Raw genomic sequence first — 72089 nt, 5'->3', positions numbered from 1 at the left:
TTAGGACTCGAGTTCACGCACATGCGAAGAATTCATTCCTATTCAAAACATTGTGCTTTTAGACCAGAATGACACCACGTTAAAACTTTTAGTGGATCATCATAATGAGAGTCTTAGACCATTCAGACGCGCTGCGGGTACGAAGCTTCGTGGCCAGATCGGCAGCACGAGCCATCTAGTTTTGCTGGTCTTCAGTTCGAGTCTCGAAACTGAGAACTTTTTCAATATACTTTTCTTTTCTTTTTTTTACATTTTTTTTAGATATTTTTATCCTTTATTCCCACACTTACTACGAACTTTTCCAAATCTTATACTACTAAAATAAAATTTTATATCAAAATATTTCTATATTCAAGAGAAATTTTAGGAGTTGAGTTCACGCACATGCGCAGAATTCATTCCTATTCAAAACATTGTGCGTTTAGACCAGAATGACACCACTTTAAAACTTTTATTGGATAATCATAATGAGAGTCTTAGACCATTCAGACGCGCTGCGGGTACGATGCTTCGTGGCCAGATCGGCAGCACGAGCCATCTAGTTTTGCTGGTCTTCATTTCGAGTCTCGAAACTGAGAACTTTTTCAATATACTTTTCTTTTCTTTTTTTTACATTTTTTTTAGATGTTTTTATCCTTTATTCCCACACTTACTACGAACTTTTCCAAATCTTATACTAGTAAAATAAAATTTTATATCAAAATATTTCTATATTCAAGAGAAATTTTAGGACTCGAGTTCACGCACATGCGAAGAATTCATTCCTATTCAAAACATTGTGCTTTTAGACCAGAATGACACCACGTTAAAACTTTTAGTGGATCATCATAATGAGAGTCTTAGACCATTCAGACGCGCTGCGGGTACGAAGCTTCGTGGCCAGATCGGCAGCACGAGCCATCTAGTTCTGCTGGTCTTCAGTTCGAGTCTCGAAACTGAGAACTTTTTAAATATATTTTTCTTTTCTTTTTTTGAAATTTTTTTTAGATATTTTTATCCTTTATTCCCACACTTACTACGAACTTTTCCAAATCTTATACTAGTAAAATAAAATTTTATATCAAAATATTTCTATATTCAAGAGAAATTTTAGGACTCGAGTTCACGCACATGCGAAGAATTCATTCCTATTCAAAACATTGTGCTTTTAGACCAGAATGACACCACGTTAAAACTTTTAGTGGATCATCATAATGAGAGTCTTAGACCATTCAGACGCGCTGCGGGTACGAAGCTTCGTGGCCAGATCGGCAGCACGAGCCATCTAGTTTTGCTGGTCTTCAGTTCGAGTCTCGAAACTGAGAACTTTTTCAATATACTTTTCTTTTCTTTTTTTTACATTTTTTTTAGATATTTTTATCCTTTATTCCCACACTTACTACGAACTTTTCCAAATCTTATACTACTAAAATAAAATTTTATATCAAAATATTTCTATATTCAAGAGAAATTTTAGGAGTTGAGTTCACGCACATGCGCAGAATTCATTCCTATTCAAAACATTGTGCGTTTAGACCAGAATGACACCACTTTAAAACTTTTATTGGATAATCATAATGAGAGTCTTAGACCATTCAGACGCGCTGCGGGTACGATGCTTCGTGGCCAGATCGGCAGCACGAGCCATCTAGTTTTGCTGGTCTTCATTTCGAGTCTCGAAACTGAGAACTTTTTCAATATACTTTTCTTTTCTTTTTTTTACATTTTTTTTAGATGTTTTTATCCTTTATTCCCACACTTACTACGAACTTTTCCAAATCTTATACTAGTAAAATAAAATTTTATATCAAAATATTTCTATATTCAAGAGAAATTTTAGGACTCGAGTTCACGCACATGCGAAGAATTCATTCCTATTCAAAACATTGTGCTTTTAGACCAGAATGACACCACGTTAAAACTTTTAGTGGATCATCATAATGAGAGTCTTAGACCATTCAGACGCGCTGCGGGTACGAAGCTTCGTGGCCAGATCGGCAGCACGAGCCATCTAGTTTTGCTGGTCTTCAGTTCGAGTCTCGAAACTGAGAACTTTTTCAATATACTTTTCTTTTCTTTTTTTTACATTTTTTTTAGATATTTTTATCCTTTATTCCCACACTTACTACGAACTTTTCCAAATCTTATACTACTAAAATAAAATTTTATGTCAAAATATTTCTATATTCAAGAGAAATTTTAGGAGTCGAGTTCACGCACATGCGCAGAATTCATTCCTATTCAAAACATTGTGCTTTTAGACCAGAATGACACCACGTTAAAACTTTTAGTGGATAATCATAATGAGAGTCTTAGACCATTCAGACGCGTTGCGAGTACGATGCTTCGTGGCCAGATCGGCAGCACGAGCCATCTAGTTTTGCTGGTCTTCAGTTCGAGTCTCGAAACTGAGAACTTTTTCAATATACTTTTCTTTTCTTTTTTTTACATTTTTTTAGATATTTTTATCCTTTATTCCCACACTTACTACGAACTTTTCCAAATCTAATACTACTAAAATAAAATTTTATGTCAAAATATTTCTATATTCAAGAGAAATTTTAGGAGTCGAGTTCACGCACATGCGCAGAATTCATTCCTATTCAAAACATTGTGCTTTTAGACCAGAATGACACCACGTTAAAACTTTTAGTGGATAATCATAATGAGAGTCTTAGACCATTCAGACGCGCTGCGGGTACGAAGCTTCGTAGCCAGATCGGCAGCACGAGCCATCTAGTTTAGCTGGTCTTCAGTTCGAGTCTCGAAACTGAGAACTTTTTAAATATATTTTTCTTTTCTTTTTTTTACATTTTTTTTAGATATTTTTATCCTTTATTCCCACACTTACTACGAACTTTTCCAAATCTTATACTAGTAAAATAAATTTTTATATCAAAATATTTCTATATTCAAGAGAAATTTTAGGAGTTGAGTTCACGCACATGCGCAGAATTCATTCCTATTCAAAACATTGTGCGTTTAGACCAGAATGACACCACTTTAAAACTTTTATTGGATAATCATAATGAGAGTCTTAGACCATTCAGACGCGTTGCGAGTACGATGCTTCGTGGCCAGATCGGCAGCACGAGCCATCTAGTTTTGCTGGTCTTCAGTTCGAGTCTCGAAACTGAGAACTTTTTCAATATACTTTTCTTTTCTTTTTTTTACATTTTTTAGATATTTTTATCCTTTATTCCCACACTTACTACGAACTTTTCCAAATCTAATACTACTAAAATAAAATTTTATGTCAAAATATTTCTATATTCAAGAGAAATTTTAGGAGTCGAGTTCACGCACATGCGCAGAATTCATTCCTATTCAAAACATTGTGCTTTTAGACCAGAATGACACCACGTTAAAACTTTTAGTGGATAATCATAATGAGAGTCTTAGACCATTCAGACGCGCTGCGGGTACGAAGCTTCGTAGCCAGATCGGCAGCACGAGCCATCTAGTTTAGCTGGTCTTCAGTTCGAGTCTCGAAACTGAGAACTTTTTAAATATATTTTTCTTTTCTTTTTTTTACATTTTTTTTAGATATTTTTATCCTTTATTCCCACACTTACTACGAACTTTTCCAAATCTTATACTAGTAAAATAAATTTTTATATCAAAATATTTCTATATTCAAGAGAAATTTTAGGAGTTGAGTTCACGCACATGCGCAGAATTCATTCCTATTCAAAACATTGTGCGTTTAGACCAGAATGACACCACTTTAAAACTTTTATTGGATAATCATAATGAGAGTCTTAGACCATTCAGACGCGCTGCGGGTACGATGCTTCGTGGCCAGATCGGCAGCACGAGCCATCTAGTTTTGCTGGTCTTCATTTCGAGTCTCGAAACTGAGAACTTTTTCAATATACTTTTCTTTTCTTTTTTTTACATTTTTTTTAGATGTTTTTATCCTTTATTCCCACACTTACTACGAACTTTTCCAAATCTTATACTAGTAAAATAAAATTTTATATCAAAATATTTCTATATTCAAGAGAAATTTTAGGACTCGAGTTCACGCACATGCGAAGAATTCATTCCTATTCAAAACATTGTGCTTTTAGACCAGAATGACACCACGTTAAAACTTTTAGTGGATCATCATAATGAGAGTCTTAGACCATTCAGACGCGCTGCGGGTACGAAGCTTCGTGGCCAGATCGGCAGCACGAGCCATCTAGTTTTGCTGGTCTTCAGTTCGAGTCTCGAAACTGAGAACTTTTTCAATATACTTTTCTTTTCTTTTTTTTACATTTTTTTTAGATATTTTTATCCTTTATTCCCACACTTACTACGAACTTTTCCAAATCTTATACTACTAAAATAAAATTTTATGTCAAAATATTTCTATATTCAAGAGAAATTTTAGGAGTCGAGTTCACGCACATGCGCAGAATTCATTCCTATTCAAAACATTGTGCTTTTAGACCAGAATGACACCACGTTAAAACTTTTAGTGGATAATCATAATGAGAGTCTTAGACCATTCAGACGCGTTGCGAGTACGATGCTTCGTGGCCAGATCGGCAGCACGAGCCATCTAGTTTTGCTGGTCTTCAGTTCGAGTCTCGAAACTGAGAACTTTTTCAATATACTTTTCTTTTCTTTTTTTTACATTTTTTTAGATATTTTTATCCTTTATTCCCACACTTACTACGAACTTTTCCAAATCTAATACTACTAAAATAAAATTTTATGTCAAAATATTTCTATATTCAAGAGAAATTTTAGGAGTCGAGTTCACGCACATGCGCAGAATTCATTCCTATTCAAAACATTGTGCTTTTAGACCAGAATGACACCACGTTAAAACTTTTAGTGGATAATCATAATGAGAGTCTTAGACCATTCAGACGCGCTGCGGGTACGAAGCTTCGTAGCCAGATCGGCAGCACGAGCCATCTAGTTTAGCTGGTCTTCAGTTCGAGTCTCGAAACTGAGAACTTTTTAAATATATTTTTCTTTTCTTTTTTTTACATTTTTTTTAGATATTTTTATCCTTTATTCCCACACTTACTACGAACTTTTCCAAATCTTATACTAGTAAAATAAATTTTTATATCAAAATATTTCTATATTCAAGAGAAATTTTAGGAGTTGAGTTCACGCACATGCGCAGAATTCATTCCTATTCAAAACATTGTGCGTTTAGACCAGAATGACACCACTTTAAAACTTTTATTGGATAATCATAATGAGAGTCTTAGACCATTCAGACGCGTTGCGAGTACGATGCTTCGTGGCCAGATCGGCAGCACGAGCCATCTAGTTTTGCTGGTCTTCAGTTCGAGTCTCGAAACTGAGAACTTTTTCAATATACTTTTCTTTTCTTTTTTTTACATTTTTTAGATATTTTTATCCTTTATTCCCACACTTACTACGAACTTTTCCAAATCTAATACTACTAAAATAAAATTTTATGTCAAAATATTTCTATATTCAAGAGAAATTTTAGGAGTCGAGTTCACGCACATGCGCAGAATTCATTCCTATTCAAAACATTGTGCTTTTAGACCAGAATGACACCACGTTAAAACTTTTAGTGGATAATCATAATGAGAGTCTTAGACCATTCAGACGCGCTGCGGGTACGAAGCTTCGTAGCCAGATCGGCAGCACGAGCCATCTAGTTTAGCTGGTCTTCAGTTCGAGTCTCGAAACTGAGAACTTTTTAAATATATTTTTCTTTTCTTTTTTTTACATTTTTTTTAGATATTTTTATCCTTTATTCCCACACTTACTACGAACTTTTCCAAATCTTATACTAGTAAAATAAATTTTTATATCAAAATATTTCTATATTCAAGAGAAATTTTAGGAGTTGAGTTCACGCACATGCGCAGAATTCATTCCTATTCAAAACATTGTGCGTTTAGACCAGAATGACACCACTTTAAAACTTTTATTGGATAATCATAATGAGAGTCTTAGACCATTCAGACGCGCTGCGGGTACGATGCTTCGTGGCCAGATCGGCAGCACGAGCCATCTAGTTTTGCTGGTCTTCATTTCGAGTCTCGAAACTGAGAACTTTTTCAATATACTTTTCTTTTCTTTTTTTTACATTTTTTTTAGATATTTTTATCCTTTATTCCCACACTTACTACGAACTTTTCCAAATCTTATACTAGTAAAATAAAATTTTATATCAAAATATTTCTATATTCAAGAGAAATTTTAGGACTCGAGTTCACGCACATGCGAAGAATTCATTCCTATTCAAAACATTGTGCTTTTAGACCAGAATGACACCACGTTAAAACTTTTAGTGGATCATCATAATGAGAGTCTTAGACCATTCAGACGCGCTGCGGGTACGAAGCTTCGTGGCCAGATCGGCAGCACGAGCCATCTAGTTTTGCTGGTCTTCAGTTCGAGTCTCGAAACTGAGAACTTTTTCAATATACTTTTCTTTTCTTTTTTTTACATTTTTTTTAGATATTTTTATCTATTATTCCCACACTTACTACGAACTTTTCCAAATCTTATACTACTAAAATAAAATTTTATGTCAAAATATTTCTATATTCAAGAGAAATTTTAGGAGTCGAGTTCACGCACATGCGCAGAATTCATTCCTATTCAAAACATTGTGCTTTTAGACCAGAATGACACCACGTTAAAACTTTTAGTGGATAATCATAATGAGAGTCTTAGACCATTCAGACGCGTTGCGAGTACGATGCTTCGTGGCCAGATCGGCAGCACGAGCCATCTAGTTTTGCTGGTCTTCAGTTCGAGTCTCGAAACTGAGAACTTTTTCAATATACTTTTCTTTTCTTTTTTTTACATTTTTTTAGATATTTTTATCCTTTATTCCCACACTTACTACGAACTTTTCCAAATCTAATACTACTAAAATAAAATTTTATGTCAAAATATTTCTATATTCAAGAGAAATTTTAGGAGTCGAGTTCACGCACATGCGCAGAATTCATTCCTATTCAAAACATTGTGCTTTTAGACCAGAATGACACCACGTTAAAACTTTTAGTGGATAATCATAATGAGAGTCTTAGACCATTCAGACGCGCTGCGGGTACGAAGCTTCGTAGCCAGATCGGCAGCACGAGCCATCTAGTTTAGCTGGTCTTCAGTTCGAGTCTCGAAACTGAGAACTTTTTAAATATATTTTTCTTTTCTTTTTTTTACATTTTTTTTAGATATTTTTATCCTTTATTCCCACACTTACTACGAACTTTTCCAAATCTTATACTAGTAAAATAAATTTTTATATCAAAATATTTCTATATTCAAGAGAAATTTTAGGAGTTGAGTTCACGCACATGCGCAGAATTCATTCCTATTCAAAACATTGTGCGTTTAGACCAGAATGACACCACTTTAAAACTTTTATTGGATAATCATAATGAGAGTCTTAGACCATTCAGACGCGCTGCGGGTACGATGCTTCGTGGCCAGATCGGCAGCACGAGCCATCTAGTTTTGCTGGTCTTCATTTCGAGTCTCGAAACTGAGAACTTTTTCAATATACTTTTCTTTTCTTTTTTTTACATTTTTTTTAGATATTTTTATCCTTTATTCCCACACTTACTACGAACTTTTCCAAATCTTATACTAGTAAAATAAAATTTTATATCAAAATATTTCTATATTCAAGAGAAATTTTAGGACTCGAGTTCACGCACATGCGAAGAATTCATTCCTATTCAAAACATTGTGCTTTTAGACCAGAATGACACCACGTTAAAACTTTTAGTGGATCATCATAATGAGAGTCTTAGACCATTCAGACGCGCTGCGGGTACGAAGCTTCGTGGCCAGATCGGCAGCACGAGCCATCTAGTTTTGCTGGTCTTCAGTTCGAGTCTCGAAACTGAGAACTTTTTCAATATACTTTTCTTTTCTTTTTTTTACATTTTTTTTAGATATTTTTATCCTTTATTCCCCCACTTACTACGAACTTTTCCAAATCTTATACTACTAAAATAAAATTTTATGTCAAAATATTTCTATATTCAAGAGAAATTTTAGGAGTCGAGTTCACGCACATGCGCAGAATTCATTCCTATTCAAAACATTGTGCTTTTAGACCAGAATGACACCACGTTAAAACTTTTAGTGGATAATCATAATGAGAGTCTTAGACCATTCAGACGCGTTGCGAGTACGATGCTTCGTGGCCAGATCGGCAGCACGAGCCATCTAGTTTTGCTGGTCTTCATTTCGAGTCTCGAAACTGAGAACTTTTTCAATATACTTTTCTTTTCTTTTTTTTACATTTTTTTTAGATATTTTTATCCTTTATTCCCACACTTACTACGAACTTTTCCAAATCTAATACTACTAAAATAAAATTTTATGTCAAAATATTTCTATATTCAAGAGAAATTTTAGGAGTCGAGTTCATGCACATGCGCAGAATTCATTCCTATTCAAAACATTGTGCTTTTAGACCAGAATGACACCACGTTAAAACTTTTAGTGGATAATCATAATGAGAGTCTTAGACCATTCAGACGCGCTGCGGGTACGAAGCTTCGTAGCCAGATCGGCAGCACGAGCCATCTAGTTTAGCTGGTCTTCAGTTCGAGTCTCGAAACTGAGAACTTTTTAAATATATTTTTCTTTTCTTTTTTTTTCATATTTTTTAGATATTTTTATCCTTTATTCCCACACTTACTACGAACTTTTCCAAATCTTATACTAGTAAAATAAATTTTTATATCAAAATATTTCTATATTCAAGAGAAATTTTAGGAGATGAGTTCACGCACATGCGCAGAATTCATTCCTATTCAAAACATTGTGCGTTTAGACCAGAATGACACCACTTTAAAACTTTTAGTGGATAATCATAATGAGAGTCTTAGACCATTCAGACGCGCTGCGGGTACGATGCTTCGTGGCCAGATCGGCAGCACGACCCATCTAGTTTTGCTGGTCTTCAGTTCGAGTCTCGAAACTAAGAACTTTTTAAATATATTTTTCTTTTCTTTTTTTTACATTTTTTTTAGATATTTTTATCCTTTATTCCCACACTTACTAAGAACTTTTCCAAATCTTATACTACTAAAATAAAATTTTATGTCAAAATATTTCTATATTCAAGAGAAATTTTAGGAGTCGAGTTCACGCACATGCGCAGAATTCATTCCTATTCAAAACATTGTGCTTTTAGACCAAAATGACACCACGTTAAAACTTTTAGTGGATAATCATAATGAGAGTCTTAGACCAATCAGACGCGCTGCGGGTGCGAAGCTTCGTGGCCAGATCGGCAGCACGAACCATCTAGTTTTGCTGGTCTTCAGTTCGAGTCTCGAAACTGAGAACTTTTTAAATATACTTTTCTTCTCTTTTTTTTACATTTTTTTTAGATATTTTTATCCTTTATTCCCACACTTACTACGAACTTTTCTAAATCTTATACTACTAAAATAAAATTTTATGTCAAAATATTTCTATATTCAAGAGAAATTTTAGGAGTCGAGTTCACGCACATGCGCAGAATTCATTCCTATTCAAAACATTGTGCTTTTAGACCAGAATGACACCACGTTAAAACTTTTAGTGGATAATCATAATGAGAGTCTTAGACCATTCAGATGCGTTGCGGGTACGAAGCTTCGTGGCCAGATCGGCAGCACGAGCCATCTAGTTTTGCTGGTTTTCAGTTCGAGTCTCGAAACTAAGAACTTTTTAAATATATTTTTCTTTTCTTTTTTTTACATTTTTTTTAGATATTTTTATCCTTTATTCCCCCACTTACTACGAACTTTTCCAAATCTTATACTACTAAAATAAAATTTTATGTCAAAATATTTCTATATTCAAGAGAAATTTTAGGAGTCGAGTTCACGCACATGCGCAGAATTCATTCCTATTCAAAACATTGTGCTTTTAGACCAGAATGACACCACGTTAAAACTTTTAGTGGATAATCATAATGAGAGTCTTAGAACATTCAGACGCGCTGCGGGTACGAAGCTTCCTGGCCAGATCGGCAGCACGAGCCATCTAGTTTTGCTGGTCTTCAGTTCGAGTCTCGAAACTGAGAACTTTTTAAATATATTTTTCTTTTCTTTTTTTTACATTTTTTAAAGATATTTTTAGCCTTTATTCCCACACTTACTACGAACTTTTCCAAATCTTATACTACTAAAATAAAATTTTATGTCAAAATATTTCTATATTCAAGAGAAATTTTAGGAGTCGAGTTCACGCACATGCGCAGAATTCATTCCTATTCAAAACATTGTGCTTTTAGACCAGAATGACACCACGTTAAAACTTTTAGTGGATAATCATAATGAGAGTCTTAGACCATTCAGACGCGCTGCGGGCACGAAGCTTCGTGGCCAGATCGGCAGCACGAGCCATCTAGTTTTGAAGGTCTTCAGTTCGAGTCTCGAAACTGAGAACTTTTTAAATATATTTTTCTTTTCTTTTTTTTTACATTTTTTTTTAGATATTTTTATCCTTTACTCCCACACTTACTACGAACTTTTCCAAATCTTATACTAGTAAAATAAAATTTTATGTCAAAATATTTCTATATTCAAGAGAAATTTTAGGAGTCGAGTTCACGCACATGCGCAGAATTCATTCCTATTCAAAACATTGTGCTTTTGGACAAGAATGACACCACGTTAAAACTTTTAGTTGATAATCATAATGAGAGTCTTAGACCATTCAGACGAGCTGCAGGTACGAAGCTTCGTGGCCAGATCGGCAGCGCGAGCCATCTAGTTTTGCTGGTCTTCAGTTCGAGTCTCGAAACTGAGAACTTTTTAAATATATTTTTCTTTTCTTTTTTTTACATTTTTTAAAAATATTTTTATCCTTTATTCCCACACTTACTACGAACTTTTCCAAATGTTATACTACTAAAATAAAATTTTATGTCAAAATATTTCTATATTCAAGGGAAATTTTAGGAGTCGAGTTCACGCACATGCGCAGAATTCATTCCTATTCAAAACATTGTGCTTTTAGACCAGAATGACACCACGTTAAAACTTTTAGTGGATAATCATAATGAGAGTCTTAGACCATTCAGACGCGCTGCGGGCACGAAGCTTCGTGGCCTGATCGGCAGCACGAGCCATCTAGTTTTGCTGGTCTTCAGTTCGAGTCTCGAAACTGAGAACTTTTTAAATATATTTTTCTTTTCATTTTTTTACATTTTTTAAAGATATTTTTATCCTTTATTCCCACACTTACTACGAACTTTTCCAAATCTTATACTACTAAAATAAAATTTTATGTCAAAATATTTCTATATTCAAGAGAAATTTTAGGAGTCGAGTTCACGCACATGCGCAGAATTCATTCCTATTCAAAACATTGTGCTTTTAGACCAGAATGACACCACGTTAAAACTTTTAGTGGATAATCATAATGAGAGTCTTAGACCATTCAGACGCGCTGCGGGCACGAAGCTTCGTGGCCAGATCGGCAGCACGAGCCATCTAGTTTTGATGGTCTTCAGTTCGAGTCTCGAAACTGAGAACTTTTTAAATATATTTTTCTGTTTTTTTTTTTAAATTTTTTTTAGATATTTTTATCCTTTATTCCCACACTTACTACGAACTTTTCCAAATCTTATGCTACTAAAATAAAATTTTATGTCAAAATATTTCTATATTCAAGAGAAATTTTAGGAGTCGAGTTCACGCACATGCGCAGAATTCATTCCTATTCAAAAGATTGTGCTTTTAGACCAGAATGACACCACGTTAAAACTTTTAGTGGATAATCATAATGAGAGTCTTAGACCATTCAGATGCGCTGCGGGAACGAAGCTTCGTGGTCAGATCGGCAGCACAATCCATCTAGTTTTGCTGGTCTTCAGTTCGAGTCTCGAAACTGAGAACTTTTTAAATATATTTTTCTTTTCTTTTTTTACATTGTTTTTAGATATTTTTATCCTTTATTCCCACACTTACTACGAACTTTTCCAAATCTTATACTACTAAAATAAAATTTTATGTCAAATTATTTCTATATTCAAGAGAAATTTTAGGAGTCGAGTTCACGCACATGCGCAGAATTCATTCCTATTCAAAACATTGTGCTTTTAGACCAGAATGACACCACGTTAAAACTTTTAGTGGATAATCATAATGAGAGTCTTAGACCATTCAGACGCGCTGCGGGCACGAAGCTTCGTGGCCAGATCGGCAGCACGAGCCATCTAGTTTTGAAGGTCTTCAGTTCGAGTCTCGAAACTGAGAACTTTTTAAATATATTTTTCTTTTCTTTTTTTTTACATTTTTTTTAGATATTTTTATCCTTTACTCCCACACTTACTACGAACTTTTCCAAATCTTATACTACTAAAATAAAATTTTATGTCAAAATATTTCTATATTCAAAAGAAATTTTAGGAGTCGAGTTCACGCACATGCGCAGAATTCATTCCTATTCAAAACATTGTGCGTTTAGACCAGAATGACACCACGTTAAAACTTTTAGTGGATAATCATAATGAGAGTCTTAGACCATTCAGATGCGCTGCGGGTACGACGCTTCGTGGCCAGATCGGCAGCACGAGCCATCTAGTTTTGATGGTCTTCAGTTCGAGTCTCGAAACTGAGAACTTTTTAAATATATTTTTCTATTCTTTTTTTAAAATTTTTTTTAGATATTTTTATCCTTTATTCCCACACTTACTACGAACTTTTCCAAATCTTATGCTACTAAAATAAAATTTTATGTCAAAATATTTCTATATTCAAGAGAAATTTTAGGAGTCGAGTTCACGCACATGCGCAGAATTCATTCCTATTCAAAACATTGTACTTTTAGACCAGAATGACACCACGTTAAAACTTTTAGTTGATAATCATAATGAGAGTCTTAGACCATTCAGACGTGTTGCGGGTACGAAGCTTCGTGGCCAGATCGGCAGCACGAGCCATCTAGTTTTGCTGGTCTTCAGTTCGAGTCTCGAAACTGAGAACTTTTTAAATATATTTTTCTTTTCTTTTTTTTACATTTTTTAAAAATATTTTTATCCTTTATTCCCACACTTACTACGAACTTTTCCAAATGTTATACTACTAAAATAAAATTTTATGTCAAAATATTTCTATATTCAAGGGAAATTTTAGGAGTCGAGTTCACGCACATGCGCAGAATTCATTCCTATTCAAAACATTGTGCTTTTAGACCAGAATGACACCACGTTAAAACTTTTAGTGGATAATCATAATGAGAGTCTTAGACCATTCAGACGCGCTGCGGGCACGAAGCTTCGTGGCCTGATCGGCAGCACGAGCCATCTAGTTTTGCTGGTCTTCAGTTCGAGTCTCGAAACTGAGAACTTTTTAAATATATTTTTCTTTTCATTTTTTTACATTTTTTAAAGATATTTTTATCCTTTATTCCCACACTTACTACGAACTTTTCCAAATCTTATACTACTAAAATAAAATTTTATGTCAAAATATTTCTATATTCAAGAGAAATTTTAGGAGTCGAGTTCACGCACATGCGCAGAATTCATTCCTATTCAAAACATTGTGCTTTTAGACCAGAATGACACCACGTTAAAACTTTTAGTGGATAATCATAATGAGAGTCTTAGACCATTCAGACGCGCTGCGGGCACGAAGCTTCGTGGCCAGATCGGCAGCACGAGCCATCTAGTTTTGATGGTCTTCAGTTCGAGTCTCGAAACTGAGAACTTTTTAAATATATTTTTCTGTTTTTTTTTTTAAATTTTTTTTAGATATTTTTATCCTTTATTCCCACACTTACTACGAACTTTTCCAAATCTTATGCTACTAAAATAAAATTTTATGTCAAAATATTTCTATATTCAAGAGAAATTTTAGGAGTCGAGTTCACGCACATGCGCAGAATTCATTCCTATTCAAAAGATTGTGCTTTTAGACCAGAATGACACCACGTTAAAACTTTTAGTGGATAATCATAATGAGAGTCTTAGACCATTCAGATGCGCTGCGGGAACGAAGCTTCGTGGTCAGATCGGCAGCACAATCCATCTAGTTTTGCTGGTCTTCAGTTCGAGTCTCGAAACTGAGAACTTTTTAAATATATTTTTCTTTTCTTTTTTTACATTGTTTTTAGATATTTTTATCCTTTATTCCCACACTTACTACGAACTTTTCCAAATCTTATACTACTAAAATAAAATTTTATGTCAAATTATTTCTATATTCAAGAGAAATTTTAGGAGTCGAGTTCACGCACATGCGCAGAATTCATTCCTATTCAAAACATTGTGCTTTTAGACCAGAATGACACCACGTTAAAACTTTTAGTGGATAATCATAATGAGAGTCTTAGACCATTCAGACGCGCTGCGGGCACGAAGCTTCGTGGCCAGATCGGCAGCACGAGCCATCTAGTTTTGAAGGTCTTCAGTTCGAGTCTCGAAACTGAGAACTTTTTAAATATATTTTTCTTTTCTTTTTTTTTACATTTTTTTTAGATATTTTTATCCTTTACTCCCACACTTACTACGAACTTTTCCAAATCTTATACTACTAAAATAAAATTTTATGTCAAAACATTTCTATATTCAAAAGAAATTTTAGGAGTCGAGTTCACGCACATGCGCAGAATTCATTCCTATTCAAAACATTGTGCGTTTAGACCAGAATGACACCACGTTAAAACTTTTAGTGGATAATCATAATGAGAGTCTTAGACCATTCAGATGCGCTGCGGGTACGACGCTTCGTGGCCAGATCGGCAGCACGAGCCATCTAGTTTTGATGGTCTTCAGTTCGAGTCTCGAAACTGAGAACTTTTTAAATATATTTTTCTTTTCTTTTTTTAAAATTTTTTTTAGATATTTTTATCCTTTATTCCCACACTTACTACGAACTTTTCCAAATCTTATGCTACTAAAATAAAATTTTATGTCAAAATATTTCTATATTCAAGAGAAATTTTAGGAGTCGAGTTCACGCACATGCGCAGAATTCATTCCTATTCAAAAGATTGTGCTTTTAGACCAGAATGACACCACGTTAAAACTTTTAGTGGATAATCATAATGAGAGTCTTAGACCATTCAGATGCGCTGCGGGAACGACGCTTCGTGGTCAGATCGGCAGCACAATCCATCTAGTTTTGCTGGTCTTCAGTTCGAGTCTCGAAACTGAGAACTTTTTAAATATATTTTTCTTTTCTTTTTTTACATTGTTTTTAGATATTTTTATCCTTTATTCCCACACTTACTACGAACTTTTCCAAATCTTATACTACTAAAATAAAATTTAATGTCAAATTATTTCTATATTCAAGAGAAATTTTAGGAGTCGAGTTCACGCGCATGCGCAGAATTCATTCCTATTCAAAACATTGTGCTTTTAGACCAGAATGACACCACGTTAAAACTTTTAGTGGATAATCATAATGAGAGTCTTAGACCATTCAGACGCGTTGCGAGTACGATGCTTCGTGGCCAGATCGGCAGCACGAGCCATCTAGTTCTGCTGGTCTTCAGTTCGAGTCTCGAAACTAAGAACTTTTTAAATATATTTTTCTTTTCTTTTTTTTACATTTTTTTTAGATATTTTTATCCTTTATTCCCACACTTACTACGAACCTTTCCAAATCTAATACTACTAAAATAAAATTTTATGTCAAAATATTTCTATATTCAAGAGAAATTTTAGGAGTCGAGTTCACGCACATGCGCAGAATTCATTCCTATTCAAAACATTGTGCTTTTAGACCAGAATGAAACCACGTTAAAACTTTTAGTGGATAATCATAATGAGAGTCTTAGACCATTCAGACGCGCTGCGGGTACGAAGCTTCGTGGCCAGATCGGCAGCACGAGCCATCTAGTTCTGCTGGTCTTCAGTTCGAGTCTCGAAACTGAGAACTTTTTAAATATATTTTTCTTTTCTTTTTTTTAAATTTTTTTTAGATATTTTTATCCTTTATTCCCACACTTACTACGAACTTTTCCAAATCTTATACTAGTAAAATAAAATTTTATATCAAAATATTTCTATATTCAAGAGAAATTTTAGGACTCGAGTTCACGCACATGCGAAGAATTCATTCCTATTCAAAACATTGTGCTTTTAGACCAGAATGATACCACGTTAAAACTTTTAGTGGATCATCATAATGAGAGTCTTAGACCATTCAGACGCGCTGCGGGTACGAAGCTTCGTGGCCAGATCGGCAGCATGAGCCATCTAGTTTTGCTGGTCTTCAGTTCGAGTCTCGAAACTGAGAACTTTTTCAATATACTTTTCTTTTCTTTTTTTTACATTTTTTTTAGATATTTTTATCCTTTATTCCCACACTTACTACGAACTTTTCCAAATCTTATACTACTAAAATAAAATTTTATGTCAAAATATTTCTATATTCAAGAGAAATTTTAGGAGTCGAGTTCACGCACATGCGCAGAATTCATTCCTATTCAAAACATTGTGCGTTTAGACCAGAATGACACCACTTTAAAACTTTTAGTGGATAATCATAATGAGAGTCTTAGACCATTCAGACGCGCTGCGGGTACGATGCTTCGTGGCCAGATCGGCAGCACGAGCCATCTAGTTTTGCTGGTCTTCATTTCGAGTCTCGAAACTGAGAACTCTTTCAATATACTTTTCTTTTCTTTTTTTTACATTTTTTTTAGATATTTTTATCCTTTATTCCCACACTTACTACGAACTTTTCCAAATCTTATACTACTAAAATAAAATTTTATGTCAAAATATTTCTATATTCAAGAGAAATTTTAGGAGTCGAGTTCACGCACATGCGCAGAATTCATTCCTATTCAAAACATTTTGCGTTTAGACCAGAATGACACCACGTTAAAACTTTTAGTGGATAATCATAATGAAAGTCTGAGACCATTCAGACGCGCTGCGGGTACGAAGCTTCGTGGCCAGATCGGCAGCACGAGCCATCTAGTTTTGCTGGTCTTCAGTTCGAGTCTCGAAACTGAGAACTTTTTAAATATATTTTTCTTTTCTTTTTTTTACATTTTTTTAGATATTTTTATCCTTTATTCCCACACTTACTACGAACTTTTCCAAATCTTATACTACTAAAATAAAATTTTATGTCAAAATATTTCTATATTCAAGAGAAATTTTAGGAGTCGAGTTCACGCACATGCGCAGAATTCATTCCTATTCAAAACATTGTGCTTTTAGACCAGAATGACACCACGTTAAAACTTTTAGTGGATAATCATAATGAGAGTCTTAGACCATTCAGACACGCTGCGGGTACGAAGCTTCGTGGCCAGATCGGCAGCACGAGCCATCTAAATCTGCTGGTCTTCAGTTCGAGTCTCGAAACTGAGAACTTTTTAAATATATTTTTCTTTTCTTTTTTTTTACATTTTTTTTAGATATTTTTATCCTTTACTCCCACACTTACTACGAACTTTTCCAAATCTTATACTACTAAAATAAAATTTTATGTCAAAATATTTCTATATTCAAAAGAAATTTTAGGAGTCGAGTTCACGCACATGCGCAGAATTCATTCCTATTCAAAACATTGTGCGTTTAGACCAGAATGACACCACGTTAAAACTTTTAGTGGATAATCATAATGAGAGTCTTAGACCATTCAGATGCGCTGCGGGTACGACGCTTCGTGGCCAGATCGGCAGCACGAGCCATCTAGTTTTGATGGTCTTCAGTTCGAGTCTCGAAACTGAGAACTTTTTAAATATATTTTTCTTTTCTTTTTTTAAAATTTTTTTTAGATATTTTTATCCTTTATTCCCACACTTACTACGAACTTTTCCAAATCTTATGCTACTAAAATAAAATTTTATGTCAAAATATTTCTATATTCAAGAGAAATTTTAGGACTCGAGTTCACGCACATGCGAAGAATTCATTCCTATTCAAAACATTGTGCTTTTAGACCAGAATGATACCACGTTAAAACTTTTAGTGGATCATCATAATGAGAGTCTTAGACCATTCAGACGCGCTGCGGGTACGAAGCTTCGTGGCCAGATCGGCAGCATGAGCCATCTAGTTTTGCTGGTCTTCAGTTCGAGTCTCGAAACTGAGAACTTTTTCAATATACTTTTCTTTTCTTTTTTTTACATTTTTTTTAGATATTTTTATCCTTTATTCCCACACTTACTACGAACTTTTCCAAATCTTATACTACTAAAATAAAATTTTATGTCAAAATATTTCTATATTCAAGAGAAATTTTAGGAGTCGAGTTCACGCACATGCGCAGAATTCATTCCTATTCAAAACATTGTGCGTTTAGACCAGAATGACACCACTTTAAAACTTTTAGTGGATAATCATAATGAGAGTCTTAGACCATTCAGACGCGCTGCGGGTACGATGCTTCGTGGCCAGAGCGGCAGCACGAGCCATCTAGTTTTGCTGGTCTTCATTTCGAGTCTCGAAACTGAGAACTCTTTCAATATACTTTTCTTTTCTTTTTTTTACATTTTTTTTAGATATTTTTATCCTTTATTCCCACACTTACTACGAACTTTTCCAAATCTTATACTACTAAAATAAAATTTTATGTCAAAATATTTCTATATTCAAGAGAAATTTTAGGAGTCGAGTTCACGCACATGCGCAGAATTCATTCCTATTCAAAACATTTTGCGTTTAGACCAGAATGACACCACGTTAAAACTTTTAGTGGATAATCATAATGAAAGTCTGAGACCATTCAGACGCGCTGCGGGTACGAAGCTTCGTGGCCAGATCGGCAGCACGAGCCATCTAGTTTTGCTGGTCTTCAGTTCGAGTCTCGAAACTGAGAACTTTTTAAATATATTTTTCTTTTCTTTTTTTTACATTTTTTTAGATATTTTTATCCTTTATTCCCACACTTACTACGAACTTTTCCAAATCTTATACTACTAAAATAAAATTTTATGTCAAAATATTTCTATATTCAAGAGAAATTTTAGGAGTCGAGTTCACGCACATGCGCAGAATTCATTCCTATTCAAAACATTGTGCTTTTAGACCAGAATGACACCACGTTAAAACTTTTAGTGGATAATCATAATGAGAGTCTTAGACCATTCAGACACGCTGCGGGTACGAAGCTTCGTGGCCAGATCGGCAGCACGAGCCATCTAAATCTGCTGGTCTTCAGTTCGAGTCTCGAAACTGAGAACTTTTTAAATATATTTTTCTTTTCTTTTTTTTTACATTTTTTTTAGATATTTTTATCCTTTACTCCCACACTTACTACGAACTTTTCCAAATCTTATACTACTAAAATAAAATTTTATGTCAAAATATTTCTATATTCAAAAGAAATTTTAGGAGTCGAGTTCACGCACATGCGCAGAATTCATTCCTATTCAAAACATTGTGCGTTTAGACCAGAATGACACCACGTTAAAACTTTTAGTGGATAATCATAATGAGAGTCTTAGACCATTCAGATGCGCTGCGGGTACGACGCTTCGTGGCCAGATCGGCAGCACGAGCCATCTAGTTTTGATGGTCTTCAGTTCGAGTCTCGAAACTGAGAACTTTTTAAATATATTTTTCTTTTCTTTTTTTAAAATTTTTTTTAGATATTTTTATCCTTTATTCCCACACTTACTACGAACTTTTCCAAATCTTATGCTACTAAAATAAAATTTTATGTCAAAATATTTCTATATTCAAGAGAAATTTTAGGAGTCGAGTTCACGCACATGCGCAGAATTCATTCCTATTCAAAAGATTGTGCTTTTAGACCAGAATGACACCACGTTAAAACTTTTAGTGGATAATCATAATGAGAGTCTTAGACCATTCAGATGCGCTGCGGGAACGACGCTTCGTGGTCAGATCGGCAGCACAATCCATCTAGTTTTGCTGGTCTTCAGTTCGAGTCTCGAAACTGAGAACTTTTTAAATATATTTTTCTTTTCTTTTTTTACATTGTTTTTAGATATTTTTATCCTTTATTCCCACACTTACTACGAACTTTTCCAAATCTTATACTACTAAAATAAAATTTAATGTCAAATTATTTCTATATTCAAGAGAAATTTTAGGAGTCGAGTTCACGCGCATGCGCAGAATTCATTCCTATTCAAAACATTGTGCTTTTAGACCAGAATGACACCACGTTAAAACTTTTAGTGGATAATCATAATGAGAGTCTTAGACCATTCAGACGCGTTGCGAGTACGATGCTTCGTGGCCAGATCGGCAGCACGAGCCATCTAGTTTTGCTGGTCTTCATTTCGAGTCTCGAAACTGAGAACTTTTTCAATATACTTTTCTTTTCTTTTTTTTACATTTTTTTTAGATATTTTTATCCTTTATTCCCACACTTACTACGAACTTTTCCAAATCTAATACTACTAAAATAAAATTTTATGTCAAAATATTTCTATATTCAAGAGAAATTTTAGGAGTCGAGTTCATGCACATGCGAAGAATTCATTCCTATTCAAAACATTGTGCTTTTAGACCAGAATGAAACCACGTTAAAACTTTTAGTGGATAATCATAATGAGAGTCTTAGACCATTCAGACGCGCTGCGGGTACGAAGCTTCGTGGCCAGATCGGCAGCACGAGCCATCTAGTTCTGCTGGTCTTCAGTTCGAGTCTCGAAACTAAGAACTTTTTAAATATATTTTTCTTTTCTTTTTTTTACATTTTTTTTAGATATTTTTATCCTTTATTCCCACACTTACTACGAACTTTTCCAAATCTAATACTACTAAAATAAAATTTTATGTCAAAATATTTCTATATTCAAGAGAAATTTTAGGAGTCGAGTTCACGCACATGCGCAGAATTCATTCCTATTCAAAACATTGTGCTTTTAGACCAGAATGAAACCACGTTAAAACTTTTAGTGGATAATCATAATGAGAGTCTTAGACCATTCAGACGCGCTGCGGGTACGAAGCTTCGTGGCCAGATCGGCAGCACGAGCCATCTAGTTCTGCTGGTCTTCAGTTCGAGTCTCGAAACTGAGAACTTTTTAAATATATTTTTCTTTTCTTTTTTTTAAATTTTTTTTAGATATTTTTATCCTTTATTCCCACACTTACTACGAACTTTTCCAAATCTTATACTAGTAAAATAAAATTTTATATCAAAATATTTCTATATTCAAGAGAAATTTTAGGACTCGAGTTCACGCACATGCGAAGAATTCATTCCTATTCAAAACATTGTGCTTTTAGACCAGAATGACACCACGTTAAAACTTTTAGTGGATCATCATAATGAGAGTCTTAGACCATTCAGACGCGCTGCGGGTACGAAGCTTCGTGGCCAGATCGGCAGCATGAGCCATCTAGTTTTGCTGGTCTTCAGTTCGAGTCTCGAAACTGAGAACTTTTTCAATATACTTTTCTTTTCTTTTTTTTACATTTTTTTTAGATATTTTTATCCTTTATTCCCACACTTACTACGAACTTTTCCAAATCTTATACTACTAAAATAAAATTTTATGTCAAAATATTTCTATATTCAAGAGAAATTTTAGGAGTCGAGTTCACGCACATGCGCAGAATTCATTCCTATTCAAAACATTGTGCGTTTAGACCAGAATGACACCACTTTAAAACTTTTGGTGGATAATCATAATGAGAGTCTTAGACCATTCAGACGCGCTGCGGGTACGATGCTTCGTGGCCAGATCGGCAGCACGAGCCATCTAGTTTTGCTGGTCTTCATTTCGAGTCTCGAAACTGAGAACTCTTTCAATATACTTTTCTTTTCTTTTTTTTACATTTTTTTTAGATATTTTTATCCTTTATTCCCACACTTACTACGAACGTTTCCAAATCTTATACTACTAAAATAAAATTTTATGTCAAAATATTTCTATATTCAAGAGAAATTTTAGGAGTCGAGTTCACGCACATGCGCAGAATTCATTCCTATTCAAAACATTTTGCGTTTAGACCAGAATGACACCACGTTAAAACTTTTAGTGGATAATCATAATGAAAGTCTGAGACCATTCAGACGCGCTGCGGGTACGAAGCTTCGTGGCCAGATCGGCAGCACGAGCCATCTAGTTTTGCTGGTCTTCAGTTCGAGTCTCGAAACTGAGAACTTTTTAAATATATTTTTCTTTTCTTTTTTTTACATTTTTTTAGATATTTTTATCCTTTATTCCCACACTTACTACGAACTTTTCCAAATCTTATACTACTAAAATAAAATTTTATGTCAAAATATTTCTATATTCAAGAGAAATTTTAGGAGTCGAGTTCACGCACATGCGCAGAATTCATTCCTATTCAAAACATTGTGCTTTTAGACCAGAATGACACCACGTTAAAACTTTTAGTGGATAATCATAATGAGAGTCTTAGACCATTCAGACACGCTGCGGGTACGAAGCTTCGTGGCCAGATCGGCAGCACGAGCCATCTAAATCTGCTGGTCTTCAGTTCGAGTCTCGAAACTGAGAACTTTTTAAATATATTTTTCTTTTCTTTTTTTTAAATTTTTTTTAGATATTTTTATCCTTTATTCCCACACTTACTACGAACTTTTCCAAATCTTATACTACTAAAATAAAATTTTATGTCAAAATATTTCTATATTCAAGAGAAATTTTAGGAGTCGAGTTCACGCACATGCGCAGAATTCATTCCTATTCAAAACATTGTGCTTTTAGACCAGAATGACACCACGTTAAAACTTTTAGTGGATAATCATAATGAGAGTCTTAGACCATTCAGACGCGCTGCGGGTACGAAGCTTCGTAGCCAGATCGGCAGCACGAGCCATCTAGTTTAGCTGGTCTTCAGTTCGAGTCTCGAAACTGAGAACTTTTTAAATATATTTTTCTTTTTTTTTTTACATTTTTTTTAGATATTTTTATCCTTTATTCCCACACTTACTACGAACTTTTCCAAATCTTATACTAGTAAAATAAATTTTTATATCAAAATATTTCTATATTCAAGAGAAATTTTAGGAGTTGAGTTCACGCACATGCGCAGAATTCATTCCTATTCAAAACATTGTGCGTTTAGACCAGAATGACACCACTTTAAAACTTTTAGTGGATAATCATAATGAGAGTCTTAGACCATTCAGACGCGCTGCGGGTACGATGCTTCGTGGCCAGATCGGCAGCACGAGCCATCTAGTTTTGCTGGTCTTCATTTCGAGTCTCGAAACTGAGAACTTTTTCAATATACTTTTCTTTTCTTTTTTTTACATTTTTTTAGATATTTTTATCCTTTATTCCCACACTTACTACGAACTTTTCCAAATCTTATACTAGTAAAATAAAATTTTATATCAAAATATTTCTATATTCAAGAGAAATTTTAGGACTCGAGTTCACGCACATGCGAAAAATTCATTCCTATTCAAAACATTGTGCTTTTAGACCAGAATGACACCACGTTAAAACTTTTAGTGGATCATCATAATGAGAGTCTTAGACCATTCAGACGCGCTGCGGGTACGAAGCTTCGTGGCCAGATCGGCAGCACGAGCCATCTAGTTTTGCTGGTTTTCAGTTCGAGTCTCGAAACTGAGAACTTTTTCAATATACTTTTCTTTTCTTTTTTTTACATTTTTTTTAGATATTTTTATCCTTTATTCCCACACTTACTACGAACTTTTCCAAATCTTATACTACTAAAATAAAATTTTATGTCAAAATATTTCTATATTCAAGAGAAATTTTAGGAGTCGAGTTCACGCACATGCGCAGAATTCATTCCTATTCAAAACATTGTGCTTTTAGACCAGAATGACACCACGTTAAAACTTTTAGTGGATAATCATAATGAGAGTCTTAGACCATTCAGACGCGTTGCGAGTACGATGCTTCGTGGCCAGATCGGCAGCACGAGCCATCTAGTTTTGCTGGTCATCATTTCGAGTCTCGAAACTGAGAACTTTTTCAATATACTTTTCTTTTCTTTTTTTTACATTTTTTTAGATATTTTTATCCTTTATTCCCACACTTACTACGAACTTTTCCAAATCTAATACTACTAAAATAAAATTTTATGTCAAAATATTTCTATATTCAAGAGAAATTTTAGGAGTCGAGTTCACGCACATGCGCAGAATTCATTCCTATTCAAAACATTGTGTTTTTAGACCAGAATGACACCACGTTAAACCTTTTAGTGGATAATCATAATGAGAGTCTTAGACCATTCAGATGCGTTGCGGGTACGAAGCTTCGTGGCCAGATCGGCAGCACGAGCCATCTAGTTTTGCTGGTTTTCAGTTCGAGTCTCGAAACTAAGAACTTTTTAAATATATTTTTCTTTTCTTTTTTTTACATTTTTTTTAGATATTTTTATCCTTTATTCCCACACTTACTACGAACTTTTCCAAATCTTATACTACTAAAATAAAATTTTATGTCAAAATATTTCTATATTCAAGAGAAATTTTAGGAGTCGAGTTCACGCACATGCGCAGAATTCATTCCTATTCAAAACATTGTGCTTTTAGACCAGAATGACACCACGTTAAAACTTTTAGTGGATAATCATAATGAGAGTCTTAGACCATTCAGACGCGCTGCGGGTACGAAGCTTCCTAGCCAGATCGGCAGCACGAGCCGTCTAGTTTTGCTGGTCTTCAGTTCGAGTCTCGAAACTGAGAACTTTTTAAATATATTTTTCTTTTCTTTTTTTTACATTTTTTAAAGATATTTTTATTCTTTATTCCCACACTTACTACGAACTTTTCCAAATCTTATACTACTAAAATAAAATTTTATGTCAAAATATTTCTATATTCAAGAGAAATTTTAGGAGTCGAGTTCACGCACATGCGCAGAATTCATTCCTATTCAAAACTTTGTGCTTTTACACCAGAATGACACCACGTTAAAACTTTTAGTGGATAATCATAATGAGAGTCTTAGACCAATCAGACGCGCTGCGGGCACGAAGCTTCGTGGCCAGATCGGCAGCACGAGCCATCTAGTTTTGAAGGTCTTCAGTTCGAGTCTCGAAACTGAGAACTTTTTAAATATATTTTTCTTTTCTTTTTTTTTTACATTTTTTTTAGATATTTTTATCCTTTACTCCCACACTTACTACGAACTTTTCCAAATCTTACACTACTAAAATAAAATTTTATGTCAAAATATTTCTATATTCAAGAGAAATTTTAGGAGTCGAGTTCACGCACATGCGCAGAATTCATTCCTATTCAAAACATTGTACTTTTAGACCAGAATGACACCACGTTAAAACTTTTAGTTGATAATCATAATGAGAGTCTTAGACCATTCAGACGTGTTGCGAGTACGAAGCTTCGTGGCCAGATCGGCAGCACGAGCCATCTAGTTTTGCTGGTCTTCAGTTCGAGTCTCGAAACTGAGAACTTTTTAAATATATTTTTCTTTTCTTTTTTTTACATTTTTTAAAAATATTTTTATCCTTTATTCCCACACTTACTACGAACTTTTCCAAATGTTATACTACTAAAATAAAATTTTATGTCAAAATATTTCTATATTCAAGGGAAATTTTAGGAGTCGAGTTCACGCACATGCGCAGAATTCATTCCTATTCAAAACATTGTGCTTTTAGACCAGAATGACACCACGTTAAAACTTTTAGTGGATAATCATAATGAGAGTCTTAGACCATTCAGACGCGCTGCGGGCACGAAGCTTCGTGGCCTGATCGGCAGCACGAGCCATCTAGTTTTGCTGGTCTTCAGTTCGAGTCTCGAAACTGAGAACTTTTTAAATATATTTTTCTTTTCTTTTTTTTAAATTTTTTTTAGATATTTTTATCCTTTATTCCCACACTTACTACGAACTTTTCCAAATCTTATGCTACTAAAATAAAATTTTATGTCAAAATATTTCTATATTCAAGAGAAATTTTAGGAGTCGAGTTCACGCACATGCGCAGAATTCATTCCTATTCAAAAGATTGTACTTTTAGACCAGAATGACACCACATTAAAACTTTTAGTGGATAATCATAATGAGAGTCTTAGACCATTCAGATGCGCTGCGGGAACGAAGCTTCGTGGTCAGATCGGCAGCACAATCCATCTAGTTTTGCTGGTCTTCAGTTCGAGTCTCGAAACTGAGAACTTTTTAAATATATTTTTCTTTTCTTTTTTTACATTGTTTTTAGATATTTTTATCCTTTATTCCCACACTTACTACGAACTTTTCCAAATGTTATACTACTAAAATAAATTTTATGTCAAAATATTTCTATATTCAAGGGAAATTTTAGGAGTCGAGTTCACGCACATGCGCAGAATTCATTCCTATTCAAAACATTGTGCTTTTAGACCAGAATGACACCACGTTAAAACTTTTAGTGGATAATCATAATGAGAGTCTTAGACCATTCAGACGCGCTGCGGGCACGAAGCTTCGTGGCCTGATCGGCAGCACGAGCCATCTAGTTTTGCTGGTCTTCAGTTCGAGTCTCGAAACTGAGAACTTTTTAAATATATTTTTCTTTTCATTTTTTTACATTTTTTAAAGATATTTTTATCCTTTATTCCCACACTTACTACGAACTTTTCCAAATCTTATACTACTAAAATAAAATTTTATGTCAAAATATTTCTATATTCAAGAGAAATTTTAGGAGTCGAGTTCACGCACATGCGCAGAATTCATTCCTATTCAAAACATTGTGCTTTTAGACCAGAATGACACCACGTTAAAACTTTTAGTGGATAATCATAATGAGAGTCTTAGACCATTCAGACGCGCTGCGGGCACGAAGCTTCGTGGCCTGATCGGCAGCACGAGCCATCTAGTTTTGAAGGTCTTCAGTTCGAGTCTCGAAACTGAGAACTTTTTAAATATATTTTTCTTTTCTTTTTTTTTACATTTTTTTTAGATATTTTTATCCTTTACTCCCACACTTACTACGAACTTTTCCAAATCTTATACTACTAAAATAAAATTTTATGTCAAAATATTTCTATATTCAAAAGAAATTTTAGGAGTCGAGTTCACGCACATGCGCAGAATTCATTCCTATTCAAAACATTGTGCGTTTAGACCAGAATGACACCACGTTAAATCTTTTAGTGGATAATCATAATGAGAGTCTTAGACCATTCAGATGCGCTGCGGGTACGACGCTTCGTGGCCAGATCGGCAGCACGAGCCATCTAGTTTTGATGGTCTTCAGTTCGAGTCTCGAAACTGAGAACTTTTTAAATATATTTTTCTTTTCTTTTTTTTAAATTTTTTTTAGATATTTTTATCCTTTATTCCCACACTTACTACGAACTTTTCCAAATCTTATGCTACTAAAATAAAATTTTATGTCAAAATATTTCTATATTCAAGAGAAATTTTAGGAGTCGAGTTCACGCACATGCGCAGAATTCATTCCTATTCAAAAGATTGTGCTTTTAGACCAGAATGACACCACGTTAAAACTTTTAGTGGATAATCATAATGAGAGTCTTAGACCATTCAGATGCGCTGCGGGAACGAAGCTTCGTGGTCAGATCGGCAACACAATCCATCTAGTTTTGCTGGTCTTCAGTTCGAGTCTCGAAACTGAGAACTTTTTAAATATATTTTTCTTTTCTTTTTTTACATTGTTTTTAGATATTTTTATCCTTTATTCCCACACTTACTACGAACTTTTCCAAATCTTATACTACTAAAATAAAATTTTATGTCAAATTATTTCTATATTCAAGAGAAATTTTAGAAGTAGAGTTCACGCACATGCGCAGAATTCATTCCTATTCAAAACATTGTGCTTTTAGACCAGAATGACACCACGTTAAAACTTTTAGTGGATAATCATAATGAGAGTCTTAGACCATTCACACGCGCTGAGGGTACGAAGCTTCGTGGCCAGATCGGCAGTACGAGCCATTTAGTTTTGCTGGTCTTCAGTTCGAGTCTCGAAACTGAGAACTTTTTCAATATATTTTTCTTTTCTTTTTTTTACATTTTTTTTAGATATTTTTATCCTTTATTCCCACACTTACTATGAACTTTTCCAAATCTTATACTAGTAAAATAAAATTTTATGTCAAAATATTTCTATATTCAAGAGAAATTTTAGGAGTCGAGTTCACGCACATGCGCAGAATTCATTCCTATTCAAAACATTTACTTTTAGACCAGAATGACACCACGTAAAAACTTTTAGTTGATAATCATAATGAGAGTCTTAGACCATTCAGACGTGTTGCGGGTACGAAGCTTCGTGGCCAGATCGGCAGCACGAGCCATCTAGTTTTGCTGGTCTTCAGTTCGAGTCTCGAAACTGAGAACTTTTTAAATATATTTTTCTTTTCTTTTTTTTACATTTTTTAAAAATATTTTTATCCTTTATTCCCACACTTACTACGAACTTTTCCAAATGTTATACTACTAAAATAAAATTTTATGTCAAAATATTTCTATATTCAAGAGAAATTTTAGGAGTCGAGTTCACGCACATGCGCATAATTCATTTCTATTCAAAACATTGTGCTTTTAGAGCAGAATGACACCACGTTAAAACTTTTAGTGGATAATCATAATGAGAGTCTGAGACCATTCAGACGTGCTGCGGGTACGAAGCTTCGTTGCCAGATCGGCAGCACGAGCCATCTAGTTTTGCTGGTCTTCAGTTCGAGTCTCGAAACTGAGAACTTTTTAAATATATTTTTCTTTTCTTTTTTTTACATTTTTTTAGATATTTTTATCCTTTATTCCCACACTTACTACGAACTTTTCCAAATCTTACACTACTAAAATAAAATTTTATGTCAAAATATTTCTATATTCAAGAGAAATTTTAGGAGTCGAGTTCAGGCTTATGCGCAGAATTCATTCCTATTCAAAACATTGTGCTTTTAGACCAGAATGACACCACGTTAAAACTTTTAGTGGATAATCATAATGAGAGTCTTAGACCATTCAGACGCGCTGCGGGTACGAAGGTTCGTGGCCAGATCGGCAGCACGAGCCATCTAGTTTTGCTGGTCTTCAGTTCGAGTCTCGAAACTGAGAACTTTTTAAATATATTTTTCTTTTCTTTTTTTTACATTTTTTTAGATATTTTTTATCCTTTATTCCCACACGTACTACGAACTTTTCCAAATCTTATACTACTAAAATAAAATTTTATGTCAAAATATTTCTATATTCAAGATAAATTTTAGGAGACGAGATCACGCATATGCGCAGAATTCATTCCTATTCAAAACATTGTGCTTTTAGACCAGAATGACACCACGTTAAAACTTTTAGTGGATAATCATAATGAGAGTCTTAGACCATTCAGACGCGCTGCGGGTACGAAGCTTCGTGGCCAGATCGGCAGCACGGGCCATCTAGTTTTGCTGGTCTTCAGTTCGAGTCTCGAAACTGAGAACTTTTTAAAATGTATTTTTCTTTTCTTTTTTTTACATTTTTTTTAGATATTTTTTATCCTTTATTCCCACACTTACTACGAACTTTTCCAAATCTTATACTACTAAAATAAAATTTTATGTCAAAATATTTCTATATTCAAGAGAAATTTTAGGAGTCGAGTTCACGCACATGCGCAGAATTCATTCCTATTCAAAACATTGTGCTTTTAGACCAGAATGACACCACGTTGAAACTTTTAGTGGATAATCATAATGAGATTCTTATACCATTCAGACGCACTGCGGGTACGAAGCTTCGTTGCCAGATCGGCAGCACGAGCCATCTAGTTTTGCTGGTCTTCAGTTCTAGTCTCGAAACTGAGAACTTTTTAAATATATTTTTCTTTTCTTTTTTTTACATTTTTTTAAGATATTTTTATCCTTTATTCCCACACTTACTACGAACTTTTCCAAATCTTATACTACTAAAATAAAATTTTATGTCAAAATATTTCTATATTCAAGAGAAATTTTAGGAGTCGAGTTCACGCACATGCGCAGAATTCATTCCTATTCAAAACATTGTGCTTTTAGACCAGAATGGCACCACGTTAAAACTTTTAGTGGATAATCGTAATGAGAGTCTTAGACCATTCAGACGCGCTGCGGGTACGACGCTTCGTGGCCAGATCGGCAACACGAGCAATTTATTTTTGCTGGTCTTCAGTTCGAGTCTCGAAACTGAGAACTTTTTAAATATATTTTTCTTTTCTTTTTTTTACATTTTTTTAAGATATTTTTATCCTTTATTCCCACACTTACTACGAACTTTTCCAAATCTTATACTACTAAAATAAAATTTTATGTAAAAATATTTCTATATTCATGAGAAATTTTAGGAGTCGAGTTCACGCACATGCGCAGAATTCATTCCTATTCAAAACATTGTGCTTTTAGACCAGAATGACACCACGTTAAAACTTTTAGTGGATAATCGTAATGAGAGTCTTAGACCATTCAGAATCGCTGCTGGTACGAAGCTTCGTGGCCAGATCAGCAACACGAGCAATTTATTTTTGCTGGTCTTCAGTTCGAGTCTCGAAACTGAGAACTTTTTAAATATATTTTTCTTTTCTTTTTTTTAAGTTTTATTTTTGATATTTTTATCCTTTATTCCCACACTTACTACGAACTTTTCCAAATCTTATACTACTAAAATAAAATTTTATGTCAAAATATTTCTATATTCAAGAGAAATTTTAGGAGTCGAGTTCACGCACATGCGCAGAATTCATTCCTATTCAAAACATTGTGCTTTTAGACCAGAATGACACCACGTTAACACTTTTAGTGGATAATAATAATGAGAGTCTTAGACCATTTAGACGCACTGCGGGTACGAAGCTTCGTGGCCAGATCGGCAGCACGAGCCATCTAGTTTTTCTGGTCTTTAGTTCGAGTCTCGAAACTGAGAACTTTTTCAATATATTTTTCTTTTCTTTTTTTTAAGTTTTATTTTAGATATTTTTATCCTTTATTCCCACACTTACTACGAACTTTTCCAAATCTTATACTACTAAAATAAAATTTTATGTCAAAATATTTCTATATTCAAGAGAAATTTTAGGAGCCGAGTTCGCGCACATGCGCAGAATTCATTCCTATTCAAAACATTGTGCTTTTAGACCAGAATGACACCACGTTAAAACTTTTAGTTGATAATCATAATGAGAGTCTTAGACCATTCAGACGCGCTGCGGGTACGACGCTTCGTGGCCAGATCGGTAGCACGAGCCATCTAGTTATGCTGGTCTTCAGTTCGAGTCTCGAAACTGAGAACTTTTTAAATATATTTTTCTTTTCTTTTTTTTTACATTTTTTAAAAATATTTTTATCCTTTATTCCCATACTTACTACGAACTTTTCCAAATCTTATACTACTAAAATAAAATTTTATGTCAAAATATTTCTATATTCAAGAGAAATTTTAGGAGCCGAGTTCGCGCACATGCGCAGAATTCATTCCTATTCAAAACATTGTGCTTTTAGACCAGAATGACACCATGTTAAAACTTTTAGTTGATAATCATAATGTGAGTCTTAGGCCATTCAGACACGCTGCGGGTACGAAGCTTCGTGGCCAGAGCGGTAGGACGAGCCATCTAGTTTTGCTGGTCTTCAGTTCGAGTCTCGAAACTGAGAACTTTTTAAATATATTTTTCTTTTCTTTTTTTTACATTTTTTAAAAATATTTTTATCCTTTATTCCCACACTTACTACGAACTTTTCCAAATCTTATACTACTAAAAGAATATTTTATGTCAAAATATTTCTATATTCAAGAGCAATTTTAGGAGTCGATTTCAACGCACATGCGCAGAATTCATTTCTATTCAAAACATTGTGCTTTTAGACCAGATTGACACCATGTTAAAACTTTTAGTGGAAAATCATAACGGGAATCTTAGACCATTCAGACGCTCCGTGTGTAAGAAGCTTCGTGGCCAGATCGGCAGCACGAGCCAACTCGTTTTGCAGGTCTTCAGTTCATGTCTCGAAACTGAGAACTTTTTAAATATATTTTTCTTTTCTTTTTTTTACATTTTATTTAGATATTTTTATCCTTTATTCGCACACTTACTACTAACTTTTCCAAATCTTATACTACTAAAATAAAATTTTATGTCAAAATATTTCTATATTCTAGAGCAATTTTAGGAGTCGAGTTCAAGCACATGCGCAGAATTCATTCCTATTCAAAACATTGTGCTTTTAGACCAGATTCACACCGTGTAAAAACTTTTAGTGGAAAATCATAATGGGAATTCTACACCAATCAGACGCTCTGTGTGTAAGAAGCTTCGTGGCTAGATCGGCAGCACGAGCCACCTAGTTTTGCTGGTCTTCTGTACGAGTCTCGAAACTGAGAACTTTTTAAATATATTTTTCTTTTCTTTTTTTTAAATTTTATTTTAGATATTTTTATCCTTTATTCCCACACTTACTACGAACTTTTCCAAATTTTGTACTACTAAAATAAAATTTATTGACAAAATATTTCTATATTCTAGAGAAATTTTAGGAGTCGAGTTCACGCACATGCGCAGAATTCATTCCTATTCAAAACATTGTGCTTTTAGACCAGATTGACAACATGTTTAAACTTTTAATGGAAAATCATAATGGAAGTCTTATACCATTTAGACGCTTTGTGTGTAAGAAGCATCGTGGCCAGATCGGAAGCACGAGCCACCTAGTTTTGCTGGTCTTCAGTTTGAGTCTCGAAAATGAGAACTTTTTAAATATATTTTTCTTTTCTTTTTTTTAAAATTTATTTTAGATATTTTTATCCATTATTCCCACACTTACTACGAACTTTTCCATATCTTGTACTACTTAAATAAAATTTATTGACAAAATATTTCTATATTCTAGAGAAATTTTAGGAGTCGAGTTCACGCACATGCGCAGAATTCATTCCTATTCAAAACATTGTGCTTTTAGACCAGATTGACAACATGTTTAAACTTATAATGGAAAATCATAATGGAAGTCTTATACCATTTAGACGCTCTGTGTGTAAGAAGCATCGTGGCCAGATCGGAAGCACGAGCCACCTAGTTTTGCTGGTCTTCAATTCGAGTCTCGAAACTGAGAACTTTTTTAATATTTTTTTCTTTTCTTTTCTTTTTTTTTAAAAATTTATTTCAGATATTTTTATCCATTATTCCCACACTTACTACGAACTTTTCCAAATCTTATACTATTAAAAAAAATTTTTATTGTCAAAATATTTCTATATTCAAGAGAAATTTTAGGAGTCAAGTTCACGCACATGCGCAGAATTCATTCCTATTCAAAACATTGTGCTTTTAGACCAGAATGACAACACGTTAAAACTTTTAGTGGATAATCATAATGAGAGTCTTAGACCATTCAGACGCTCTATGGGTACGAAGCTTCGTTGCCAGATCAGCAGAACGAGCCACTTAGTTTTGCTGGTCTTCAGTTTGAGTCTCGAAAATGAGAACTTTTTAAATATATTTTTCTTTTCTTTTTTTTAAATTTATTTTAGTAATTTTTGTCCATTATTCCCTCACTTACTATGAACTATTCCAAATATTATACTTCTAAAATAAAATTAAAGCATAAATTTACGGAAAATACAGAAATGTTGTAACCGAAAAATGTTAACCCTAGCCTCATTAGAGTGGGGGAAAAAACTTGGCGACCAACCGGTTCACCAATATTAATGCTCGTTAAAATTTTAATAGTTAAATATTTTATGTAACTCGTATTTTAATAGTTTCTCCATGGAAATATTTTAAAGTTACAAATTTTGATAGTCATATAATTCATTCATAATATTATAAAGACTTCAACTATAACGTAATATGTATCTTCCTAATGTTCTTTTAGCCCCCGTAGAATTTATGCTTTAAATTAAAGTGGAAATGGTTAAATTGCAATTTAAATAAGGATATTTTTTACTGAAACAATGAATTTTTTTTCTTTTAAAATATGAGTACTGAAAACACGGTCGCTTTGCATTTAAGCTAAACCTTATGCAAAATTAAGAATATCTTTCTTAATTTATGTAATATCTTAAGAAGGTTTCTACAAAATTTTCTGAGATTCATCATGAACAGATCGATTAATTAACATTGTTTAGTTTTAAATGCATCAAACACTAAGAAAATAAACAGAATCCTTTGAAATAATCTGTCGAAAACATATTAAACCTTCAAGACGAAGTCCGTAACCATTGTCGACAATCAGAACACAATACGCATGCGTGAATTTTCAACGCCAATTATGGCAACGCAAATGCTTAAATTTTCTACGCCAGTTGGGGTAACGCTATGCCGATTAGAAATTTTTAATTTCCTTTAATCGGAGTTATTTTAATTCAAAAGTACTTCAGAATGAATCTGAAAGATCGATTAATTAATAATCTTTAATTTTAAATGCATAAAACATTAAGAAAATGAATAGAATCGTTTGAATTAATCGGCAGGAAAATGTTACGCCTAAGCCTCATTGCTGTTGGGAAAAAAATGTTGAAGCCTTACTCATTTGGCGGTGGGGAAAGAAATAATTTGTTTGGCGGGAAAGTTAGTTTTTAATTAAAAGTTAAAATTCTAATTAAAAATTCAAAAAAAGGAACCCCAGGTGCACATTCCCGACCTCCACGGTATACATGTACTAAATTTGGTAGGTGTAGGTGAAATGGTCTGGCCTGTAGAGCACCCACCCACCCACCCACCCACACACACACACGCACACGCACGCACGCACACACACACATTGAGCTTTATATAAGTATAGATAATGATACATGTTAATTTTTTGCAAAATAATTTAAATCTAATAAAAAGCAAAAAAAGAAGAAAAAAACAGAAAAAAAGAAGGAAACTTGGTACTGCGAACAGGAAAATTATTCCATTTTCAATAAGCTTTGTGAATAAGTAGAATAAAACCATTTAACACAAACCACAATTTTTAAAAATAAAAGTTTATTCTCAAAAACTCAACTGAACACATTATAAATTTCCACATACAAATCAGACAAATCTGCCTAGTATTAAGAGAGACTAAGCATAATACAGTGAAAAAATATTCTGAAGAAAATAATCCATATATCCTAGAAAGAGAGGAAAGTGAGTTCAAAGAAAATATATTTTAATTTCAAGATTTTCAGAAAATTAATATCACAACAGCGGTACATTTTAGAATAAAGATTTTTTTGCTTAGAAATTCATCATATTGTAAAAAAAAAGTGACAAATAAGTTTTTATCCAATAGCAAAAAATCGGTTCTAAAGAAAATGTATTTTTTAGTTGAATTATCTTTCTTTTATAATTATTAATCAGATATAACTGATTTAAAATATTTAAAAAAAGATTTAGTAATTCTGAAAGCTTTCATTTCTGTAAAAGTTTCTAGAATTCTACATCTACAGTAGTAAGACATACTTAATTTCATCGATTTAAAAGTTTGTTTATAATTAAAGAAAGTGAGATACACTCTTAATGATATTCAAATAAGTTTGGACATATTCGAAAATTTCTAATTTACAATATTACATAAATAAGTCTCCCAAAATTAGAGGCACTCTATTTCCAAATACATGTTAGACATATATCCAAAATTAAATTTTGAGTTAATTGTCTGGAATTCTATTTATTTAGAATACAGGTCGAGTTAGATTGTTATATTTTTACTAAAAAAACTTTTTAACTAAACTTTTACGCTAAACTGGGAAAGATATCACATTGCAATGGAGAAACCGAGGAACTGCATAGTCTAGCCAAGAATCCTGTAAAGGAAATTAAAAATAATAAATTATTCATTATTGAGGAACATGATATTGTATAAAGTAATCGATCACAATTAATCTTATTATATCCATCATTTTAGTTTGGAATTTTTGGAAATCAGAAATATATTTAATACAACTCAAAATTTTTTACGCATCTAAAGCAGAAAGTTTATGCTAATTAGTTTATTACTACGAACCTACTGTCAATGCGAGCATGATTTTTTTTTAAATATAATTATTTCTAAATCTGAAATGAATTTCATCATAATATATATTTAAAAAAAATTATATGTGATCCATTTTTAAAAGAACTTGTAGAAAGAAAAGAAGGGGGGAAAAAAATTGAAATCTGCTATCGCAAATTTCAAGTAATCATATGATAACATTATTTGTTTTAAATTAAGTGGTATCGATCCGATAGAAAAACATGTTCTCACATGACTCATATCTCGCAATCACCAACATTTAGGAAAGCGATGGTTTTTGACCATCTTAAAATCAATAAATAAATCTTAAAATCAATAAAAATTTTTTCGCGAGGCCAGATTTTTTTCTTGCAAAGCCAGTTTAAACCGGTTTTAAACAATTACGTAAATATCAGATTACGCATATACGTCGATATTTAGAAAACGACTTTTTTTTAACTCTCAAAATCGTTCGAGCTCCAAAAATTTTTGCTAGCCAGGAAAATTGAAAACTAAGAAAAACAACAAAAAAAACATATATTATATAGCTTTCGATACTTCTCTCACTGTTCCGCATTCATTTCCCGTTTCTTCTGTGCGCTTTTCCGGACGATAACTTCCAATGTCCCTCAACTTTATTGGCCAGACCGGAGAATCGGGTGCATGGCAAACATTCGTGCTATTTTATACCTTTTGTTGGCTATAAGTCACCAAATGTGACAATCTTCTTTATCATTTTCTAACAACCCTAAAAGCAAAAAACTGGTGCCTCAAAGCAATAAATCGCCGATTTTCTGCCCGTGCATTTCGAGGCTTCAAACACCCCAAACCAAAACAACATAATTTTCTCACAAGATAAAATGCTAAGTGATAAATTGAAAGTGATAGAAAGACATTGAGTGATAGTGAAAATAATCATGCTAAGTGATAAAAAAACTCCATTTTTTCTAGATATTTATTTATAAAGGAAAAAAGTTACAAGGATGCAACAGTGCATGTCATTAACATTGAGGTCTGAGATGTGGATGCGTTATACCCCAACTTTCAAATAACGGAAGTATCATCTCGACAATCTAATATATCGCGTTCTGTGCTTAGTTCCGTCTCGTAAAGAAAAGAATCGAGCACTTCTTTTGCAAGTCAACTTCCAGTAGAGCAATTAGATTCTTTAATTTATACAGATTTGCAAGTTTGATCGCAAATTAGCTTAAAGCATTTATAAATTTTCGAATTCACATACGAGCAAACGGATACACCAACAAGCTTTTCATTGTTTGATAGATTTAATCTAAAAAATGTGATATAGATTTGTGATTATGATAATAAGCCCATAAATCAAATTTCAGTCCTTCAGATTTTTGGGATTTTGAATTCTGTTTAAATGAAATTGGAAAGATAGAGAATAGATATTAGACAATGATTACGAAAGAGCATGCGATTTTTGGCGATTAATCGCCAGGATTTGGTTAATACAAAGTACCAGAAAATCGAATGTATATACTTTTTTCCCGTCCAATTAAAAATGAAATTTGACATAAAACTTCAATGATAGTTTCAAAATCACATATCATATTTAAAATCTTTTAGTCATCACGTTAAAGTGTAGAAAAAAGTAAAGAAAAGCTTGTGAAAGATGGTTAAGCCCTGCACGGATTTGGTTCTAAATTAAATGCAGGTCTACACTTTAAATTTTAAATTTCGGTACCAAATTTTATCCATCCAGCTTTTTTGTTTGATATTTATCGTGTTAAGATATACTGGAACAATTGAAGGGACAGACCTTCGTTTGAAATGATCTTGTTCAAACTTTGACAGAAATCTTCAAATTTGTTGTAAAAACCATACAACAAATTTCGCTCGGCTAGCTCAAACCATTTTTTAGTTATCGTGTTCACAGACAGACAAGTATACTTCCAGAAACGTGTTTTTCGGATTCAGGCAGTTCTGAAACGTTGAGTTTCAACGAAATCTCGACTTGCAATTTTTTGACGTGTATAATATTTTCTCTTTCTATACTTCGTGTGTAGGAAGTAAAACTAAATTAAAGGAGGAAAAACCTACTAAAATCCTCGGGCAGTTGATCCTGGTAGACATTTCCAAAGAGTAGAAAACTAGTAAAAGTCCATATCCTAGCAACAAGGTAAACCAAAGGAAAAAGTTCCAGAAGTTTGAGGTTCTTCTTCGAGTCATAAAAATGAATATAACTGGAAAAAAAAATGTTGGATTTTTATTAATAGTTTGGTGCAAATTTAAAAAAAAAATTAAGATCGAGACAGTTACAAAAGAATACAAAAATTGGAAAAATTTGAATAAATTAAAACTAGATATTTATGTAACTTTGATTTAGATATAACATGCCAAAATTTAATAAATTATGATTATTCATATAATAAGGGTTAAAAGAGAGGCTAAATCATTCTTATGCCTATAAAAAAGAGTATTTAATAATATGAGCTTAAATAAAGCATACTGGAGCTAATATTTCTTAAATAGTAGAGCAATGTATCGGTTGATTATAATTAAAATTGCACTTTCAAAAGGCTGTTAATAAAGAACTACTGGTCAGAATGACACAATATTTCATATTGAAAAATTCGTTTTATGAATGAAAAAATTCAAAAGTTTACCGATATATGGGGCTGTATTCTTCACAGTATGTTGAAATCTGTTGCTTTAAAAGATGTGTTAATTTAAAGGTGCACATTCAGAGACATGATATGCGCAGCTCACATTATTCTTGTGATAAAAATAAGGAACAAGCAGTTTCTGCGTTTCAGAAGATAGTCGTGTCTCTACTATGAATATTTTTACAAGAATGGTGACTATGCGAAAATTACCTTCAAGTAATCCCGGACGTTACGGGATTTTAGAAGCGGTTCCGGTAAAATAACAGCATTCGGTCTGAAGAAGATGATTGATAAAGCTGAAGAGACGGGCTCATTTGAAGTGAAATGTGGCATAGAGAGGAAAGCAATTGCTTCGACATCAGGGGAGGATGTGGCTACACCACTATAGAAAGTGCCAAGTACTGCTCTGGTAATGCGCAGTATATAGGGAATTTTCCAGACTTGAGACATATCTGTGTGCATGATTTTGTCATTCTTGCAATACTACCCATTCAAAATTACACATTTTCAGGAGTTACTTCCTATTGATCTGTCAAAACGAGGAGCTATTACTGAAGCCGGTTCTTTTTTTTTTTGCTTCAAAGGAAATGGACAATGCATAGCCATAAATCATTTTGTAGACAAAAAAGCCCATTTAATTCTCCAAAGTTCTATCGACATTCACAATTCCAAAACACTGGTAAGAGAGAATATGTTCCAAATGCAACCATTACCTCTTCATTTTCAAAAGGGCACCGTGTGGTGAGAGTTTACGGCAACCTTTATTATTGATTGCTTAATTTTTGAACAGATTGATATTTTGAATCCTATAACCGGTACAGTCAATAGGATATGTTATGAATCTCTTTTGCGCAACAACTCATTTCAACACTGCAACAGAGTGGATGTGGACATCACAATTTTTATGCTGGGTAGCACTCCCCAGGACATTTCAACACAGCAAAGCAGATCTTGATTCTTCACTTTGGAAATGACAAAATTATCAGTCGGATTTTCCAACAGCTTGGCCGTTACGATCAACATACTTGAACCCTGTGGAATTACCTATAAATGTTGTGTACAGACGTTCGAATGCGGTCTTAGGGGAATTGCAAACATGCATTATGCAACACATTTATATTATCACCACTGAAACACTCCGATATGTTGTGAAACATGCAGTTTTGCTCTTTCAGCTGGCAGGAGGAAACGGTGGACAGTATACTGAAAATTTCTCAAGCAAATCATCCCCAAACTTCCTTTTCTTGAAGGTTTTACCAGTTTTGATTTAGAAACAGTTAAAAATCGATTTCATTTTTGCTTTTTTACGGTTTTTAGTCTAAGGACAGCTAAAAATCGATTTTTCCCACCTTATCGGGAAGGTGTCACACCGGATAAGGAACAAAGAGTACCTCGACAACATGTCAGGATTTTTAATTAGCACTTTATGACGAATAGAAGGACTTTCAGGGCCGAATCAGTCAACTTTTGAACTTTATTTTTTATTTTTCAAAGTCAATTTTCATTGTCCTGCTTATACTCAGATCTCACTGTAAAAATATCCCAAATTTAATATAGGAAATCTTTATTATAAATTTCCACTCCAAAGGAAAAAAGAAGTTTAATCCATATCTGTTATTATTCGATATGATATAAATGTTATTTTTCAATTTAATATTTCTACTGAATTTAGATAATTTAATATTTTTATTCATAAAGTTTAATGTTCAGTATTAACGTTTTTTAATTTAAATTAATTAAAATACTTTCAACTTTTATATTGATATTTTAAAATCCATTTTGAGGAATCCCAAAATAATTTCACTTATAAACGGTTTAAATAAGGCGTATTCAAAAATATTCAATTCTACAAAAAAAAGCATTCTTAGTTTTGTTAAAACATGCCAAAGCAGTTTTAAATACTTGTATTAGCTTTATTTGATTCCTTCTATAAACGTGAAATTTATAATCACTTTTATACTCAGTTATACTTGTATACAATAGTTTTGACTCCATATGCATGGCTCAATTTATATATTGAATCTGGAAGAAAAAAGGATTTTCAGATTTCATAATATTTAAAATAGCTAATTACAAAATATTTATTAAAAGGTTAATTAAAAAATTTCTAAATACGCTTTTATTAGTTTGTTGAAAATTTGAAAATAATTTTAAAATGTGAAGGTGAAAACAAAATCGTGTAATCATGAAGTAGTGAAAACAATACTATAAAGAAACAGAAGCAAAATTAATATTAAAAGAAAAAGAAATTGCAAATTAAAATGAAGAAAATTTCTGGGTATTCATTACAGATTTAAAAAATTATGTATATGACATATAATCGGTTACGGTTATTATATCTTGTATTCTGATGTTCCTATAAAAAAACGTGCTTTAAGCAGTACAGTGCACAGATATAAACGTGCTTTAAATATGTTTTTATTTAGAATAATAAAAAAGTAATTCATAAAAGGATACTTACTACCAGCTATGTAAAATAATGTGAATAAAGGAGGGAATATAAATCTGAGAGAAACGGCTACGATATATTCATGAACAATTGCAGATAGCATAAAAACTGACACCATAGCAACAGTTCTGCTTTTCAAAATCTAAACAAAAGAGAAGCGGCGATAAATAATCAAATACCTTTAAAAAGCAAAATATTCTGATGCTTTTAAAAAAGATTTAATACAATTAATTAGATTATATTAAAGATTTAATACAATCTAGAAATTATACAGCGTTATATTTTATGTAGAAAGAAATTAATATTTACTATTGTTTCTTCACTAAATTTTTTTATTAATAGGCTTTTTTTAATTATGAATTTGGAAACAAATATCCACTTCAATTCTTTTTCAACTTATAATATCTAAGATTTTTGTTAAGTTTATATATAGAATAATATAGGTGAATTTCAGCTTAGAACTTATTACTGAATTCTTAAAACGCTTATTAAAGATTTCTTTGCTTTTCTTTGATATAAATATTTAAATACCATCAGTGTCGTGCAGATTAATTCTAGATGAATTTTTGCCACAAAATACAAACACAAACGTATCATTCAGCTTGTCTTCCAATTCTCGAAACAGAGAACTTATTGCATTTATGCATTAAGTGGTTCATTTAAATATGCAAATAAATTTGTTACTTACAGCGTATATATCACAATATATGTAGAAGTACAGCCAATCATGCACAAGTATATTCCAAGATCGGTAAAATTTTGTATAGGAAGTACAGTTCCACCAATCCTTTAAATAAAAATACACGAGGTATCATCTTTTCTGGGTGCAAGTAACTTTCAGAAATACATTATTTCGTCAGTTCTTTCAGTTATTAGTAGCAGAGTAAAATAGATAAAGACAAGCATCAAAGAAAACAAAATTTAATTTGAAAACGCAAGGGATGTTCTTTTTCACAGGCATACACGCTTGTAGTTTACTGCCTCAATAAGAAACGTTCTCCTAAAGCAAACGTGCATTCATAAGATTTAACTTCATAGAAATGTTCCGAGCCAAACTTTGAAGATATCACTTTCAATTCCAGGAAAAATTGCACAATACTAAATAGAATCTAGATTTCAAACAGTGTAGTTTTAATAGTCTTACATAAGTTATGTTCATCATGTATAAGAACCTTTTTAATGGAGTTCAGCTCCATGACGTCAGAGCTCTATTATGTCCAGTTCATTCATCTTCTAAATGACGCGATTTTCATTTTTTATTCGTCTATAAACTACTCAGCTATTAATTAAAATCCTTCTTCTCCAGCATGAAACAACGAAAGAAAATCATGCGATTACGTACTGGAAGAAACAATGAAACCGATTTCCGTTTCATTCACAGCAATGGAAATATTATTGTCAAATATTCTCCAAAATAGATTTAAAACCTAATTATATACATATAGATCTAAAAATCTTACAGGAATTAAATTCTGAATCATTGAAAAGATAAAAAAGATAATTGTCTGGACATTAAAACGATGCAAAACAAATATTTTTTCAGAAGTTACCTGAAAAATCTAAATTATTTTAATTAATTTAAATTTAAATTAAAATTTCATAGAAATCACTCTGAAATGCCCATTCATACTTCTCAAAATTTGAGCAAAATTTAGTAACTCGAGGTCATTTAGAGCGCGCCCACATTCATCCATATCAATAGTAGAGATGGGATTCACATGAGGAATAAACCGAAATGACTAGGATATCACTGTGAAATACGATGTACATTAGAAGGTCCATTACACTAACAGCTCTGTTTTCAGCGAGGAAGCCTTGAGACTTTATTAGAAAATTTCACTTATACAACATACAAAAAACCTTGGAGGGGTATTAAAGAAAGCTTTAATATCTCTCACAATTTGAAGTTAACAAATTATTTTTGAGAAAATCATAAATATAATTATTATAAGATATTTAATTGAAGTTAAATACAACCAACATACTGAACGAAACATCTAATCGCCGAAGGCGGCTAATTGTCAATTAAATGAACACTCCAATCTATTATAATTTTAAAAATTGTAAACATTTATTGTAAATATATCAAAAAAATATTGGAAAAGAAAAGATATCTACATATAACAATTATAAATGAAATTATAAAATTGGTATATATAAAAATAGTCTTTGCAATTAAATTTAATAAAAAAATTCGCTTAAATTTAATAAAGTAATCTTGTTTTTTAGAAGTTCTAACCACCACAACAAAAAAATGGAGTTTAATATTTAAGGAAATCAATCAAGTTATTCAGAATTTTATGGGAAAGAAATATACAATAAATATCTGTATTGGATTTCTAGCAATGAAAATTTTAAATTGTTCGCTAATATTAGGATGTATCTATAGAAAACGGTATTTAATCTTATAAAATATCGATGTTTAAAACTAGGACAGCTAATGTAAGTAGGAATTTTTTTGTTCATCCTCAAAAATTCTATGAAGCTTCCAGTAAGATGGTTCTTTTTTTTTTGTTTGTTTATTTCATTTACTGCATTGGAATAAACTCAAAAAGGAAGCAAGTAACTAATTGTTGTCAGCTATATTACTTTTTTGGTGGTGAATCATAGACTAATTACTCCGACCCGTTCGAAGGCATACGGAAAAGAATGATTGGACTGCCGTGATAGCAACACTGCCGGGAACTGGGGTTGTTTCCTAAGGGCCATCACCGGCTACGGTACAACCCTTCCCTAAGAAGCCCTTCCCGCCATCGATGGGAAGTAGCCACCCCCACATTTTCGTATACCTACAAGGGTGGCGAGAACCAACCGCCATGCCAAACGCTTCTCACTTTCAATTACGAGGTGCTCCCCCGTGGGATTTCCTGGTTGTGAAAGCGGGAAATCTCGTTACATTAACAAAACTAATCATGATAAAACTGAATACTGAAATTCAAACAAAGTCATGAGAAATACCTGACTCATCTAACAAGTGAGATTGATTTTTTTAAAGAATTTTGAAAATTACATTTATCACTCACATAAAACAAACAAAAAAAAACCCGTGTTTAAAATCTGCTTAAGAAAAAATCTTAAAAGAAGTCACTCCATCAGCAGTTATTATGAACATTTATAAACATATGAAATCAGCACGCAACTAGAAAGATACTTACTTCATAAAACAATCTGTCGCCAAACCTCAGCATTTCAGCAAAAGCATTCGGCAAACAGTGTAATATGGGATAAAACGTTACGAACGAGATCATACTACCTGCGAAGATTGCAATAGCCATCAAACACACAAAATGAGTGATGGGTATGGGTTCAATGCCCGCCTTGTTGAAGCTATTCGCTAAGAAACAAATGTAGACAATATAGTCACCCAATACAATAAGAAATAATTGCAAAAGATTCCAGGCAACGAAACCCCAGCGAATACCAGATGTTCTGAAAATAAAAGAAAAAGTGAAACACTTTTATAAACTTTTATTTAACGTGACTTTTCCCTATTTTTAACCAGAGGGAGTAGTCTTTCAAAAATTTTCACTCACAGTCCCTAATAAAGCTGTTAACCCAGAGAGCACCCTGCATGGTATTGACCTATTTTAATTATGATCTATTCAACTTTGTCGTGAATTTACCATTTTTACTGAATGCATCGTGTCATTCTTGGCGAGTTTTTTTGGCGACCCATCTCTGACTTGTGTAAAAAGTATCCGAAAATCGAATTTGTATTTTTGACACGTTTTTCTCAACCGATTCAAACAAAAATTTGCTTAAAACTGCTTTTTGTAGTTACAAAATCCCATGCTAAATTTGATATTTTTAAGTCACTGCGTTTTTAAGTTTATCGCGTTTATTTGTTTCTCAAAATACAAACCAACAAATAGTCAAAATCTTGTTGAATTTCTCTCCAAACTAGATACGTAATTACAATACAGTTGCTAAATTTATGTACTGAGTTTTATACATCTCTCTTCGTTTTGTAGTTATTGTGTTAGCGTGTCCTCAAACAGCCGTACAGACACTGAATTACTTCCTCAGAACGGATTTTACTGAAAAGTTGACAGATGGGCAGATATTTTTTAATTGTATTAGTAATTTAGAATTTTTCGAACGTATTTTGAAAAAAAATCCGTTCGAAAAAATGCACAAATTTTGTGCAAACACTATATACTAAATTTCAACCCTTTAGCTCAAAGCTTATTTGAGTTATATTTGTCACAGACAGACGTAATGCCAAAAATGGGTTTTCCAAACTCAGGAAGTTTTCAGTTTAACATATATTCATTTAAATCTCGAGTAAAAATTTTTTTTAACGATTACAATACTTTTTCAACGTGAGGAAATAAAAATGGAACTTTATAATCAATTTTTAACGCATTATAGAGTTTTCAAATTAAGTATACTTGTAAATTAGTAAATTATGCAATATTTAAATATTTCAGAATATAATTATCATCTGATGCATTTTTTTTTTTTTTTTGCTATAGTATCACTATCTCATAGTGAATTTAAGAAAAAAAATTTGTCTCAAAATTCTCTGATGTTTGTGTTAATGAATTATAAAATAATTAAAATTAGAAAATTCATTTTAGTATATTCATACAAGATCGCTTCCGAAATAATTTTTTTATTTAAATTTATTTTAAATCAAAGTTTTTTTAAAAAAAAGAAATCAATTTACACCAATGCTTTATAAAAGAACTATTCGCTACTGATGAGATTGAGTAAATAGTTAAAGTCTTAACATCTCATTTGATATGCAGATGAATTTTATTTCAATATCGAATGAATTTATGAATAATTTCAATATTTAGAATTTTAAAACATTTATCAAATTAAGGAAATGATTTTTTAATACTATTTCTACTACGATTTTGTGTATTTTTATTTCTTATATTGAATAAAGGAAAATGAATGAATGTGTTCATGCTATTTTAAAATCTCATCTATGCAACAGTAAAATTCTCACAAAATAATATATATTGTTTGTAAACAACATACCGTTACATAGCAAGCAATATCGTCCTTTATTTCTGTTTTCCAAATATTAAAAATGGAGGAAATAATTGAATTTTTCGCAATTAGTAGCGAATATGGTATGATTTTTATTACGTAGATATAGCATGTAGGTCTCATGTTCATACTAAATAGGAAAAGGAAAAAAAAAGAAATCTTGCAAAAAATAAAAATCAGTTTTTTTATTCCATGATGAAATTTGGAAAACAGAGGTGTGTGGTTATTATCTTGTAAGTCGCAGTACATCGCACGTAAATTAACGAATGTAATTTTTTTTTTCTATTATAGAGATGATATTTTAAAGCGACAGAAATATATTAAAGCATTTTTCAAGAATTTGTCTAATTTTAATGATGATATATATATAAACACATGCATAACTGACTTGCAAAATTCGTAAAATATCATAAATGAAAGAACGAATGCAAGGATTTTTCCTTCTTCTACCTTGGATAGCTATCCCTGTAAATTAATGTCGGTGCAAATAAAAAATATATCAGTTTTCCTACTTCTGGACAAGGAGGTGAGTTTGATTCCTCATCATCATCTGAAAAAAAAATCGTAAACATAGCTTTTTAATTTTTCAATATGGAAAAATAAAAACAGTACATATTTTATAAAAAGTACAGAAAAAAGTAGAGATCATTAAAAGCTACCCAAATAGCGAAATTTCTTTAATAATTACTTTCAGGCATGATTATTTTAACTTCTTAACGTATATAAAACATTAAAAAATAATAAAATTAAAAAAAACTGGAAAGCTTTTCTAACATTAGGCATAATTGCTTGTTACGATTCATTCGCAGTACTAAAGATTTAATTACTTTTAACCTGATAGTGATTGTTGGTTGGAATATTGCCAGCATATTATTTAGTTCAAAATGCAAATTTAAAAATTATTCAAAATTTTCATGATAAGGCAAATTATTTCACCCTGAACAATCAGATCTAATATGTTTTTAGGTAGTAAGTTCTCTGAAAGGGATTTATCAAACTTTTAATTCTATTTTTAAATAAAAATTGATTAATAAATCTATTTTTTTCCCAGGCAGCTTTGGCGTATGATAATGCAATAAACTTTTGCAATGCTCTAAATTTCAAAAAGTTGATTTTTCAGTAATACCAATTTTAATTAATGATGCAATTGCGTAAAGTAAAGATGCTTAAAGTATTATCACAATACCAATGTTCGATTCTAGATTTATTTATTGTTTATTAATGGAAGGCTCTTTAATAAATCACTATCAATATTTTAAATAAGTCAAAAGTTTTTTAAAAAAATTGTCATATTCATAATGCGCACGATTACAGCGGATTTATTCTAGTGAAGCTTTAACGTTTAGTTTAAGTTGAATTTATTTTTTGTAGGTGTTTTAAATAAATGCTTTTTCCAGATTTTAACTATCAAAATAATGTTATGCACAATGACTACACTGAGAAAGGATCTCATTGTTTTGAATCGTAATTATATGATTAGGAAAACATCAGAGCCACACTCCGCACTTTAACACCACACACATTTGAGAATGTCTTGAATATCGACGGCAAGTTTCACATAAATGCTAGCCAACACACACAGTGAATATTCAGAAAAATCGAGTCTCATATTTATAATCTTTTCTTCTCAAAGCCGAGATATCACAATAGGATTAACAGTCTTGGGAATTCTTATAATCATCTTATTTGTAGTATTAAAATTTTCAGTGGGGCACATTTTTGCTACTGAAATACTAAATAGTGCAATATTCGAACGCAATTAAGATTTGCGCACTGGGAAAGCAACTGAATGAATCATCGGCATCCATGTAACCGGTAGTAAGAGAAATATTTTATCAAGATTTGACATTAAATATCAGCTATTGGTGTTTCAAATTTGATGTTGTTTGGGAGAATTCTACACTTAGATCGTGTTCTGTATTATATTAGGTAAAGATTCTGAGCTATCTGACAAAAATGTAAAAACGAGTAAATGAAATTAAACTAAGCAGAGTTTTATCGAAAAACGCAGGTAGTAATGTGTAGCTAGTGTTACACATACATAAAGTAGAAATGACTGATTAAAAAGTGAAATCAAAAGAGACATTGGTGATTCAATTCTTAATGATAGGTACTGTTAAAGGCAGGCATCAACAATATCAGAAGATTTATATTGCTTTGAATGAATTGATTCTGCTAGAGATCCTGAGCATTTCAAACATATTTCCGGCAGCAACTGACATATTGGAAACTGGATTATCAATCTTGGATTAGATTGCGGTGGCTTGGGGAAAGGTTTAAGATTTGGATTCGTGGCAAAGAATTCCAGATTCTGTGCAAGTGGACTTGGTCACGTTGAATCTGACATCGAGGACCGAACATCCTCTGAATAATATGGTGATATTTAGAGCAGGTAAGTACCAAATCTTTCAAGTATTCAGCATCCCAAATAGCTCTCAAGATGCTACTGTCAATACTATTTCGTACAGTGGTTGGCGGGGTGGCCGGCTGTGTACACAAGAGGACCTCGTGATGCATTAAAAGAAAGCGTCAATATAACTTATTCAAACTAAATCTAACCAAACCCTATGTTATAAAAACTGAAATTTGAATTAATAATGCGAGAGCTATAGATTAGGAGAGGGCCACATTTTTTGCCAGTCTGTGCTTTATTCTGATTTTCTTTTAAATCTTTTGATGTTAATGACGGTGGCACACGATAATTTATACACGAATTATAGTTGTATAGCTATTTTCTTATATCGTATATGCAATCTAACTTTATTAAAATTGTCATTCTAACGATAAACACCAGAAACGAAAATTTTCTTAATTTTTAACGGCATTGTATAATTTTATGGCTTTAGCAATATTGAATCGCAAAAAATACGAATCAATTGAGATTTCACAATACCTTGATGGAGCTTATACTTTAAAACTCTGGTAATGTTTTCTCGAACAAATGCATAACTCTTCATAAAAAGTCTAGACTGAAATGGAAGAAATACAAAACATATGTCAATATAGATATAAAGCGAAATAAAATATATATAAGTAAAAATTGATACAAAAAATGCTAATATTTTTCCTTTCTAATTTAATATCAATGACAATGAATGAAACGATGAAAATGGAATTTGCAGTTAAAATATAAAAAAGAAATTTCAAGACTATGAAAGATCGAATAATTTGAAAATCATAATTGTCTTAACTATATTTTTACTTGTCAAATTGCATTTTATCCAGGCATCAGTATGTTATCAGTATGTTATATACTAAGCAATAGATCTGTCTTATCAATCAATATCTGCTATCAACGCTGTAGTCTATGTTGCTCTGTATTTTACGTCGTCATTATTGGCTTATCTTCATCAGATAGTTCCAAAATGTTGAATATTTCTTACTATACATCAAGGGATATAAACCATTTTTAATTGGACGTCAATAAACATTACGAGAATTAAAAATTTAGAAAGCATAAGGAAAATAAAGTTCGTTTTCCTTACATTTCTAAAACATTTTTGAATAAATAAAGGCATTATAAAAATGCAGATGATATTATTAGCTTGTATTAAAAAACTGTGATGACTACGAATAATCTATCACTATATGTTCCAAAAAGACTGGTTTTGGATTAATTTGCATAACTTTTCCGCTCTATTTCCAATTTTTTTTTCGTCGTTCATGATTCTGCAAATTTTTTATCGAATTCGATTGCACAGACTTTCTCTTTTATTGAGCTAACGAAAATGAGAATTCGTTTTAAATTAAGAAAATATAAAACATTTTTCAACTCACTGGAATATAATTCCTTTCATCAAATGCTCTGTTTTGAAAACTATCTCTGCCAAAAGCATCTATTGTATTTTCAATACAATCTTTATTTTTATAAGACTTAGCATACTTAGCATTCTTTTATAAATCTATGCTTTGTCGTATATCATGTGCTGACTAACCACAGAATTTAGACCAATAAAAAGGAAATGCCAACTGCTTTTACTTTCATTTTTCAACAGCTAAACAATACTGATGAAATCTTATATTTTTTCTTTTGGTTAAATTATTCTTTGCTTGTAGGCGAGAATTGGCATTTGTCAAAAGTTTTGGTTCTATAATTTGCCTCCCATATATAAAACATAATTTTAAATCAAAGTCTTTGAAGAGCACTTTTTTGACAGATATTACAGCTTGCAGGCATTTTACTCATATTGTTTCTTCTTCTATAACTTCTTACTTATGAAAGCATTTCCTTTTTGAGTCTGTGCATTTTCAATCTTTTTTTATCTATAAATTTATAATCTATTAATAAAATCATTAATACCTTGTTTATCAGGAGGTACAGATTCACAGACACTAAAGAAATACTAATAATCTGGAAGAAAATCATCGACAACTTCAGTGATGAGCTTATGGTGAGGTATATTTCCCGTAGATTACTTTAGTTTTACGTTCTAATTACTTTTAAACTGGGAATACATTCCGGCATTTGTTTTCCATAGCAAGTAGCATTAAAAATCTTTTTGTAACATACACATACTCATTTTGGATTTGTGCTGATACAAAAAACATATTACTTTAGCAATACTACAGGTCCATTTTCATTCCTGCTAGCTGTGATATCTTATGAATTTAAATAACTTTTCTTGCATTCAGTTAGCTGTTTTATGTCTTCCTCTAAATCGCCATTTATTGCTGGAGAAATTTTTTTAAATATTCTAAAATAATTCTTCGCTCTGTAAAATTACTTTTACTTGGAATTTCCATAAATTTCAGTTCTGAGCTCCTTTTGAAAGCAATAATTCAGTACTATTAGTTGATTCAATCTTACTATTGTTGTTTCAATCTTAAGTTCAACTATCTACAAAACCTAACGTTTTATTCCTCTGTTTAATTTCTACAAATTTATTTATAACTATAGCAGATATATGGTACCTGAAACCATTATCTCTTAAACTTTTAACCATTTTACAAGATAAGCGATTTTTACTGGATTTCAGATTTGTAAAAAAAACTACTTTCTTATAACCATAAATAATTAACTTGAAAAAGAAATTTATAATCTACAAACTATATACAAAAATGTTTTTTTTTCTGATCTTGATATTTAAATTGGTTCCATGTAATAATTAATCCCTTACAATTGAATATTGAACTCTTGTAGTTTAGTTACCACATTATATTGCCTATTACGTATACTGTCAGCGGAATAAAAATAAATAATGGCTCCGAAGGTATAATTCAATTACTATCAAGTATCATATCAAGATACCACTGAGCTAAATAATACAGAAGCGAAAAAAGAATTCTTTTAAACCACATAAAAATATGAAAATAACTCGTATGCAATAATAATTCATTTACTCTCAATTGTTATTTTTATTGAATGGCAACACGTGAAACTCAAATATTGCGCGAAATGCTAATGCATAAGCCTGGTGTTTAATTAATAATTAAGTTCCGTAGGTCAACTTGGAAAAAAAGTTTATTCAATAAATTAAATAAATAAAAAACACACTAAAATTAGAAAAGTTGCACAGATCAATTTTCAGTTACAAACTTCACTTCAAGTTACGATAATTAGAAAGGTACTGAACTCTAGAATGATACAAAAATTATAGCTCTCCAATTGCAAACAAAATTATGATGATTCCTAAAATTTCCCAACTATTAATTCTAATTTATCATTTAGAATTAAGTTAATAAAAATTAATTCGAATTTTAAAATAGCTTTAAAAAAATTCCATTTGGGATAATCCATCTGTGACCCATATTTCATCTCGATATATAAAACGATCCAAGAGTGCAAAGCGACGATTAAAACGAACAGAAAGATAAACCAGATCTTTTATATATTTAGAATATCATCCCTAAATGGTTTTGCAATTTATTAATTAATAGATTTCTGATGTTTCACCGAATGAGAGAAGTATTAATTATAACATAACGTAAATGTAAGAGAAATAAAGACAACATTAAATTCTTATTTAACTCTTAAATAAGAGTTAATAGAGTATACAAGTTATGTATATTTGGTTTATAAAAAAGAATACAATACCGACCTGTTCCATTGCTAACGCGCAAGATGATGCGGGTGGTATATTGTAGTCTATGATTATTTTTGGTGGAATTATCAGCAAAGCCGCTTCATACAAAACGAATAAAGTGCAAAACATCAAATCATAAAGGCCTATAAAGAGATTAAAATATCCATTAATTTCATATCTATTCATACTTATCCATTGTTTTTGCTTTATACAAAATGAATAAAGTGCAAAGCATCAAATCATAAAGGCCTATAAAGAGATTCAAATATCCATTGCTTTCATATCTGCTCATGTTTATCCATTGTTTTTGTTTCATACGAAATGAATAAAGTGCAAAATATTGAATTACAAAATCTATAAAGAGATTAAAGTATCCATCGTTATACATACAGAGCTCTAAATATTGAGCGATCATAGATTCTTTAATTGAGAAACGTTCTTTAATTTAATTTAAATTTAATTTAATTTAAAATTAATTCTTTAATTTAAACGTAAGACACTTTATACCAATTTTCCAGAAAAATGTAAAATAAAAATGGAAAAACTTTAATTCATTGTTTGAGGATTTATATTCATATTAACCAGAATAAATTATAAATAGTGTATTCTTAATAAATTTACCTAGTTATGACTTGATGTAAAATCAGATTTTGTATACAAAATTGTTGTAACTGGAAAATCGTCTTTTTTAAATTACATTCCTTTGGTACTGAAAAGCAGAATTATAAAACACCTTTCAGGATTGAATAAAGGATGAGTAAATTATAGTAATGGTGTAAACTTGATATCTTCTTTGCGAAGAAATTGCGAGTTATTTCCTTTATATCAAATAATGAGTTTAAGAAAGTTAGATATGCGCTACATTGGTGATACGTAAAATATGCAATGGCTATTCAGTCTCAAATCTAGTGTTATGGGGCACGCATTTCAGACATTATTCCTCCAAGGATCTTGTAGCGAATGCCTATCATCTTTCCATATGAATCTGTAAACTACAGTCTCCGTCGAGATTGTGTGTGACGTAATGGCGCGCTGCACATCATCCGGGTATTGACACGCACGATGCTTCTAAAAAGCTATTCTCTCCGTTTTCTTCGGAATGTTCGCGCACTCGCCTCGGTGAAGCTTGTAGTGAATCAAAATTATTTGTTTCATTTCTTAAGTTTAAAAGTAAATAAAATTATTTTTCTAACATGTTGCAATAATTGTCAACCACAACTGCACGTAACCCTAATTACGACATCCTCACAGCTTATTCATTTTTTTCTTAAAAGAAATTCATAATTCAAGAGGTTATACTCTGAATTAGATGACACATTTTTTAGGGGGGGGGGGTTATGGTCATTTCCATTCACATGACAACTGAGAAATTTAAAGTCACATTCAGGCGTTCTTTTTTTAAATCTTTTAAATGAATTGTTATTTTAACTGAATCCTTTAACGACGTATCATGCATTAAATACAGAATTTACGTTCTTTAATTCTGTATACGCTTATTTAAAATTAATAAAAATATTAATTTAAAAAACAAAAATCAATTAAATTCTCTTAAGAATATGAGATGCTCTTTTCTTTTTTGAAGCAATAACAATGGAAGTAAAAAATAAAACGTAGCATTTAATTGAAAGCTAAAATAAATTTATGGTTAAATACAGATTTAAAAATGAGAAATTCCCTAAGATTACTATGCTACCCTACCGGTTTAATTCCAACAGGAATTAAAACTGGTAGGGTAGCAAAAAACTGTTTATTCTATTCATTCATTAAAAACAAAATATTAAAAAAAAATCTGCACTGTTATGTTTTTGCATTCAACTTTTAAATCCTTTCAATAAAAGCGTAATCAAATTGCATGAGTACATAACCAATAACTGAGATTTTCAGCTTTTGTCAAAATAACGACCCGTTTTGAAACTATATTGGAGCTCTTTTAGGATTCAACTGTCAATTTAGAACGCGATTAAAAAATGCAGGTGAAAAGTGAACCACCATATCCTCTTCAAACCTCCGTCCAACTCTAGCAGGAGGATCCTCAATGGATTTGCCATACAACAGACCAGCGGTCAATCGAATCTCTATCCAGCAACCTTTTCAATCTTTAAGCCAAATATGACTCTTGCGCCAAATAAACTACAGAAAAACAACAACAATCAATCTTTAAACTGAACTCTTGGCTATAAACGATGATTCAGTATGAAGAAAATATTGGAATGTAATTTAGTTAGTTTTTCCAAATTTTTTTTTTAATTTCAAAACAAAAAAATTATTTTTGTCATGGAAAGTTCACACATAACAACAACAACAAAAAAAAAAATACACGAAAAAATCCAAGTAGAATTTAAAGGATTAAAAAAAATCTAATTAGAATTTTAGGGAATTAAAAAAAATTCAAATAGAATAGGGAACGCTTTAGAGAGAAATATAGAGCATCGTGGCATACAAATCCTGTAAAGATGAATGAAGTAGCATAAGTATATTTTCTGAATCAAGTCCTAAAAATGATTTATTCAAATGATCATTTTTGGAAAGATGCACTTGAAGTCGGAGTCTGAATTTTGTAGTGCTAACATGGTCTTTTGCATTTCTTTATACACAAAGCGAGACTAACTGGAAGGAATAAGTTTTAGTTAATGTATTTGAGATCATTTTAAAGACCTGAATCTCATAACTAAAAATAAATATCTTAAGAGTTCCCTAAAGTTTTATTTGATTAGTTAAAAATTACTTCCAAAAGCAAAATATAAAATGTAAATCACAGTTCAAAGAAATTAGTGCGTTTTAAGATTAAAAATATGACACCAAAGTATCTGGAGATTTAAATTTCATATTTCATAAAAATTATGTCTAAATGTTCCGAGCAGAAAACACATTCAGCTCTCGATTCTACCAGTTTCACAAGCATGTGAAAAATTCTATCATCATATGAAACCTTTGTCTTTTGTGCACAACGTTCTCTTTCGTTATAGAAATTTTAAATATAAGGAATGCCGTATCTTAATCACAAAATAATTAAATTATATATTTTCTAAGGAACTATATAAAAATCAGTTTTTCCATTTGCAACTTAACACTAAGCTTTGAATTTGAAAGTCATAAAATATGCGGATTTTTTCATTTTAAATGTAACATGCTTTCAAAAATGATCAAAGATCTAGCAAAGCAACACTGACTTCAAAATTAAATATGTTTATTTCAAAATGTTTTTGAACATTTTGGAAAATATTTCCTTTTAGAAAGCTTAAAAACGTAAAATAATAATAAAAATACAAATTAACTTTTTATAAAAAAGATGAATAGTATCACTTGAATCATATGAATATTATCTTACTATCATCATATGAATATTATCTTACTATCATCATATCTTTCACTTGAGACAACACAAATCACTTCATTTCTACTTTATCCCATATTTTTCTGGACTATACATTATTTCAATGGCATATTTATTAAAGATACCCAAAAATACTTAATGCTTACCCTTCTTCTTCGCAAATGCTCTAGAAGAAGCCCAGAATCGAAAGACAGGATGTAAAAAGAAAACAATCGATAAGTTGATGCCAATCCATACGGCAGTAACAATGTGAAACTGACCAAATGACCATGAAACCAATGCTAAATCTCTTTTGAACCTAAAATTTAAATCACAATAAAATAAAATAACGAATAGAATGCAACAATTATTCATAAAATCATAATTTAAATTTAAAAAAAAAACTTTATTTGAATTGGATTATGGACTTAAAAAACTAAGGGATATATTCTATCATGTTGCGTAAATATTTTTTAAGTATCAGCTATTTTTTAAATATATTTTTATTAAGGTAGTTGGGTCGACCTAAAAGTCTCAATGGGAGTAAAGGTTTATATAAAAGAACAAATGAAAAATTAAAACATAGTTCAATTTAGCTTTGTTCGAATAATGTTACTATAAGAAATTATTTGGAACAGATTTCTCAACTTTTAGCAAATAAAAGAACAAATGAAAAATTAAAAAAATAGTTCAATTTAGTTTTGTTCGCATAATCTTACTACAAGAGATTATTTGGAACAGATTTCTCAATTTTGAACCAAGATCAAATGAATAAAAAGTAGCAAAATATGTAATTTTAACTGTGGAAATATGTTTAACTATAAACAATTTACTTATATATTTTTAAAATAAGATTAAGTTTAATTAAGGTAAGATTTTTTTGTTTAATTATAATTATAAAAACTGCACCTAATTGGAACCCAAATATCTTCTTGAATCGGAATAGCATAGAAAATAGTTATAATTCGGTTATAATAAATAGTATTCCTTATAAGCTAGAGTGAGAAGAAGACAAAACATGATACACTATTTCATTTAAAGACTTCAAATGTTTACCCAAAGAGAACACAAAATATGGTTATGTGATTTTATAATATAATTCGAGAAAGAAACGAAGAAAAAATTATACAGAACATATGACACTATATTAATGTAATATGTTTTATGAAAATTAAGTATGTATATTATTGTGCTTAAATATAAATAAGCAACAAAAAAAATCTGTTTTTAGTGAATTTATTTCATTAACTCTGTACAATTAAAATATTTAGATTATCCAAATAAGGTAACCTTGTCCAAAATCACATAAAAATTTGCGTCACAAAAGTGTAAAAATTCATCACATATATGAAGACATAAAATAAAGTATATGTCATAAAAAGTGCAGAAATATGAACGAATAGAAATTTTCATAAAATCAGAAATAATAAAAAAAGAGTTTCTTCCAAATATTTGAAATAAATAGAAGCAGAGTAATAATAAAGAAGAAAAAACGATTAAAATTCAATTTATAAGAATTTATCGTCCAATTAATAATGGAAAAATATTGTCAATGGACGAATAAAATAATTCAAATGATAATTTGCCCTGAACAAAAGGGGGAAAAATATGGATATCATGCTGTATTGTTTTCTTTAAATTTTAATCAGTGTATACCTCTCAAAATTGAATTTGGTTTATAACAATATTAAAATTTTTACATGCGGATTATCATCATTAGGCTTTATATGATATTTAAAAGTAAAAACCTTTATTATAAATTGATCAGTGACCAGTTTAAATCTCTGTCTATGATAAATGATCAACTGGTGCATTTCTATATTCTGCGGCATGATTCAGATCCCATTGTTTACTGATTTTTAACCCTCCTTTGCATGATTTTTTTTGTGCGTGAAATAAATCAGAATGATATAATTCATGCTTTAGATTAAAGGAAAATTGTTTTAAAAAATCCTAGTATAAATATATGCAGAGACATGTTAACTCTGGCTCGGAAAACAGGCCTCTACTAACCGGATTATATATCAAATCAAATGTCTCTCACGGGCTCAAGGGGAAAGCCTAGTTGAGATGAATGCTTAGAGATGTCTCATATGACAAGAATCACACACTCATTTAACATAAACGAATTCAATGAACCGGACGAACGGTAGGGCCGCTTTACATCGATGAACGCTATGACAGTACTGAATACAGGTTTTGGGGCGGGAATCAGATAGCTTCTTATTGGCTGCTGAGTGATTACGCAGGCACCACGAGGATGACGCTCCTTACACTACATATATAATATAAAATAATTAAAAACAGTATGATGGAAATATCCTTCATCATGCAAATTTACATGATAAGTCCAGTACAAAAATCTTCAATGTCCTTCTCTTCTAAATTCATCCACTCATTATCGCATTTATTAGCAAAAAAAAAAAAAATCAGATTAGTTATAAAAAATATTGAAGAAATAGAAAGTTTTTTCCAACCACAACAAGCAGCGAAATGACAAGTTCAAACCTCCTATAATGATTGTGACATTTGATTTTTTTTTACAGCTACGTTCCTTATTACACAATAGGAAAAAAGTTAATAAATTTACAGTACACCTGTTTTGAGTACAATTTTTTGTTCACTAGATGTTATGATGGAAATTTCTATCATCATGCAAAGAAAGGTTAAGTAATGGTATGCTTCCGTATTGTGATTAATAAACAAGTCTATGGTAGACGATTAAAATCAAAAAATTGTATGTTTATATGTACATTTTTTATAATGAAGATTACAGTATAGTAATTTCTAGAAACTGAATGCAAAAGGAATCTAAGAAAGAAAAGAAAATAAAATCTGGTACTTACCGTTCGACATTAAAGTAATAGAAGATAGCGATGTGCAGGTACAGGAATACAAAAAAAGCAAGAATTAAGTTGTATAAAGAGCGTACGTTAGGGCTTCTCCAAAGATTTCTGAATAGAAACGGAAAATCAATAATAATAATAATAAAAACTTTTCTTAAATGCTTAATATTTTTAATTTTTGACATTTAAGCATAAAATCAGATAGAGATTCTTAAGAATTTCTTGATACATTTTATTGGAAATCAAAATTATTTAAAATTGCATATTTTGAAAAAATCATGTTTAAATTTCAGGTGGTATCAACATGCTTGCAATTTTATTTCTTCGTACGCGCAAGTGCATATATAGACATTTTTATTAAAAATTAAAAGACACTAAGATTCTCTAAAATTTCGCCATTTTAGATATCGCCGAATTCAAAATAAATCTAATAAAACTATTCATTGAAGCTACTTTTATTAATATGCTTAAACTCAGAATAACTTTAATATTAATTTTTCTACTCTTCCTATTAATCTTTAATTTATAATTAAAATTATCGTGTAATACGGTAATTATTTTTCTGAAATTATTTACAACGCAAAGGGAGTCTAAATTTGTGAAGCCACATATTCCGAATTTTCAAACACATTTCAATTCAAGTCAAATTTAGTTAAATTGATTGATAAAATAATAATTTAAGTTTTGAAATATTAGAATATTGCATTTTTATCGAAAGTACGCAGGTATCAAGATTTTCTAATTTCCAGCATATCAGAATGCATGTTAAAATGGAATAACAATCGTCATCCCTTCTGAACAGAAAATAAATGAAGTTTAAAAGTGAACAAAAATTCGTTTTTGGAATTGCTTTTGCAGACATTTTCGTATTTGTAAAATAGCATACGTTTTATCGTGTACTATAAACGCGAATCAAGAAAGTAATTTAAACACAACGAAACTGCATGCATCCATAGAATATATATTATGATTTTGCAGGAATTTCGTAAAAGAAAAAAGTCCCTGCTTTGAAACCTGACTCAGTCTTCTTTACTCTGTTATGAAGTCAGCATAACTGAGCGATATTCACAATTTTTTTAAAAATCTCTATTGACACTCACGTTAAATAAAAAATATCACAAATATTTTCAATTATCGCAGTTAATTGGCTTCAAAATCACCTCGAGTTCAGTGAAAAATGGAAAAAAAACTGCAAAGAAATACAGAATACAATTTAACAATAAAATAAAACTTCTTATTCTGGAGCATATCGTAACATACGAGAATAGGAAAATTGTTCACAACTTGTAGGGCATTTCAAAATTCTTCTATGTATTCGAAGAATGTTCAGAAATGTAAAGAAAGATCTATTATTCTCTAGAAACATAAATTAGTAATAAACAATATTTAAAAGGAAAGATTGAACCAAACTACCATTATAAGGATTTGATTCATGGTTAATCACATCAAGTTCAATATTCAACTAAGCCAAGTTGGCTGGTGAAATCTAGGAATGGCTAGGACTAGGAAATGGGTGGTGGTGATTATATATATATATATATATATATATATATATATATATATATATATATATATATATATATATATTATATATAAGAATTAATGTAACTTTAACAAAAATATTTAATGGCATCTAATTTGAAACATCATTTTCATGGTTATCTGAATGGAGTGAAATATATTTAAATTAAAGTAATAATCTTATGACTTACGTTAAAGTTGAATTTCTTAAAACAAATTCTTTTCTTCGTAATTCCCTCGGAGCTTCAGAACCTCTGAAAAATATTTTAGATGAATAAATGTGGATGGAAAACTGCAGGCTGAATATGACGTCGTTCCCTGGTTATGAAAATTCATTAAGCAAAGAAATATTATATTTAAACAAACTACTATTTTTTGTAAATTATTAATATAAGTTTATAGGCAAATTGTCTTAGTTAATTGCAACATAATTTTTATTGCTAGTGTATAAAAGTGAAATTCTGCTATATATCTTTCGTTACGCATTAAATTTCTTAGCGCTATATACTTTATTTATGGAACTACCTATGGATTCTCGAATTCTCAGACTCGGACACTACTTGCATTTTTACCCCTTCCGACGCCATGAAAGGATGATTTATAAGAACAAATCCGATTTAAGTGATTATTGTCATCACTTATTCCACGGGGAATCTCAATTTCAAATTCTTGTCTCAGGAACAATGCTTGAAAAGTCCGAACAGTTTGTTCTGTATAGGCACACAATTCAGGTCTCCTTGAAACGTGTCAGTCCTAGATGCCTGAAATGTTTCCTTTGGTGCAATACGAATTCATTTTGTAGGATTGCGCTAAAAAATAATAAACAAGATCCAGAAATATATTACTTCTTTTAACCTGTCACTTGTTGGAAGGTCATTAACAGAATCAGATTTTTAAACTAATTTAATCAATTTATGAAAGTAGCTATTTAGAATAGAGTTCACGACTCATTCCACTTTTAAAGAAATGGCTAATTTCTTTCGTGAATCCATATCGTGCTTTTTATCTCATAGATGAAATTTCTTGAAGAATAAATTTTCGATTTAATGCTTTTTGCTCGTCATTTCTATGAAGAGACATTGCCGACAGATAGAGCTACTAATTTATCGTTTGGTTTCCTAATTAAGACCTTTCACATAGCGGTACTAGTTCAAAGTTTGGTTTCTTACTTTTAATTAATCAATTTCGCGTCTCAAAGAATCATTTATCGTTAGAATTTTCAAACTTTTTATATTTCTAAGTCACACTCGTGTAATACGCAACTAACATTTATTCTTTTAACTACTTTTTGTATACTTTATATCCACATTTTTAAGATTTGAACCGCATGTTACGAATAGTAAATGTTTCTCAAAGAAAATGTAAACATGTGATAAATATTAGAACATATTTTAAAATCAAGCTAAATTACATTCATTGGATTTTACCACACATGCAACAGCTTTAAAAATATTGCAGTATTCTGTTTGTATGACGGATTTGAATGTTTGAGGTACTTTGTTGGTTTTGAAATGATACCGATTCCTTTACAGTATTATAATCCTCGTCAAATAAGGCAAAAAAGAACAATAGTGTATTTCACATATAGTATATTAATAAGAGATATAATTACTGTTTTGAGACATAGGGAAAAACCTTATCTGCGATTGAAAAATTTGATGTTGTAGAATTAATATGTATTGAATTTTTAAATAATTTTGTTGTCATCCTGTAACTTATTTATTTTGCAAAATATGCTGATTGAAATCATATATTGCTTTTACGAAAAATTTTAAAGCAGAAAATGTTAAGAAAAATTGACTTTTAATACTATTTACATTATGAATCTGACTGCAAGGCATTTAATTATATATTAAATGTCTATTAAAGTTTTAAAATTTAAGTTTGATCAGATTTTAAAGATTTACCTTAAGCTGAAATTAATCAGGGATAAAATATTTCATAAAAAGATCGAAATAGAATACAATTATAGACGTTCATAGTTGTTAGTTGTCGTTATCAATAATTTCTTTAAAGTTTTGCAAGAAAATATCTCTACATTTCTTACATCCTTAAACTAAAAATAATAGTAAATATTCTTTAAAGTTCATTAAATTGCATCAATTAGGTGCATCATTATAAATATATCCACATTAAATCTATCAAGTCAGAAAATTACAGCGAGAAATTTGGGTCACAATGATAAGGACTGTTACTGCTTTCGACTGACCCTTGATCGGGTGGAGTTCGCTTAAGACACGGAACTACACTAAAACGTTTTTAACATACTTTGTATACTAAAATGATATTGAGAGGATAAGCACGAAGGACATATAAATTCACAAGGAAAAGCGATATAAATAGAAATAAAAATGCAAACAAAATATGATAAATGTAAAATTTATTTATTAATGGGAGATTTCTAGATTAACATTGTCTATTTCGTTCTTTGCATTTTAGAGGCATTTTTCTTCACTATTAACGAACTAAAAAAATCCGGCATATTTCAAGATATTAAAACAAAAAGAAAGTATCTAAACGCTGCATTGATATTATAAGTCACTAAAACATACATAATATTACATTATAACGAAATAATGTAGCAAAAAATGCTCCAATTTCTAATTACATTTTAAAATACATCTCCGCTTTTTTAAGAATTAACTTATTTCTTACATGTGTTTAGAAAAATATTTCAAAATTCAGATGTATAAAAAGTTTTGATTTTCTTGGAGACAAAATTATGTTGAATAAATATAAAAATAATTTTCTGTTTTAAGAGCCATAAAAAAACTAAAAATAATAAAAATGCTTACTTGGGTAACGATGGTTTATTTATAAAATCGTTTTGAGGTTTTTTATGTTTTAATTCAAGTTCCGTGATTATTCTATCAGGGTCTTTCTCGAACTTGGCATCAACATCATTCAAAATATCAATACTCGGATCCTAATGAAGCAATGTATATATTAAGGATATTTAAATGAAAAAAAAAATCACTTTAAGTTTCATTTAATAAATCAAATTAACAGAATCTCTCTCTTTCTCTCTCTCTATATATATAACGCTAACGTGTCATAGAAATCACTCTTATTACTTATCATCGAATGGCAACAGTCTAATGTAAACAAAGCGACATGCAAAGGTTTCAGACTACTTTATTGAACGTTTGTACAGCTGCACTTAATTCAAAACTTCGCATTTTAACGGAGCTGCAATTTTCAATTTATGGAGTTCAAATAATTAATAGAAAAACAAAATAGTATTAGAATTTTTGGGTTTGCTGTGTCATTATATACGGTGTACAGTCCCAGGAAAAAACATATAAAAGAAGTCAAGACGTTATAAACCAATTGAATTGAGTGCGAAAGCAGGCTGTACCGCCGCTTGATTGATGGTTGCTATATCTCGCTTATGAAAACTGATGCTCATATCTTCTAGAAGTATTCCATGTTTTTGTGTGTGTGTTACTAATTTTTTTTAAAAAATTACCTTTATAATGATGTCAGTTTCACTTGCGTACATTTTTTCGCTATTTTTAAAAATTTACTTTGATTTCAGTCGCATGCGTCCACCAATATTATAATCGATTCCTTTCCGATTCTATTTCAAAGTATGTACATTTCTTTTAATATTCGTGCCAGAAATTTTTAATAGGCAGATTCAATTTAAATAATCTTTTCAGGCGTATCGAATAACACATTGAAATTTTTAAAAAATAGATTCCCAATTAAGATAGAATTAAAAGACGATAAATAAAAATCAAATCCATAAAAGTAAATAGAAAGAAAGCCTTTCTTGATGGTTTATGCTGGTTTCTATCAATTTAACCCTTTCTAGGGCAGTGGGAAATATGCTTCTCACCAAATTTATCAATCTTTGTATGAATTTATGTAGGTTGGCATAAGTTCTGACAATTTTTTTTAGTAAGTCAGAAACTTAGATACTTCAGTTCTTTATCTCAGACAAAATGATGCGTCTTGATTTGTTACTTAATTATTAATAACCAAATTAATTAATTAATCAAATTAAATTTATCTAATAAGCTACATGAATCCCTTTTCTTATTCTAATTTCAAGCCTAAAAATATTTTAACATAATATGACTAAAAAAAATGGCCATTTAAAGAGTTAAAGGAACTTTATTTCCTCAACACTTTTTATAAATACAAACTTTTACTTGTAAATAAAAGGAGATGTGAATGAGACAATTAAAGAATTATCCTATCTATATTTCCAAGATCCGAACTACAAGAGACACCATTCCTTAAAGGCATTATAATGGAACAGAAGAGACAGTGGCAGCGAACAGTAATGGCACACATTTATTGAGATTAAGCCGATGAGGATTAAAAAATAAACGCAGATCACAAATCTGGATTTATCTCTTTCATACCAATGAGAAACCAACCAAGCAAATACTCTACAGTTTGACTCGATGCCTTTCGCATTCATTCAGCAAATGCAAGTAAAAAGAAGTTGCAAAAGAATTTCTAATCCATGCATATTCTGCAAATAAGACGCTTGGCGAAATTACACCAGTTTTTTCAAAAGAATATGAAACATCTCTATGGTACATTGAAAGATTCGAACAATAAAAACAGCATATAAAGATTTCATGAAAAATTCAGTGAATTTTTTAACAATATAAAAAGGCCTTGAGAAACTAGCGCATTGTTGAAATATTCAATGCTATTTGAAAGGAATTTATGCTGCAGGATATTATTTTACATATTTATTGATCATTATAATGGAATATTATGTAAACAAAACTGAACTTATGCTACTTGCATGCCATCCAGTTTGCTGAAAGCACCAAAACTACTAACAAGATATATAAAGAATCTGAAAAATGACTATTGCCTAAAATTACTCTCCACCGATTGTTTCCGTATTTCCAAAACGGAAATTTTCAGATAAAACTTTTAATTCGAGTCATTCCACCTCAAACAGAAAAAAAAATATTTTTAAAGAATAAATTTGAAAATTTTTAATCAATTAGAAAACACTCAAGAAATATTCCTCAGTCCAGAAAGTATAGTAATTAATTGATTGATTCATTTACCTGCAGCATTTGCCTTAGTTCCCAAAGCTCTATATCTCGAGCCTTCTTTCTGATCTCCACCCTGTTAGACATGATCATCAACCCTCTTCTCTTGAACACCAACCCTGAATGTGATAAACTTCATACAGAGCGATCGACATAAAAGCAAATACAAGAAGTGCACAACAGGTGCGAGCTCGACGGCAGTAAGCAAACAATTTTAGACAGAACACGTGTCCGGTTAAAATCCTTTTCACGACGAAACCATCGTCTGCTCTTAAATAGCAAATATCTGTGTTCAGTTTTACGTTTATTCCTTTCAGTAATTATAATAAAGCTAAGGTCCTGTGTTTTGATTTTGTTATTTGCATTTTCAAATAAATATGCATTAAAAATTTATAAGGCATATTTTTGAAACTTCAGCAACTTATTATTCAATGAAAAAAGATTTTGAATAGATGATAACGGCAATTACAAATATCACTGCATTCCCAGATTTTCAAAACTTTAAATTTTAATATTAAAAGACCTCTTTAAATAAGCAATTTCAAAACAATCACATTGTTCATATCTGGATATAAATGCCTTTTTGGTAATTTGAAAGTTTATGAAGGCAATTAAGATGCGACGTTATTTCCAAACACCTTTCTGAACAAACTAAAATTAAATCAACGCCAAGGAAGAGAGATACAAATTTAACTACATGATTGAAGAAACAGAGCAATACTTAAAGATGCAAATCAACGTTCCCATTTAGTTTTTTGATTTAAAAAAAAATTAGATTCTATGTGTGTGGGGGGCTATCTATCAAACAATACGTTTCGTAGTCTTTCGATCGATATAATGTTATTAAAAGAAGATACCATCACCTTCGTCTCTTTTTTTTTTTTTTTTTTAAGAAAGAAAGTTTTGATTACTTATTCATTTGCAAGCCAGCTTGCTTTTATGAATGTATGAAGCTACACTGAGGAAGTTTTTTTTCTACTCACCAACAAATCCTCTAAAGTTTTAGTATTTTTCTACGATGGAGAACAAAGAGAATGAATTATTGATTACAATTTGTGTTCTTATAAAGCTTACCATGTAATGCAATGCAATTTTGCTTTTTAAATGGAATAAATATATAAAATTTGTTTTTCAGATCAAATTTCTTTTAACATTGGGGATAATAATTTAGAAATCACTATATTATTATATTCTTATTCATAAGAACACAAAATTCTTTTCATAAATGCATAAAATTATAAATAATGGCGCTCATACCGATTTCGGGACATTCGGATAATTTTAATTTAATCCATGTAAATTTATATTCTAAGCTTTACAAGAGACTTAAATTTTTATGCTAATATATATATATATATATATATATATATATGTAATGATATCTAGTTAAAACATGATTTCTTAATTTTATCTTAATTCAGCCCATATTATTTTTCTTCTGAAACATTCTCTTGCATCCTGATTTAATTCTTACTTTTTGTTTTGTTTATTGAATTATAACACATTCGAAGTAAAACTGCCGATTCTATAACAACGAAGGGATAAAAATTTTTACATTCTTTTCAACATTATCCTTCCCAAGTCTGCACGTGTCCAAAAAATCCCTATCAAAATGTCATAGTAAAATCATTGAACAGAAACATTTTGCTCTTATGTCGCGATGTAGATAGACGAAATTCTATCACATTTTCGATGTTCATAATACGACTCTCGTGGTAAAATAAATCAAAGTTAAAATTTCAAATATATATATTCTTATAATTAAATGAACGTAAATTGATATGTAGGAACCTGACCAAATGAATATTTTGTCTTAACATTTTAGCTTTTGAAGTTTCAAAATAGTTACATACATATAAATATTTCAAAATTCGAAGTGAATACGGTACTGAAAATAAAATCGACCCCTCCCCCCCACCAACGATCAAGACAGAACATAAAAATTAATGCAACATCAGAAATTGCCTTTTTACATATATATACCTAGCCACTGTCTCTATCGACTCTGCTTCAATTAACGAATAAATAATTAAATAATCGAGGAAAATTCAGCTGGAAGTAATGGAAGACATTTTCCATTCGATCACTTCAGGTTATCTAGCATTTAGATGGTAATAAAAGAGAAAACGCATGGATTCCCAACGGATGACTAATACCTCGTATTGGATATTAACTTCGAACCTCTATTACATCTAACTTTAAATAAAATTATTATCGAAATGCAGTTTCAATGGTCCTTTAAACTGTCCATAAAGAAAAATTGTTCAATTCTCCAAGTTTTTAATTAATTGAATTACCAGCTTATCTCAGAAAAATCCACATAAATACGAAAGACTGTTAGCAAACTGGATGGCAACTGAAAGAAGAATCGTCACCATCAGAAATTCAAAAAAGTATTACAATTTAAATTAAAGTTCTAAATTATTCCTTTTTTTCCCCACCTTGCAATTTTATTTGGAACGTATATTATCCTTTAATGGAAATTTCGTGCGGCAAGAAAAACTAATGCACACCATTTCGAATTTCTGCCCACTCTTAACATTCCTGCGGGAGTGCGTACATATAACAGAATTTATAATAAAGTATAATTTCATTTAACTTTCAACATTGGGGCAGTAAGAAATCACAATTTCGACTATTCTTCCTGCTTTTAATTGAAGTTTGGAATTTCAGAATTAAAAAAAATTATGTTTATATCACATATACACACGATCCTTGAATCAAGTTCGTGCTCAAGTAGTGCCGTTATTTTTTAAAAATTTACTTACAACCAATTGCCATATTATTCTAAAAGATCTGCGATTACTGCCAAGTGATTTTATAGATGGTTTATTTTGAATTTTATGTTTTGAGCATTCGAAACGTGTTTACTTGAATTGCAACTATGCAATGAATTGAATACTGAAACCCAATCTTGGGTTTTTGTTCATATCTAAATTTTAATCGTTTTCTTATTCCCATAAGCGTTATTTTGCCAATGAGAAGATTTAAAATTTACCAAACCCGAAATTTTTTTTAAAAAAAATTCTCCTTTTAATGATTTTTACTACAAAAGGCCACATCTCGTTACTAGACCGTTGATCATTTACGATATATGGATTATATTTGAAATTTCAATTATTTTCAGATCATTTTATTACATTGTTTCCGTTCTTTTTAATAAACCATTTATAATTAATGAACTTAACCTTTTTACGACCTTACGTCCATGATCAAACCAGTTAAATTTTATAAGTGTATCGGCCAAGCGGTCAGTTTTACCAGTATTTCCGATGATATCGTAATTATTTTTTCAAATTTACAAACTATTTAAAAATTCAAGAAACTGAAATTGGATAGTATTCAGTAAACTGACCATTATTTACGGGATATTATATAATTCAATAGTAATTAATTGAAGGTTGAAATTCGCATTTTTTTTTTTTTTTGCACTTGTTTTACGCTTGTCACGCGTCTTATTCAACATTAGCGCGAATTTCTATCCAAGTTTCATTTATTCTAAAGATTTAAAAATCGACTGAAGAAAACAGGTCCGGTTTTTCTGCTACGTACTGAGCAGCCTCTATGGTTGACAATGATTCGAAAATTGGTCAACATTCATGATGTTCTATAACATCATTTTTTCGACTTTCATTTAAAGTAACGTTGCCCGATATTTAGAGATCTTTGTGCATTATTGCTTTTAAAACTTAACCAGGAATTTTCGCAAAATAACAAAATTAAAGTCTGAAAACTATCCTATTCGAGATCAAGGAACAATCTTCCGGGGCTTACGCGTCAAGTTTCTGTCATCAAGTCCAATCAATTACATGTTTAAAAAAATACAGGGATGTGAACAATGAACTCGTCGTACACCAGAGAACATGCTTTAAAAGAGATAACAGACAATTACTCATTTTACGATATTTAAATATAAATCCACTACTTAAATCTATTTTAAATAACCATTTAAACTAACTAAAAAGGCCCGCTTTTATCGTCGCGGTGAGCTCAAATTATTTGTATGATGATTTTAATAAGACTAAGCATTTGGGCCTTTTATACTCCTTCCCTGTGACTTTGGGGAGCTCTATTTAAAAAATTTAAAGAAAATGTTTTGTTTTGAAAAAGAGATTTCACGAAATTTCTTTGCAAGAGGGAAGGCCTAGTTAAAACTAAACGTCCAAATTCAGCATTAATACCACAGATCTATAATTCTAGTCGCTTTGACGCAGATAAAATTTCAAATTTCCACGAGAAAGGTTCAACGTCAACCGGTTTGTACTTTCAGAAGCATGTAAAAGTGCCAATTCAAAAATGCAAACTTTTAAATATATTAAATTTTGGTACGTTTTAATTTTAACTGCAATTTTGATTTCAAGCGTTTGGGAAAAAAGCGTATATAAAAACAAATGCACCATTATTAAAAGTTTGCTAGAAAGTGTTTTAGAGATGGTTTCTATACTATTTTTTCATTTAACAAATGCAAGTTTCCATCATCAGCGCAAATTCCTGTCTAAGCTACCTTTACTTTCAAATCACTAAAGATGATAGTTTTTAGAATAGAGTTTTGACATCGATGATATGAAAACATTGTGTGGTTGACCATTTTCGTTCAAGCTAGGAATTTTGTGAAATTAAAATTAAAAAAAAACTATTCGGAAGTACCTGGTATAAAATATTAAATGCAATAATGCTCAAATAGAGAAGTGAAAATATTAATCGTACTATAGTGATAATAATTACCATTTATGCAGTTTAAACCAACTCAATTTACTATGTTTAAATAGAATCCCACTACTCCAATCTCATTTAAATGACAATTTAAAATTAGAATATAAGGCTTGATTTTGATAATTATTTAAATTTTTCTAAACCTAAGATAAAACTCCCTATATAAGATGGCAAATTTGTCTTAAAATTCAACAAATTAATTTCTTTAAATGGAAAGAAGATAATTCTCTTGAAAGAGTAAGTAGAATCTACAAATTTAGGATACCATATTTCCATAATTAAAGTAGCTTTAGCGCAAATAAAAGAACACAACACAGACCTACTGACCACACAGCAGTCGCATGCCAGCTCATAAAACGGCGTCTGGATGCGAGTGATGCGGGTTTATGGGTGCCTTTTGGCGGCTTTCTATCTCCTTTTCTTTTGTAGGAGAAAGATGAAGTTATATATTATTTTTTCTTTCGTCACTTACTAATAATAGATAAAATTTAAATTACAAAATTATGTGGAAGCTCTTGCATGTTTTTATAAAAAGATATTCTTGCATATTGTGAAAGTCCAATGTCTAAATCTGTAATAAGTCCTCATCATTTAGTCAATGAAGAAATCCAACACAAAAGATATTTCAACATAAAGTTTCATGCCGAAGAACAAGCAAAGTAAAAGTTCAAGAAAGTGTGTTTAAGTCTTCTGAGAAAAAAAAATGTCCATTATTCCTGGATGAGTAACAAATTCATCAGATTGTCCTTTCAAATGTCAACAGGTGTCCTTTATTAGTGTGCACTATCAATTGAGTCACTTGTAAAAGGTCCTTCATTGAGAGGAGTTTCAGAACTTGAAGCACTTGACCTGCACTCCTGTCCGGTATGACCAGCAAAAGTTTCTTCAGCCCAGTTGAATGTTCTTCACTCTCGCTGAATGGTAACTCCAATTGTATGGATAAAGGAAGAAAAATATTAATAACAATGCATATAAAATATATCAAAAATATATTAAAACGACAAATAATGGACTAAAAGACCGCATTAGATTGGTTAACACAGATTATTCGTATGTCAAAATAAAGTTAAGTATTAATTTCAGGCGTTGAAATCATTAACAAGATATTGAAACTTAAATGTTTTAATTGTTTTTATGAAGTGAAAGTTTCTCAACACGATAAGGTTGGCCAAATACCAACTCGCGATCTATCTATATGCTACGCGAGTATAGTTTAGATTTTTGTTAATTACTTTCTTTAAAAATATTTACCTCATAAAACAGGAATACGTCTCACGAACGATAATTCTACAATGGTATTTCAGTAGCGGATGCTGTCGACAAGAAACAAGCCATAAACAAACTAAACTTTCAAATTATTAATATATAGAAAAAGAAACCGCCCAACGGAATTATCTGCCTTTGTGGGAAAATAAGCGTGTTCACCGATTGATACTTATTTAAAAATGGAGACTTTACTCACGCTATATTTTGATTTGTTACAATGAGACTATTGTTGTCCGATTTGTACGGGAAATAACACATTATTTATGATTTTTCTGGAAGTAACTGGGGTGCTCATTGATTTAAATCTTTGAAGATACCATAACCATTTTCTTAAATAAAAATCAATCTATTTTGAAAAAGTTTATAATCAGTTTGAACCAGACTTCAAAAATTTAAAGAGTCGTACTTAGGTTTGAATTCCCCTAAAAATCCAATGTTAATTATTTACACAACTTCTGTTTTAATTATAATTGATATCCTATGCCAAAGTTATTTTCCTGTGAAGTTTAATTCCTTTCACAACTACGATAAATGCTTTCAAATTAATAACCCTAAATATAATCCATCATATAGCAATGCAATGATACACAATTTTTAATTGCATTATTACGGTAAACCGACAGCTAGCGAGTTCATAGAATAAAGTAGATTTGTGAAAATTCTATCAGGGCAAGTTGTTTGCTCATAGTGAATAAAATTATTTTAAATAGAAACAATCACCGAGTCCTTTCGATTTCGAGCTACCACATACAGCACATAAATATTCTTCGGTGTTAAGTACACAATAAAAAATATATTTAAAATTTTAAAAAATGAAATAAATATTTACGGAAGTTAAAATGATTTTCCCCAAAACGACAGAAGCAAATTATAGTACAAAAACCTTAGCGCAAGGCTTTAAAAAAATTAGCTAGAATTTTTATTTAATTCTATCTCCAATTTTAATAATTTAAGAAGCATTTAGCATATTTAATTATACTTTTATATATATTTAAATATGTTTATTTCTTCAACTGTAGAAATAAGATGCATTTCTTTTCTGTTCGCATGCATTATGGTTGCTACAATTTTTTTTTTTAAATTATAAATTATATACAAAAGAAGAATTGAACTTCGAACACTATCGAGCTACTACTAACTAGAAGGAATCTTTAAATAGAAATTAATAAATAATATTCTTTCATTTCAAATATGAACTGTATTTTTTATAGAGAATACAATGCGATCTTTTAAAATATACAGCTTAATTTTTAACACAATATATTTAAAGTTATTTTTAAAAATCTTGGAAAATTGATTACTTTTAAAATTTGATATAGTATTTTCATCAATATTTGTGAGATAAAACTATAAAGGAGAGAAAATAAAAGATTTCTAAGCAGATTTTATGAATTTATTCATCGGCATTTATTTTAATTAACAGCGATTGAGATTCGAAGAAATATATCTCCAACATTCAGATATTATAGATAAAAAAATTGCCCATTAAAATAGAATTCAAAATTTTGTTACACATTTTACAAACTAAATTTATGCAAAACACTTCAAAATAAGAGTGATATTTTCTATTTTAC

General features: G+C 31.3%; 1 protein-coding gene across 3 annotated transcripts; it reads right to left on the bottom strand.

Moving 5' to 3' along the window:
* Positions 1–35188: 35188 nt before the first annotated feature.
* LOC129981367 (sterol O-acyltransferase 1-like) lies at positions 35189–64632 on the bottom strand. 3 transcript variants are annotated; one of them, XM_056092189.1, is made up of 13 exons: positions 64552–64632; positions 62305–62435; positions 59701–59763; positions 57989–58096; positions 55310–55461; positions 51845–51972; positions 48700–48775; positions 46257–46356; positions 43961–44234; positions 41494–41592; positions 40818–40947; positions 37791–37933; positions 35189–35541 (listed from the first exon to the last, which is right to left on the bottom strand). In XM_056092189.1, the coding sequence occupies exons 1-13, from the start codon at positions 64627–64629 to the stop codon at positions 35476–35478; spliced, it is 1548 nt and encodes a 515-aa protein (XP_055948164.1). In that variant the 5' UTR covers positions 64630–64632; the 3' UTR covers positions 35189–35475. The 3 variants fall into 3 exon arrangements, with proteins under 3 accessions (XP_055948164.1, XP_055948165.1, XP_055948166.1); XM_056092190.1 differs by lacking the exons at positions 48700–48775; positions 51845–51972; XM_056092191.1 differs by lacking the exons at positions 35189–35541; positions 37791–37933 and having other exon boundaries at positions 44059–44234.
* Between the last annotated feature and the right edge of the window lie 7457 nt (positions 64633–72089).

Source organism: Argiope bruennichi, chromosome 8 (genome assembly GCF_947563725.1).
Source record: "Argiope bruennichi chromosome 8, qqArgBrue1.1, whole genome shotgun sequence".
NCBI classification, from domain to species: Eukaryota; Metazoa; Arthropoda; class Arachnida; order Araneae; family Araneidae; genus Argiope; species Argiope bruennichi.
Note: the sequence above shows the minus strand (reverse complement) of the source record. Positions and strands in the feature narration are given on the sequence as shown.

What these genes read in the sequence shown, in the direction of transcription:
- LOC129981367 (XM_056092189.1), bottom strand. Translation starts at nt 64,629, where the DNA reads ATGATCATGTCTAACAGGGTGGAGATCAGAAAGAAGGCTCGAGATATA. An exon ending in TATTACTTTAATGTCGAACG is followed by an intron (nt 55,462 to 57,988) that starts GTAAGTACCAGA and finishes TTTAAATTTTAG; the next exon opens with GTTCAAAAGAGATTTAGCAT. An exon ending in ATTATTTTACATAGCTGGTA is followed by an intron (nt 37,934 to 40,817) that starts GTAAGTATCCTT and finishes TTTTTTTTCCAG; the next exon opens with TTATATTCATTTTTATGACT.